At 45.7% G+C, this 72,089-nt stretch overlaps 1 pseudogene; it reads left to right on the forward strand.

The window, feature by feature from the left end:
* The first annotated feature begins 16,313 nt into the window (after positions 1-16,313).
* On the forward strand, positions 16,314-54,273 carry LOC147596558 (Krueppel-like factor 9; annotated as a pseudogene).
* The last annotated feature ends 17,816 nt before the right edge of the window (positions 54,274-72,089 follow it).

Consider the following 72,089-nt stretch of genomic DNA (forward strand, 5'->3'; position numbering starts at 1 on the left):
TAGCAAGCGCTCTATAAGCCAAATCTTGGCCCAGTTGTAACACTTCAGTAGCAAATTGCGCTTGCCAATCAGATCGTGTGTAGGGTCCCGCTCCCATCAGCATTTGAGTTTGCACCCCAAATAATGGATCACCCTGTTGTCGAGGAGTTGCAGTTGCCTTATCACAAGCAGTCTGCCAGTGCTGAAAGAACTGCAGCTGCTGTGACGGTAGCAAAAGCATCTGGACAATCATTCTAATATCATAAGGAGTTAACAGCTGTGACAAAAAAAATATGCTGCAACACAGATTGAGTATATGATGATTTTAGCCCATACTGAGTAACTGCATTTTTAGCTTCCTTCAATATTTTTCAGTCTAATGCCTGCCACACACCTCTCCCAGTATTATTGGTCACAACTGGAAATGCCATGGGAAAAGGCTCTCCTTCTGTCAAAGCACCTCGAATCACCTCTTTCCTCTGCACTATCGGATTCACATCCCCGGCCCCTCCCGCCGGCGTCCCTTGCAAAGGTGCAAAAAGACTGATCTCACCCGATGCTCCGTTCGGAACGAATAGGTTGGACGCTGGCAGGTCTCGATGTGGCACAGGCGAAGGAGTTGACAAGTTTCCCAGCGACGCTTCTAGGCGAACCTCTAGGGCTTCCAGCCTTTTTAGTGTCTCTTGCAGCTGTGCATCCTTCAAGCCAGATGAATATTCATCCCCCTCTTCCTCACGCCGTGGTGGCAGGGAAGAAGGTGGTAACGGGGGATAAACCGGAGCTGTTGGCGCCGGCGAAAAGGCTCGTGACTCTGAGCCTGCACTGGCGCAGCGTGGCGGGGTGCCTGGCGGTGGTACATCTGATGGTGGTGAAAAGCCTTTGGCAGTTTTTCCCTCTGGTGCCCGCATATCTATAGTTATAGGGGCTGTGGCTGCATTTCCTGGAGTCCTTGCTGGGGCTCGAACCCCCCCACCCTCAGCACCAGCCGGGGCGGCAGCAGGGCTCGTTAAACCCGAGAACAGCATGCTAGTAGCGGAGGTGGACCCGCCGGCTGGAGTTAAGGCCGCAAAAGCAGATGTGGCAACTGAACGCTTGGCTTTCATGCTTATCAATGTTTCGTTAATTAGCCTCCACACGGTGGAGAGTTTGCTCGCCTCCTTTGATCCCTTACTTATTTCATCCCACAGCTCTTTTCCTATCTTTTCCCATGTCGGGAGTTCAAAAGCATCATCAACTGTGGGGATTAATTCCCTTTTCTTTGCCCACTGCAGCAAAGCTTCTAGGACGGCCGAGTCATAACTCAGTCCTCTCACAGAGAGCATATGTTGGAGGAGCTTAACCACTGCTGACTCCTCTTTGGTCAGTGTGGACCCCATCTCCTCCCCGGCCGCTCGCCTGGCCAAGACGAGATTCCCTCTGTACCTTTTGTACCTTTTTGCGCTATAGCGACTTCCCGAGTGCCGGGGCAGCACTCGCCTTCGACCGGCTTCCGCCCCCTCTTCTTTTCCTATTTCGGTTCCGTCGGGATGTCCAACACCGGATCTGAGGGTCCCTGTTCGGGCGCCACCTGTTGACGCGGAAGTAACGGACACTGCTGACGACCAATATGATCAAGCAAATGCCGATTTATTGTTGATACATCCCGGTTAATATAGCCCTTCTAATTCCGTATCATGCGCAAGCTCTCTACTAATTGGTTAACTATATCATGCACATGCTCCTAGCTAAAATATGATTCGTTAAGTCTCTTTGTTCACGCGCACGGCTCTCTCCACCTGCACCCTGCTTCACGTTCAGCCCCCAGTCACGTATGCCAGCTGTTTTCCTTCTTCTCAAGGTTGCTTCGTTTACTTTCTCACAGGAAGCTTCATTACTTTCTCACAGGTGGCCTCATTATTTTCTCACAGGTGGCTTCAGTACTTTCTCACAAGAGGCTCCAGTGATGTCCTTGAGGCCTGCTGCTCACAAACATAACAATTCCATTCGGTCTGGATTGTTCACTAAGTGCCCCTGGTACTCCAGGTATCCAACACCTTGCCTCTTGTCCTGTCTCTGGGCACCAATGAAAAGAGCCTTGCTCCATCTTCTTTGCACCTTCCCTTTAGGTATTTATACACACTGATAAGATCCCCCCCAAGCCTTCTCTTCGCTAGGCTAAACAGTCCCAGCTCTCTCAGCCTTTCCTCATAGGAGAGATGCTCCAGTCTCTCCAGCCCTTTGTTGGACTCTCTTCCCAGGACTCTCATACTGGGAATTCCAGAACTGGACACAGGACTCCAGGTGTGGCCTCACCAGTGCTAAGCAGAGGTGAAAGGATCACCTTCTTCAACCTGCTAGCAACAGTGCTCCTAATGCAGCCCAGGATACCATTTTCCCTCTTTGCTGCAAAGGCACATTGCTGGCTCATGTTCAACCTGGTGTCCACCAAGACCCCCAGGTCCTTTTCTAAAAAGCTGCTTTCTGGATGGGTGGCCACCAGCATATATCAGTGCATGGGGTTGTTCCTCCCCAGGTGCAGGACTTTGCCCATCCCCTTGTTGAACTGCATGAGATTCCTATCAGCCTGCTTCTCCAGCCTGTTGAGGTCCCTCTGGATGGCAGCACAACCCTCTGGCCTATCAGCCACTCCTCCCAGTTTTGTGTCATCAGCAAACTTGCTGAGGGTACACTCTGCCCTATCATCCAGATCACTAATGAAGATGTTGATCAGGACTGGACCCAGTATTGACCCCTGGGGTACACCACTAGTTTCTGGACTCCAACTAGACTTTGTGCCGCTGATCACCACCCTCTGGGCCTGGCCATTCAGCCAATTTTCAATCCACCTCCACTATCTGCTCATCCAGCCCATACTTCATCAGCTTCTCTATGAGGATCTTATGGGAGACAGTATCAAAAGCCCTCTTGAAGTCTAGGTAGACAATATCCACTGCTGTCCCCTCATCCACCAGGCCAGTCATTTCATCATAGGAGGTTATCAAGTTGGTCAAGCATGGTTTCCCCTTGATGAATCCATGCTGACTACTCCTGATTACTTCCTTGTCCTCCATGTGCCTGGAAATTGTTCCCAGGAATAGCTACTCCATCACTTTCCCAGGTGAGGCTGACCCACCTGCAGTTCCTGGGGTCCTCCTTCTTGTCCTTCTTGAAGACAGGAGTGACATTTGTCTTCCTCCAGTCTTTGGGCACTTCTCCCAATCGCCATGATCGATCAAAGATTATTAAATGTAGCCTTGCAATGGCATCTGCCAGCTCCCTCAGCACTCGTGGGTGCATCCCATCAGGGCCCATGGACCTGTATGTCCAGTTTGACACATCTTCCTTGCTCCAGACTTCCTCCCCGGGCTCCGGGACCTGGTATTCCTAAAGGCTGGTCTTGCTAGTAAAGACTGAGGCAAAGAAGGCATTCAGTACCTCAGCCTTTTCCATGTCCTGTGTCACCAGGTCCCCTATCTCATTCAGCAGCAGGCCCACATTCTCCCTAGTCTTCCTTTTGTCACTTATGTACTTATAGAAGCCCTTCTATTTGTCTTTGACATCCCTGTCCAGATCCAATTCCAAGTAGGCTTTGGCTTTCCTAACCTGATCCCTGGCTGCCTGGGCAATTTCTCTGTATTCCACCCAGTTTACCTGTCTCTGCTTTCACCTTCTGTATGCTTCCTTTTTCTGTTTGACTTTGTCCAGGAGCTCCTTGTTCATCCATGCATGCCTCCTGGCATTTTTGCCTGACTTCCTATTCATTGGAATGGATCACTCTTGAGCTTGGAGGAGGTGATCCTTGAATATTAGCCAGCTTTCTTGGACTCCTTTTCCCTCCAGGCCCTTATCCCACAAGACTCTTCCAAGTAGGTCCCTGAAGAGGCCAAAGCCTCCTCTCCTGAAGTCCAGGGTTGTGAGCCTGCTTTTTGCCCTCCTCCTTGCATTCAGGATCCTGAACTGCAACATCTCATGGTCACTGCCGCCAAGGCTGCCTTTTACCTTCACAGTCCCAATGAGCCCCTCCTTGTTGGTGATTATGTGGTCCAGCAGAGAACCTCTCCTTATTGGCTTCTCTATCTCTTGGCTCAGGAAGTTGTCATCAATGCACTCCAGGAACCTGCTGAATTGCTTGTGCCCTTCCAACAGATATCAAGGTGGTTGAAGTCTCCTGTGAAGAACAGGGCTTGTGACCGTGAAGCTGCTCCTATCTGTTTGTAGAGGGTCTCATCTGCTCGGTCTTCCTGGTTGGGTGGCCTGTAGCAGACACCCACTGTAATGTCATCTTTACCTGTCCTCTCTTTAATCCTTACCCAGGAGCTCTCATTTGGCTCCTCATCCATCCCCAGGCAGAGCTCCGTGCATTCCAGTTGCTCTCTCACATAAAGGGCAACTCCTCCTCATCTTCCCAGCCTGTCCTTCCTGAAGAGCCTATACCCATCCATTGCAACACTCCAGCCATCCCACTATGCCTTCATGATTCTAACAAGATCATAGCCCTGCAGCTGCACACAGATCTTTAATTCTCATGGTCCTGGATTTTAAGGCCAGATGCATCTTCCATCAGTAGCCTTCTACTGTGTGCTTTTAAAATGGAAGGTTAGTTTGCTAATGTAAAAACTGGTTTCAGCATACTTACTTTATCTTGCAAGAATTTATTTAGCAATCAGCTGTGCTGACTCTCATTTTCTGCTTCTGATCTAGAAAAATCAAATTTGAAGGCTTCTGTTACTTCAGATGATTTTCTAAAGCGACTTTTTGTCTGTCTTACATTTTCAGTGACAAAGAGGCATTTATTCAAAAGGTTAAAATGCTTCCTTCTTATTGCACTAGGCTTTGCAATGGGTAGTTGCTGTTATTGCATGGAAGAGGTAGCCATATTTCACTGGAGATGTATGCAGAGAACCTATGCAATACATTGGTATGAAAGATACTATGTACATGTAAAATATTTTATGATGTGTTCATATTTATATGTCTGTTGAATGCTATTTTGTAATGCTGCCATAATATCAATAACATGTAACAAATTTTCAGCATTGTCACAAATATTAAGAATACAGATCAGCAAATAGGCCAGCATAGTATTTTAGCAATTTCCAGCCTTCTTGCCATTGGTCATTTCTCACTGACTTGTCAAATCATATTGAGCTTATATTAAACATAGATTCAAGGGCTCTGGAGAATGAAAAAAGTCAAAGCAGAAAATGAAATAATAGTTGAAACTTCTGGTGTTCAAAGCATTAGCAAATATTAATACAGGAGCAAAAGAGATTTCTATATTTTATCTTTAGTGGGAAGGCACCAGCACAGAAGAAACTTCTGCACTCTGTAAAAGAGCCCAGGGGAGCAACTGAACAGAGTTTGAAGTAAAATAACTGACTTCTGTATGCCTTTATACGCTCATTTGTTGATTGAAGAAAAGGCTTCTCAGTCACAGCAGCACTAAGGTCATTTACATGAAGAGGCCTTTGGAGCACAAAAACTTCAGTGCTCATTTAGACTGCATGTCTCTTCAAGCATTGCTGCCAGGTACTTGTATACTGTGCTTTTTCTCCAAGCAAAGAAGTTGCAACTTTTTAGGGTAATATTAAGTTCAGGATCAGAATATAGGAGGATGGGGGAGGGGGGGGGGGTGCAGTGGAGAGAAGGAGGGCTGCTTTGTTTTTTACTCTGAAGAAAAACTTCTGGTTTTGCAAATAGAAAACATTTTTTAAATTCTCAAACATAATAAAGAAAAGAACTCTGCTCCCATCATGACCTCTCCTCTTTCACAGAACCTGTACACGTCTTTCTTATAGGAAAAACATAGGTACCACATATAGGATTATCTTTTCCTTCACATATGTGAACAAACTTGTTCTTCTTCTCCTTCTTACATGTGCTTGAATCTCACTTTTCATTTTCCTCTTTGCTACTTCCCTTCTGCTGCACCCCTGTGATGTCTCCTTGTTAGCCATTGAAGCTTGACTCTCTTGCTGTGATTTGAGTCCTAATCCACTCTTTTCTCATTCATCTTGGGAGTCACCATCTTTCTCTTTTATGCCCTCTGTAACAGATAGTTCCTATTAATGTGCATTTCCTCTGGGTCAGAGAACAAGCAGCCTCCTCAAAAACTTCTGCTAATGACCTCAAAGCTGATATGAACAAAGTAGCTACTCCTGAGGAGGAGCTGCCAGTTATGCTATATTCCTATATGTGCGGCCAGTATAGAAAGCAAACATCTGCTAATGTGGTTTGAGGAATTTTGAAGAAGCTAGTTTGAGGCCATAAACAGCAAGTTGAATTTGGACTCTAGACTTTGACAAATGAGTGCCACTTGGTCCTGAAAGCACCCCATCTTTCTTTTTTTATCAAAGTGCTTGATAAAGCACTTTGGGTTTAAACTATTATCTCTACAAGCTATGATAATCATCCTTGATAATTGAAATATAGTCTAAATATTGCAAAAATATTAGACCAAGGTCAGAGAAGGAGGAGGAGGAGGAGGTACTCCATGGCACTGGAGCAGGTATTCCCCTGCAGCTTGTAGAAGAGACCACAGTAAAGCAGTTGGATACTTCCTGAAGGAATTGTGGCCTGTGGAGAATCCACGCTGGAGCAGATTTTTCCTGGCTGGACTGCAGCCCATGGAGAGGACCCACACTGGAGAAGGGGGAAAGTGTGAGGAGGAAGGAGTGGCAGAGAGGAACTGTTATGCACTGACCATAATCCCCCACCCCTCATCCCCCCTGCACCGCAGGGTGGGTAGAGGAGTTGGGAATGAAGTTGAGACTGGGAAAGGGAGGGTGAGGGGAAGGTGGTGTTTTATTTTTTTTTCTTTGTTTTTCACTATCCAAATATATTTTAGTTGGCAATCAATTTAATTAATTTTCCCCAAGTCAAGTCTGTTTTGCCTGTGATGGTATTTGGTAAGCAATTTCCTGGTCTTTGTCTCGACCCAGAAGCTTTTTCATCCTATTTTCTCCCCCTGTGCTGTTGAGGAGGAGGAGGGAGAGAGCAGCTGGGTGTGAGCTTGGCTGCTCACCACACAGCAGCAAAGACAGGTGATAACTTTAATGATATGCAGAGTCTCACAAACAGACAGAAAAGACTAGTTTAATGTCTGAATCCTGAAAATCCCAGTAAACAACTCCTGATTTGTTTTGTTATCTGTCGAGTTGTTCAGATCCCCTCAAGACACTCAAGCATTTTGACAACTATAAAAAACAAGATGAAGATGAATGCATGACTAGACAAATTGAGACAGGACAATGACTGCTGAGTTCTCAGTGTCAAGGCGTGCTCTTGGCTCATATTTCAATGGATGATGCTCTGACCTTCAAAACAGGTATTACAAATAAACATCTACCTAAAGGCATACAATTTTGCCACTGGCTTTCTTACACTTCTCTGAAATAAGCCATGGTACCAAGTGTTTGAATTTCTTTAAGAGGCTTTGAAAGGAAACTGGATTCCTGTTTCTTGCACTGAATCTATATTAAAGTCCTACACTCTTTTTTTTAACTTTTCTTTTTTTTTTTTTTTTCCTGATTGTTTGCAGGGCCCAGGAAGCACCTTTTTTTCTGCATTGTTGCAAAACTTGACTTCTTGGGCTTGAAGGTTTTGAAAGGGAGATATGTGAAATGACATTGGCAGAAGGGAAGTTTCTTTTATTACTGTGAAGCATAGGACTAGAAGAGGGATGCAAGATAGGATGCAAAAGTGCATTAAAATATTCTGCAGATACCCAATTTGTAGTTTTTCCCATGCACTTTGGCTTGAACCAGTGTCCTGGTTTCGGCAGGGATGGAGTTAATTTTCCTCTCAGCAGCCGGTGTGTTTTGGATTTTGTGTGTGAAGAATGTTGATAAAAACACTCTGATGATACCAGTTGTTGTGAATGAGACCAAGGACACTGTCTGGCTTTCCAAGTCTCCTCAATGTGCAGATGCAGGAAGCTGGGAGAAAGACAGACAGAATAATTGATCCAAACTGGCCAAAGAGAGTATTCCATGCCATAAACGTCATGCTCAGTATATAAGTGGGGGTTGCCCATGGGAGGGGGCATTGCATTCCATTGCATTCCATTCTGGCACCCATTCAGGTACCCTTGGCATCTTTTCTTCTCTCTTGCTTGCTGGCATCGTTCCCTCTACCTTGCTAGCTTGCTCTCCCCCCTTTTCTTGCTGCTCAGTGTTGTTTCTGTGATTGCTGCTCAGGACGGGCTGCGTCGGTCATTGAGACATCGGGTGGTAAGAAATCGTGCATTGTTCATTTTGTATATTTTGTAGATATTAATATCCTTATATCCTGTTATTTTTGTAGTTTTTAGTATTTTTAGTAAACTGTTTTTATCTCAACCCACGAGTTTTCCTTTCTTCCCAATTTCTCTCCCCTGTCCCGCTGGGTAGGGGGAGGGTGAGTGAGAAACTGTGTGGTGATCTGGGCTAAACCATCACAGTCTCTTTGATGCCAACGTCGGGCACCAAGGGGCCTCACTAGATCAGTCGTGAGATCATCAGACCTTAGTCTGAGGATCCAAGGTTCAAGCCCCTGGTCAGTCCCAAAGGGTTGAGATAAGGACAGGTTTGAACACAGTGTGTTGAAAACAGATTTGTTACAAGCACTCATTCTGTTGGTTTGGTCATCGCTGGTCACAATGTTGTTTTATTTGTTCTCGCTGTTGTTTTGAGAGCTGTATTGGGCAGCACCCTACTTGCTGCTGTTTGTTGGTGTTTATGTGCGGCTTCTCTTTTCTGGGATCAAAAGCATCGTTGTGCTGTGCTATGTGGCACTGATTTGCTTTATGAGATCACTGGTAACAGGACCGTTTTCATATCTGTACTCAATGGCAGCAGGCAGTGTGCAGAGTGAGGAGGCAGAGGCAGCTCCACCCGGGTATTTCGGGAGCCATCTTGTGGGTGTTGTTTGGAACTATACCTGTTGTTTTGTTCCAGGAAGCCAGGCCGAGGGGAGAACATCTGTTTACAGCTTTCCCCACTTCACCAAGCTAATTTCAACAGCTTTTGAGAATTTTGAATACCCTTTTGATACCCCTACCACCGTGTTCATGTTGACAAGTCTCTTGCAGCTGTCTCAGATCTTGATATTGATTAAGTTTAAACAATTTTTAAAAAATATTATGGCTCCTCCAACCCCAGCAACACACTGTGGCTACTCAAACTCCTGCTACAAATGCTGCAGCTACCTCAGCCCCTACGGCAGGCGCTGCAGCTACCCCAGCCCCTGCTACGGGCACTGCAATTGCTTCAGCCCAAACGCCAGGCACTGTGACTACTCAAACCCCAGCAAGCAGTACCAAAGAGAAACCAAAAAACCAATCTACACCAGTATCAGTTGCCCCTGTACAGAAGAAATACACCAAAAAATCAGTTCGCATAGTGAAAGATGATGATGAACCAGGGCCATCACAAGAACAGGGAGAGGCAGAAGGAGAGGCAGTCACCCGATCCCTATCCCTGAGTGAGCTGCGAGACATGCGAAAAGATTTCAGCCGTCATCAAGGTGAGCAACTTGTCACCTGGTTGCTCCGATGCTGGGACAGTGGGGCCAGTAGCCTGGAATTAGAAGGCAGGGAAGCCAGGCAGCTGGGATCCCTGTCTGGGGAAGCAGACATGGACAGGGTGATTGGAAGAGAGTCAGCAGCCTGCAGCCTCTGGAGGCGACTCCTGTCAGGCGTGAGGGACAGGTATTTCTTTAAGGAAGATATTGTATGCCACCCAAGCAAGTGGACCACCATGGAGAGAGGTATCCAGTTTCTGAGGGAATTAGCTGTTCGGGAGCTGATTTATCATAACCTGGATGACCCACGGACATCCGTAGATCCAGATGAAATTGAATGTACCCGACCCATGTGGCGGAAATTTGTACAGAGTGCACCATCATCGTATGCCAACTCATTGGCAGCAATGAGTTGGAAAGATGATGAGATGCCACCAGTACGTGCAGTGGCTAACCAGCTCCGACAATATGAAGACAATCTCTCTTCCCCAATGCGGGCCTGTGTCTCAGCTATAGAAAGACTGACTGAGAAATCTGAAAGCCAGTTTGAAAAACTGTTAGAAAAGCTATCTGAGGTGTGTCAGAAACTCGAAGATTCTTGCTCCCCACCTGCACGGACTAATATCTCAGCTATTAGAAGAAGACCTCATCCTCCTCCTGCTCAAGGGAGATGGTACACCCGACAAGGTGAACTATGGTTTACCTTGCATGACCAAGGAGAGGATATGAGGAAGTGGGATGGAAAGCCTACCTCGGCCCTAGAGGCACGTGTACGTGAGTTGCGAGGTAAAACAATCACAAAGGGAGGTTCTTCCAGGCAATTTGCTGCTCCAGTCTCCAGTGGGCAGTTCCCCAGACAGCGTAGAAGGGCTGATCTCACCTCTGATGCTCTGGAAGGGACTTCTGATTCATATTCACAGAAAGTGAATAGAAACTATTACAAACAGGACTAGAGGGGCCCTGCCTCCAGCCAGGCGGAGGAGAGGGACAACAGAGTTTATTGGACTGTATGGATTAAATGGCCTGGCACATCAGACCCACAAAAGTATAAGGCTCTAGTGGACACTGGTGCACAGTGTACCCTAATGCCATCAAGCTATAAAGGGGCAGAACCCATTTGTATTTCTGGAGTGACAGGAGGATCCCAACAGCTGACTGTGCTGGAGGCTGAAGTGAGTCTGACTGGGAATGAGTGGCAAAAGCACCCCATAGTGACTGGCCCAGATGCTCCATGCATTCCTGGTATAGATTACCTCAGGAGTGGGTATTTCAAAGACCCAAAAGGGCACCGGTGGGCTTTTGGTATAGCCACCGTGAAGACAGAGAAAAATAAACAGCTGTCCATCTTGCCCAGACTTTCAAAGGCCCCTTCCCTTGTGGGGTTGCTGAAGGTTGAAGAACAAAAGGTACCAATTGCTATCACCATGGTGCACCAGCGGCAATATCGCACCAACCGAGACTCCATAATCCCCATCCTCAAGCTGATTCATCGACTGGAGAGCCAGGGAGTGATCAGCAAGTCCCGCTCACCCTTTACCAGTCCCATATGGCCAGTGAGAAAATCTAATGGAGAGTGGAGACTAACAGTGGACTATCGTGGCCTGAATGAGGTTACATCACCACTGAGTGCTGCCGTGCCGGACATACTAGAACTTCAGTATGAACTGGAGTCAAAGGCAGGCAAGTGGTACACCACCATTGATATTGCCAATGCGTTCTTCTCCATCCCTTTGGCACCAGAATGCAGGCCACAGTTTACTTTCACTTGGAGGGGTGTCCAGTATACCTGGAATCAACTGCCCCAGGGGTGGAAACACAGCCCCACCATTTGCCATGGACTGATCCAGACTGCACTGGAAATGGGTGGAGCTCCAGAACACCTGCAATACATTGATGACATCATTGTATGGGGCAACACAGCAGAAGAAGTTTTTGAGAAAGGAGAGAAAATAATCCAAATCCTTCTGAAAGCTGGTTTTGCTATAAAACAAAGCAAAGTCAAAGGGCCTGCACAAGAGATCCAGTTTTTAGGAATAAAATGGCAAGATGGATGTTGTCACATTCCGATGGATGTGGTCAACAAAATAACAGCTATGGCTCCACCAACTAACAAAAAGGAAACACAAGCCTTCTTGGGCATTGTGGGTTTCTGTAGAATGCACATTCCAAATTACAGTATGATTGTAAGCCCTCTCTATGAAGTGACTTGAAAGAGGAACGATTTTAAATGGGGCCCTGAACAACGACAAGCCTTTGAACAAATTAAACAGGAGATTGTTCATGCAGTAGCCCTTGGGCCAGTCCTGACAGGACAAGATGTGAAAAACATCCTCTACACCGCAGCCGAGGAGAATGGCCCTACCTGGAGTTTTTGGCAGAGAACATCAGGAGAGACTCGAGGTCGACCCCTAGGCTTTTGGAGCCGGGGATATAGAGGATCCGAGGCCTGCTATAGTCCAACTGAAAAAGAGATACTGGCAGCATATGAAGGAGTTTGAGCTGCTTCAGAAGTGATTGGTGCTGAAGCACAGCTCCTCCTGGCACCCCGACTGCCAGTGCTGGGCTGGATGTTCAAAGGAAGGGTCCCCTCTACACATCATGCAACTGATGCCACGTGGAGTAAATGGGTCGCACTGATCACACAGCGAGCCCGAATAGGAAACCCCAATCGCCCAGGAATCTTGGAAGTAATCACAGACTGGCCAGAAGGGAAAGAATTTGGAAAGCCACCAGAGGAAGAGGTGACACGTGCTGAAGAAGCCCCACCATACAACAACCTCCCAGAAAATGAGAGGCGATATGCTCTGTTCACTGATGGATCTTGTCGTATTGTAGGAAAACATCGGAAGTGGAAAGCTACTGTGTGGAGTCCTACACGACGAGTGGCAGAAGCCACTGAAGGCCAAGGTGAATCAAGTCAGTTTGCAGAGGTGAAAGCATCCAGCTGGCTTTAGACATCGCTGAACGGGAAAAATGGCCAAAGCTCTATCTCTACACTGACTCATGGATGGTGGCAAATGCCCTGTGGGGGTGGTTAAAGCAATGGAAGCAGAGCAACTGGCAGCGCAGAGGCAAACCCATCTGGGCTGCTGCACTGTGGCAAGATATTGCTGTCCGATTAGAAAATCTTGTTGTAAAAGTACGTCACGTAGATGCCCACGTACCCAAGAGTCGAGCCACTGAAGAACATCAAAGCAACCAGCAAGTGGATCAGGCTGCTAAGATTTAAGTTTCCCAAGTGGACTTAGACTGGCAACACAGGGGTGAACTATCTTTAGCTTGGTGGGCCCATGATACCTCAGGCCATCAGGGAAGAGATGCAACATACAAATGGGCTCGTGATCGAGGGGTGGATTTAACCATGGACACTATTGCACAGGTTATCCACGACTGTGAAACATGCAATTAAGCAAGCCAAGCGGCTAAAGCCTCTGTGGTATGGAGGATGATGGCTGAAATATAAATATTTTTAGAGGCCTGGCAGATTGATTGCATCACACTCCCACAAACCCACCAAGGCAAGCACCATGTGCTTACAGTGATGGAAGCAACCACTGGGTGGCTGGAGACATATCCTGTGCCCCGTGCCACTGCCCGAAACACCATCCTGGGCCTTGAGAAGCAAGTTCTCTGGCGACATGGCACTCCAGACAGAATAGAGTCAGACAATGGGACTCATTTCCGAAACAACCTCATAGACACCTGGGCCAAAGAGCACAGCATCGAGTGGGTATATCATGTCCCCTATCATGCACCAGCCTGTGGAAAAATTGAACGGGACAATGGACTGCTGAAAACTACACTGAAAGCAATGGGTGGTGGAACCTTCAAAACTGGGACAAACATTTAGCAAAAGCCACTTGGTTAGTCAGCACTCGAAGATTCACCAACAGAGCTGGCCCTGCCCAATCTGAACTGTTACATACTGTAGAAGGGGATAAAGTTCCTGTGGTGCATGTAAGGAATATGTTGGGGAAGACAGTCTGGGTTATTCCTCCTCTGGGCAAAGGCAAATCCACCCATGGGATTGCTTTTGCTCAAGGACCTGGGTGTACTTCATGGGTGATGCGGGAGGATGGGGAAGTCCGATGTGTACCTCAAGGAGATGTGATTCTAGGTGAAAATAGCCAAGAATTTGAACTGTATATAATCATGTCTGTAGTTCTTTTATGTCATATCAAAGGTATTGCAGCAAGAATCACCCTCATCGGTGAAGAACAAGCTTTGATGAAACTGAGCGACATGCAGCAGTGATGGAGTCAGAACTGGTGCCCAACAACTTCCTCAAGATCAACATCTTCAACTCGCAGACCATGGATGTGATACACCAGCCGTGCCAGAGGTACCAGCTATGAGTTCCAGATCAGATGCAGTATGTAACAACTTCACACTACATACCATCTCTCCTGCCCTGAGAGACTGCTATCACAGATGGGGCCCAAAGTCATGGACTAAATGAACTCAACAGACTTTGGAGGGATAGCTCATAGACTGAGATAATGAGATCTGTGTGTATATCTATAAGCATGACGTAAATAGTATGGAATAAGGGGTGGATACTGTCCTGGTTTCGGCAGGGATGGAGTTCATTTTCTTCTCAGCAGCCGGTGTGTTTTGGATTTCGTGTGTGAAGAATGTTGATAAAAACACTCTGATGATACCAGTTGTTGTTAATGAGACCAAGGACACTGTCTGGCTTTCCAAGTCTCGCTAATGTGCAGATGCAGGAAGCTGGGCGAAAGACAGAATAATTGATCCAAACTGGCCAAAGAGAGTATTCCATGCCATAAACATCATGCTCAGTATATAAGTGGGGGTTGCCCATGGGAGGGGGCATTGCATTCCATTGCATTCCATTCTGGCACCCTTGGCATCTTTTCTTCTCTCTTGCTTGCTGGCATCGTTCCCTCTACCTTGCTAGCTTGCTCTCCCCCTTTGCTTGCTGCTCAGTGTCGTTCCTGTGATTGCTGCTCAGGACGGGCTGCATCGGTCATTGGGACATTGGGTGGTGAGAAATCGTACATTGTTCATTTTGTATATTTTGTATATATTAATATCCTTATATCCTGTTATTTTTGTAATTTTTAGTATTTCAGTAAACTGTTTTTATCTCAACCCACGAGTTTTCCTTTCTTCCCAATTTCTCTCCCCCGTCCTGCTGGGTAGGGGGAGGGTGAGCAAGAAACTGTGTGGTGGTCCAGGCTAAACCACCACAACCAGTTACCAGCAATTTGTTCAGGAAGAAACTTTCCCCACAACAGACTTTGTGGAGACTATTTAGGTTGTTCAGGTTTTTTACCTCCTCTGTAAGAGAGAAAGTAGTCCACTGTGCCCAACCCTACTATATTGGCAGTAGACTGGAGCCCTCCTCCTCTCTCCCAGTGATGATATTATAAGTGTGACTTTTGATCCTTTACATAAGATTTAGGTATGTCAAAGGGTGCCGGGGAACGGTCTATGCACCATGGACCTGTTTTTACTTCATATCCACCGTACAGTGATCTGAGCAGTCTCTTGCAGCTCTCTGTGAAGGAATGTGTGTGCAGCAGCAGGTTCATTCAAAAAACTTGTGCCGACCCTGTTTCCTCGAGAAGATACAGACTTGCCTGTGGCATGGCTGCTTTTTTCCTGGCAGGGAGAAATGAGACTAGAGATTCCTCCAGATGGAAAGTCAGGAAGTCAACTAAAAACACACATATGAATGCATACAGAAGCTACTCATTAAGTAATTTTACATCACCCTAAACTTGTGCTTTCTTGTATTGGATGGAGAGAAGGCCTGCTGGTTTTAAAGAAGAGCCGGCTGGAGGTTCTGGAGCACCTGAATGAGCCACTTGGCCCCCAGGGCCGTGGCTGGCCCGCCGGATTTAAGTATTGCACACCCTTCGGAACCTTGCTGTGATTAGCTGAGCTCTTGCCAGTGACATCAGCTGGCTCACTTTTAATTAGCCGGCTGGTTGCTAGAACTGTAGGACTTCTAGCGAGATACTTAACCCTCTTGATGCCACGCTGCACTGGCCGCCCTGGTGGCTCCTCGCAGCCTGTCGGCAGGATCGCGCACCCCTCATGTAGGAGGGCGCAGGGTCGGTGTTGCGAATTGAGCCTCGAGGAGGCTGCGACGAGGGAACTGCAAGAGAGACGTGAATCCTCCTCCTCTCGCTCCCCTTGCATCATCGCCCTTTTAAACGGGCGCGCCAAGGCACTCAGAGTAGCATGCGGTCTGGGAAGAGAGCACAGGGATTGGTGGGTCTGCTGCCTGGTGGAAACACCCTCCCATACAAAAAGGCTCATCTGAGTGAGAGGCAAGAAGGTAGAGTTGGTTTGTGTTGTTTGTTGGCCGATGGGGGGAGGCTCCGAATCTAATGGGGTGAGGTTCAGTGCTGGCGTTCCTGAGTAGGAGTGTGCGGGGAAGCCAGCAGTTTCCTCTCTACTAGCGGCCGCGCCTTGGCATCTGCAGCTGTCACCAAACCCAGGCCGACGAAGTGCTGTTCCTCAGCACTGCTCTCCATCTGCTGAATATTGCCTTGGAGGGAGGGAGGGAGGTGAAAGACCAGCCCTGGGGGCAATTTGAATTTTTTTTTTCCCCTCACATTATTTTATTAAATATCCCCTGGGGAACTACTCGAGGTTGACTCCAGCAGCTGTGTCTCTGAGCCTCATCCCGGTGGCACACTGCCCAGTACTGGACTGACCCTCCAGCGCTTGGCGGACCATGGCTTGCAGCACCTGTCTCGACAGCGCAGCAGGTCCCAAGGGAGTGTATTGAGGTGCCTCGCGCTGCCCCGGAGCTTGCGAAGCGCAGTCAGCAGCAGGAGTGGGACTGTACACGGCGGCGGGGGGGCTGCTCCCGTACCATGTCGGCTGTTGCCTACATGGACTTCATGGCTGCCCAGTGCCTGGTGTCCATCTCCAACCGCTCTGCCGTGCCCGAGGCGGCACGGCTGAAAGTGCCGGGTGAGGAGCAGGTGGGAAAGGAGCTATGTGACTCCCGTGACGCTTGGAAGGACTACTGCACCTTGGTGACCATCGCCAAGAGCCTCCTGGAGCTGAACAAGTACTGGCCCCTGCCCGTCCCCTCCGTCTGCAGCGGCAATGTGGAGAGCCTGGACGAGGATGAGGACGCGGGCTCTGACAGTGACGTGACCACAGAGCTGAAGTCGAGCCCGGCACACAACTCGGTGCCGGGGCAGCCCCCCAACCTGTGTGACGCTGTGCCCCCCAAAGGGAAGTTGACGGCTGAGAAGCGGCACAAGTGACCCTACAGCGGCTGCAGCAAGGTCTACGGGGAGTCCTCCCACTTAAAAGCCCACTACCGAGTACACACAGGCAAGCCGCGGGGGGCGGGAGGGAGGGGCAGGGCAGGGCAGGGCAGGGCAGGGCTGGGCTGGGCTGGGCTCGGCTCGGCTCGAGGGAGTTGTTTGTCCTCGGGTGAACGCTGTGGGGTTCGTTTGCCGCAATATCACTTATTTTCCCTTTCACACTTCGGGTGTGGAGCCTGTGGAGAAGGGGTCCTGTGTGAGCCCTACGCTGGTGGCACCGTAAATCTGGCCGAGAGCCCTCGGGGTTGTCAAAAATAGTGCGGTCTAGTCGGGTGCGGTGTCTGCCAGGCCAGCGGCCGGTGAGCAGACCGCCTGCCACCGCGGGAGGTAAAAGTGGGGCCGGCTACCCTGGGCAGGGCTGCAGCAGCGGGGCGTGGCTCGTCCTCCCGCATCCCTGTAGGCTTCCTGAATCCTCAAGGAAGAGCCCAATTCAGCTCCTCCAATAGCCCTGGTATGAAAGAGATGGCAATTAATGGAGGAAAGACCAAGGAAGAAAAAGACAGGGAGTAGAAGAGCAAGTCTTGTGGAAAATCTTGGTTTTTAGAAAGGTAGCAACCTTTGGAAAGTGGAATACACTTCTGGTAAACAGATCAGCTTGAAGAGAAGCTGTCGCTGACTGACATTCCAAGATTGCTGTATTGCTTTTATTTATGAGTTTCTTGAATCAGACTTTCTGATCCAGTGCTACAGCACATAAGTTTCTTAGTTATGGGACAGTCACCTTCATTATAGATGCTGTGGTAGGTTAATCTTGGCTAGTTGCCAGATCCCCACCTAGCTGCTCTCCCACTCACCTCAATAGGACAGGGGAAAAAATAAGGTGGAAAAGCTAATGGATCAAGATAAGAACAAGGAGATTGCTTACCAGTTACAGTCATGGCCAATACAAACTCTACTTGGGGAAGATTAATTAAATTTATTGCCAATTAAAAATAGAGTAGGACAGTGAGGAAACAAAACCCCAAACTTTTACAAATAAATAAATAAACCCAACCTCAAACACTACTACTCACTTCTTCCCAGGTTCACCTTAACTCCTTCGTTCCTGACTTCTCTACCTCCTCCCTACCCTAAGCGGCACAGGGAGGATGGGGAATAGGGGCTGTGGTCAGTTTGTAACATTTCATCTCTGCTGCTCCTTCCTCCTTATGTTCTTCCCCTGCTCTAGTGTGGGGTCCCTCCCACAGGATACAGTGAGATGCTGTTCCATGGGTCTTCTCTGCAGGGTAGAGTCCATCAGGAACAGACTCCTCCAGCATGGGCTCCTCACCACAGGCCACAGTTCCTTCCAGGAGCCTGCTCCAGTGTGGACTCTCCACAGGCTGCAGCTTCCTTCAGGTCATATCCACTTGTTCCAGCATGGCTCTCTCCATGGGCTGAAGGGGGACAACCTGCTTCATTAGGGTCTTCTCCACAGGCTGCAGGGGAATCTGCTCTGGCACCTGTAGCACCTCCTTCCCCTCCTTCTTCACTGACTTTGGTGTCTGCAGGGTTGTTTCTCTCACATATGTTCTCACTCCTCTCTCTCACAGCTGCTGCACAGCATTTTTTTTACCCTTTCTTAAATATGTTACCAACATCACTGATTAGCTCAGATTTGGCCAGTGGTGGGTCCATTTTGGAGCTGGTTGAAACCGCCTCTGTCTGGCACAAGGGCAGCCCCTGATCTGTTCTTATATAGGCCACCCCTGCAGCCCCCCTCCCCGCTACCAAAACCTTACCGTGTAAACCCAATGCAGATGTTTACTACAATATTGGCTGTGGCAGAGCAGCTTTATATGAAGATGTAAGGAAATACTACTCTTCAGAGTACTAAGCTCTGAAAGAACATAGGCAAACTTTCTGCTCATATAAATGAGCAAGTTTCAGAGACTTGTGATGGCTTAGCCTGAGTTACTGCACAGTTTCTCGCTCACCCTCCCCAGCACGAATGGGGGCAAGAATTGGGAAGGAAGGAAAACTCGTGGGTTGAGATGAAGACAGTTTACTAGAATAGCAAAGGAAAACTACAATAATAACAGAATATAAGGATATGGAAATATATAGAATGAACAATGTATGTTTTCTCACCACCCAATGTCCCAATGACCGATACGGCCTGTTCCGAGCAGCGATCACAGAAATGAAACCGAGCAGCCAGCAAAGGAGCAAAAGGGAGCCAGCAAGGTAGAGGGAACGATGCCAGCGAATGAGAGAGCGAGATGGATGCCAGGAAGGCAGATACCCACCCTGGCCAACCCCCACGTATATACTGAGCATGACATTTATGGCATGGAATACTCTCTTTGGCCAGTTTGGGTCAATTATTCTGTCTGTCTTTCTCCCAGCTTCCTGCATCTACATGTTAGCGAGACTTGGAAAGCAGGATGGTGTCCTTGGTCTCATTAACAACAGCTCATAGCATCAGGGTGTTTTATCAACATTCTTCACATCCGAAATCCAAAACACACCAGCTACTGAGAGGAAAATTAACTCCATCCCTGCCAAAACCAGAACAGACTCTAATGGCATTTTGCTTACTTGTAGTAATAAATATTTTTGGCCCATTTTCTAAAAGTAAATTAGTGGCCTTGGGTTAAAAAAAAAAATCTCCTGCTATTCTTTGAAAGTATGTGTATTTGGTAATGCTCAACTACTATTTTTACCTTTTTGAAGCCAGATTTAATTAATCAGTTTTGCAGTCTATGTTTTGATAGCCCTTAATATCTTTAAGCTTTACTTCATGCCAGGAAAACTGGATGTTTCAGGATCCTAATGATGGCTTGAGTACTGAAGTCTAGGATGTTTGTATTGTTTGTTTGCACCATATTCTGTCTCACATCTGGGCTATGTGAAGTGAACTGTTAAATCTTGGCACAGTTCCTTGCAAAGAGGAGGCCACATCTTCCTTGCACAGTGATGAATTACACCTTTTGGCTTTTGCTGGCAGACCTCCTCAAGCAGGTGAAGGACCAAATGAACTTAAGGGGAAAATTCCAAAAGTATGTGACCTAAACCTGTGTCAGCCCCACAGACTCACCATGGAAGAGACTTTCTTCAGGGACTTAGGTTACTTTGCAAGTGATACCAGTAGGTTAACTTGTACTCCCTAGATGTGGCTCATTCAACTTAGAGGATTTAGTCAAAATGGAAACTCAGTGGTTAAAAAAAATCTACTGCAGCAACTATTATTTCCTTTGATTCTGTCTAACAATTAAGAGCATAGTAATTGTAGACATTTTTAAATTTCTCTAGATTAAAGGGCTGTGTATGAGTAAGGAAAGGCATGGATTAAAGGAAACACACAGCCATGTGCTTCATATCTGTTTTGTAAATGACTTCTGGATTTTGTATATTGGCAATAATAGTAAGTGGTAAAGTAAAAAAATAATTTATCACTGAGGGAATGTGTTGCAAGTTATTGCTTTAGTATTTAGTACAGTGTGAGTAGGGTGTGGTCAAATCTGAACACTGGCTAAACTTCTGTTGCTTTGACTTGCATGTTCATCTAGCTATATTTGTATTGCAAAAGACCTGGAGTTGGTTATCTACCTATGCCCTACTAGGAGATCTGTTATGTGCTTGGCTCAAGAGGTCAGGAGAAGGAGGATTACTGGATGTGTTTCAGTGGTGGACTCTGCGTTTAGGTGGAGTTAAGACTGTCTCCATGAACAAGGATAGAAGATGGTCAGTGATGACCCTTAAATAACCTCAATACCTACCCTAGGGATTATTATGTTATCAACTTAAAGATTTCAGCTCAAATTCTCTTTTGGAGGCTGAAGGTAACTGATGCCTTGCAAAACTTTGGTTCACAAGTGACAAAGGAAATACATTAGTATCACTTCAACTTAGTGCTCAGATACTCACCCTGATATGGGGACCAAAATAGACATCAATTGGGATAGCATTTTGTTAACATGAAAATTAATATGCTGTACAACCCACACTGCTTGCTGTATGCAATATAGTTCTAAGTATCTTCTGAAGTGGCGTGAGGCTTACAAAGGCCACTCACTTGTGAGTGGCACGTAACTCCAAATATTAAATGCTTAACTTGGACACACTAATGTACCTTCACTGTAGTTCTGTGTGATTAAAAACATTACAAAAATGCAGCAGTAAGTAAACTGAGAGCTTTCTAATGTAAACAGTTAATAGTAACCAACTGAAATACTAAATGATGCTGCTAATGCTAATTACTTTTTATAAATGGCAGAACAATTCCATAGCAACAGTGAGATTTGATTGAACCTCCAGAATTATTCATAACTACATATTGTGGAGTGTTAACGCTCCCTCCTCAGTACCTTTTTTTTTTTTAATTATTTATCTCATCTCAGATTTTTGAATCCCTTCCATCTACCTTCCACTTCTTAATCAGACCATCAATTTGCTTTATTGCTGCTTTGTAGCCTTTAGTTGAAGTAGGTACACAGCTATCAATTAAAAATTTCCTGGTCTTAAAATTTTAATATTTAACCTCAGTCTCTCAGTCTTGGACAATGACTTTAGGACTTTGGTTCACACCTATGATCTTGCTTGTACCAACATGACTTTTTACTCATGGATGCTAACTAAGCAAGGTGGAAAGCTCTGAATACTGATTTGTGCTATGTAATGTTGAGAATCTAAAAATTCACTTGGCCATATTTGGTCAGCTAACAGAAAATTAGACATGAAAGAGCAAATAAAGTCAGAAGACCAAAGACTTGATGTTCAGAGGTTAAAGGTCTATATCTTACTAGTAATTCTCTAAACTTGTTGGTTCAAAGGCATTATGTATTTCAGAGACCAAAACTATCTGTATAATAACTGTTTGCTTGAGCCTTTGAGTCTAGTTAAATTTCCAGAAGACTGTGGTGGGTTGACCTCAGCCAAACAGCTACTCTGCCCCTCTCATTCCCCTCTCCTGTGGGATGGGGAGAAAATGTAAGACAAGACAACCTGTAGATTGAGATAATGTCAGTTTAATAGAGAAAGCAAAAGCTATGTGCTCAAGCAAAGCAAAATGAAGAATTCATTCACTATTTCCCATCAGCAGGCAGACGTTTAGCCATTTCCTGGAAAGCAGGGCATCAAGCACGTGTAACGGTTGCTTGGGAAAACAAATGCCATAGCCACGAATGCCCCTGCTCCTCCTCCTTTCTCTTAGCTTTTATTGCTGAGCATGACATCATATGGTATGGAATATCCCTTTGGTCAGTTTAGGTCAGCTGTCCTGGCTATGTCCCCTCTTAGCCTCTTGCCCACTCCCAGCCTACTGGCCTTTGAGCCAGGTGGGGGATTTGGAGAGACAGCTTCCATGCTGTGGGAGCACTGCTCAGCAGTAGCCAAAACACTGGTGTGTTATCAACACTGTTCTAGCCACAAATGCAAAGCACAGCACTATATGGGCTGCTACAAGGAAAGTTAACTCCATCCCAGCCAGACCTAGCACATCCATCTAAAACTGTCTTCTGTAGTGATCTTAACAAAAAAGTCAGTGGATGGTACTTCACTTCCTACTTAAGCAAGCAGCCCTTGGTTGTGCCACCATTCCCACTGAACTCAGTATGACTTGGAATAGAATTTCCGGGATGAAGCTAAGGAAATCTGAACACTCTTCTTTTCTAGAGGGTAGGCCTTTCATTTCTTGACAGACCCTCAGTGTTTCTGTGATATAATCAGGTACTTCTTCATTCCGTCTTGGATGTTGTCCTGGTTTTGGCTAGGATAGAGTTAATTTTCTTCCTAGTAGCTGATATAGTGCTGTGTTTTGGATTTAGGATGAGAATAATGTTGATAACACACTGATGTTTTAGTTGTTGCTAAGTAGTGCTTACATTAAGTCAAGGTCTTCTCAGCTTCTCATGCCCTGCCAGTGAGAAGGCTGGAGGTGCACAAGAAGCTGAGAGGGGGCACAGCCAGGACAGCGAACCAAAACTGGCCATAGGGATATTCCATACCATATGACGTCATGCTCAGCATATAAACTGGGGGGAGAATCACTGCTTGGGGTCAGGCTGGACATTGGTCAGTGGGTGGTGAGCAATTGCACTGTACATCACTCATTTTATATATTCTTTTATGATCATTATTATTTTATTTTCCTTTGCTGTCCTTTTAAACTGACTTTATCTCAGTGTGTGAGTTTTACTGTTTTTGATTCTCCTCCCTATCCCACTGAAGGGGAAGGAGTGAGCAAGGAGCTGTGCGGTGCTTAGTTGCTGGCTGGGGTTAAACCACAATAGATGTATACCTAAATTCAAAATTTATTAACTTGCAAAAGCCTATGATACAAAGACAAGCCTATCACTGAAACTAAACTACTACCTTTCCTGTCTTATCACTGCTATCCAAAAGTAGCTTGGAATTTATTATTTAAATTCTGATTTCTTGAACAGGAACACTATTATGGGTAAGATTGTGTGAATTCGTTCCCATAGCATCTCTGAGGTACGTGGCACTTTGAGTGGAAGATAAAAGATGGTGTTATCCCAAAGCTCACAAGCCAAAAGCTGTTTGTCTGGCAGGCAGGTGGAGGATATGAAATATGAAGTGACCTTACCTTAGTCTCATAATACTTAAGTAGTATTATGAGAATAGGACAGGTAAACTCTGATCAAGTTTGGTAGTAGCAGGATGGATTACAAGAGTGGTCTTTCTGCACAACAGTCTTTGAGGTGGCATGGACAAGTCTTGCAGACTTCCCCTGAGGGCTTTCTGAGTACAGAAAAAGGCCCAGACATAGGCAAGATGTGCACAAGACCAGAGCCCTGGAAGAAAGAACAGATATGCAGAGTATTAGCTTGAAAATGCAAAGACTTCTTTAGGTAGTTTTAGAGGTTTGATATGGCCAGTAACATGTAGATTTACTATTAGCCTCAAAAATGAGGAGGGGGGAACTTAACAGAGGAGGATGTGCAGACCAGAGGATCTCCAGGGAAAATAAAGATAGACAGATGAGAGTAAATAAGCAATCTCAGCCAGAAGGCCTGAGCAGGGAGCATTGAGCAAAGGACAAGATACCAAAAGAAAGGAAAAAAAAATGGCAGGAGAAACTAAATTAAAGAATGCACTCTCGCTATGATGGTGTGAATGCAAGCCAGCTAAAGGGCATATGGCAGCTCATAGCAGATCTTCCTGGTTAGAAAAGAGGGATAGAGAAGGTACTACAATGTTAGTTTGTGAGATGCCTCTTACAGGACCTTTAGAAATTAACTCACCTGGGGGGAGGGGGTGTATGTAAATTCCAGACACTTCCCAAAATTTAGTGCTACAATTTGGTGGGAAGTTCATATCTACATCAGGTACTCTTAATTAAGGTTAGATGCACAAAAAAATCCTGTTGTATGAAAACTTTTCCCTCTAACTAGGTTTTATAGCCAACTGCCATCTTGTAAATCAGGTCCAAACAATACAAAGTTTGTAACATTAGGCAGTTACACTCTTAAACTCTTCTGACATTTTGTTCCAATTGATAATAGTAGGTTGTGGGCAGAAGCATGGATCCATAGATGCTCATTCTACAAGGTGAATCTGAGGAGTATTTCTGGTAGAAGGAAAAGACACATACAGCAGCTGATTAGTGCTGCAATATAGATATCATAGCATTGATCCAGGCGCCATATCAGTTTAGTTTGGTTGTTTAGTCTGGAGAAAAGGAAGCTGAGGTGAGACCTTATTGCTCTCTACAACTACCTGAAAGGAGATTGTAGCAAGGTGGGTGTTGGTCTCTTTTCCCAAGCAACTAGTGATAGAATGAGAGGAAATGGCCTCAAGTTGCAGCAGGGAAGGTTTAGATTGGATATTAGGAAAAATGTTTTCACCGAAAAAGTTATCAAGCATTGGAACAGGCTGCCCAGGGAAATAGTTGAGTCACCATCCCTGGAGGTATTTAAAAGACATGTAGATGTGGTGCTTAGGGATACGGTTTAGTGGTGGCCTTGGCAGTGTTAGGTTAAGGGTTGGACTTGATGATCTTAAGGGTCTTTTCCAATCTAAATGATTCTATGACTGTATTGCTTTGTTATTTGTATTCTAGATTATCACTAGATTGACAGACTGTACGCATACAGATATGTTGGCAGTCTTCTACTTGAGCTTTTTTGAGTATTTTATGTGAGCATAATCTGAAATTTATGCAATGCAATGACACATTGCCAGTTCCTTTACAATTAGACTAAAGAGCAGAAAGTGGAGCCAACAGGACATTTTTTCTAAACCCAGACCTTTGTCTGCAACCCTTGTTATCAAGGATTTATAAAAAACATGCAAATTCTTAGAGTTCTAATAGACATGTTTCCAGGTATTGGAGAAATATGATCATATTAACTGGAAGCTTTGCTAGCTGAGCAAAGTAGGCAAACATAAATTAAGTGAATGTATGTTTCACAGTGGGGAAAACACCCCAGAAAAGCTTGCATGGGTTATATTAATTCAATCTATGTAAGGAAGTACACATGTAGGAGAGAAGCAATGAGGAGGCATTGCCCATAAGGATGTGACTCCTGTTGCCAGATAGTTGTATTGAAAATGCAGCTCTACTGAGCTCCTGCATGCTATTGTGTTATGATCTCAAAGACCATGTGGTAGGCATCACCTGTGCTTTTTTTTAAGTTTGTGTCTCTGTTATGGTTTAGCTACAGTCAGCAATTGAATACCACACAGCTGCTCAATCACCCTCCCTCTCCCCAGGGAACAGAGGAGAGAATCAGGAAGAAAACTCCTGGGTTGAGATAAAGGCAGTTTACTAGGATAACAAAAGAAAAATAACTTATATAGATATATAAAAATAATAATAATAGGAAAAAATAATAAGAAGAATAATAATTTAAAACAAACAAACAAGAACAACGAATGATGCACAATTTCTCACCACCCGACTGGATGACTGATACAGCCTGTCCCGAGCAGCAATCACAGAACAAAAGAAAACCTGTAAACAATCCCAGAATGATTCCAAACAGCTGAGAGGGAAAAAAAGGAGACAGCTCACCGGCTTACCCTCCCACTCAAGTACTGAGCATGACGTTTATGGCCAGTTTGGGTCAACTGTTCTGGCTATATCCCTCCCAGCTTCCTGCACCTGCACATTATTGAAACCTGGGAAGCCAGACAGTGACCTTGGTCTCTCTTGCAACAACATTTTTCACCTAGGAAACCCAAAACACATAGGCTACTGAGAGGAAAATTAACTCCATCTTAGCTGAAACCAGGACAGTCTCTTGCACTCCTAGGTGTTAGGATCCATGTGGGAATGATCATTCCCCATCATTAATTGCAGCGCTGTTTTGTACCATGCTGTCATTCATTGTCTCACAGAGCTCCCGAACCTGCAGCCAGAAGAGCAGGCAGAAGCCAAGTTAAGATTAAAAGGCCAAACTCTGAGGTAGTGATGGTAAAGCATACTTCAAATGTTTATTTGTGGTAATGTTGTTTATCATCTAGATGTAAGCTATGGTGACTGTGAATAGCCTGAGAACACTCTATAAATACCTTAAACTTGAAGGAAGAGTCTGTTGAAATACTGACTAATGAATTAATATTAAAATAATAAAAATTATATTCCTTTCTGAATACACATAAAATTGTGACCAGTAATGTACCTCAGTTCCATCAAAGATGGACAGAAGGCATTAAGTACAGCAACCATGTGTGTTTCTGTGTTGGGGGCAATGAATATCAGAAGCCCTGGGATTGAAAAATAAGGGACTTTCCAAGAGAAGAAAAGCAAAATCGAGGACATCTGGTGGTGGGAAGACGATAAGGGACACCTGGTGGTGGTTAGAGGAACTATGGGTATAAAAGCATAGAAACAGTAAGAATAGGGGGCTCTCTGCCTAGCTTGCAGTAGGGTCTGAGATCATGACTGAGACTTTGTTCTACACGACTGGGCTCTGCTGTAAGCAATTACACACTGACATTTCTGGCCACAAGTGTTAAGCTTGTCTGTACATGAGCAACTTGATAAGATAACCACCACTTAACCTCCTTCACGCATATCTTCAGAGAACAGAAGAGTACACTGCAGTGAGGACAATGTGTGCTCTAAGCAAACTGAGCTTAGGCATTGTCCACCTGGTTGTGGTAGGCCCTACAGGCATGTTGACTGTGGTTACTTTCAGCTAGCTCTACAGATGCTTGCAAAATTGATCTCTGCAGAGCCAGGTCACCAAGTGGAATCTGAAGAAAGGTCTTCCTTTGCAACCCAAATGCATAAAGAGAGCCAAGCACCTCAAAGAGGGAGCTCCAGCTGTGCATAGGGCTGTCTGTGTTAGCATGTCAGTAGTTCAGTGCCTGACTCCAGGCTGGAGAGAAAGATGGTCCTATCTTTGCTCAGGATACCTAACCATGAACCTTCTTCTGAAGCAAAGTTTCATCTTTGTGCTAGAGAGGAGAGAGGGAACAAGTTCCATAACACTAGCTCAGTAATTAGAAAATGCCATCAGTAGCTGAAAGACCAGTTTTCAAATCCCAGCTCTGTGGAGTTTAGAAAGAGGCCCCTCTGACTGGAGTTTCTGCTCCTTACCCTGTTGAAGCTGTTCCTCTTTAACAAGAATTTAATTATTTAGATGGAACAGAAACCTAAACCGAGTGCTTTTCAATACCGGGTAAGTGCCCTAAGCACCATGCTATGAGTTGGTCTCTCTCCATCGCTCAGTTAATATTTAAATATTACTGCAAAATAGAGGAAGTTCAAACTGAGAAAAGATGGAAAAGGAAAGAGGTAGAGACTTGCCCCAGAGTACCCGAGAGTCTATTGCTGAGGATATTCCTCTCAGCTATGAAAAGTGTGAATTTAACTCTCAGGTGAGGTCTTTCATCTCCCAGGTAGCTTCCCTGACTGATAGACGTAAGGGAGCACAATCCCTCAAATAAAGCCTTTTCTAAGGCATACTGGGAGGGATATAACCCAGTAGAGAAGCTACAAGGATGTTCCTTACATCTGACACTGTATCAGATGGGGGTAACAGTAATGTTGAGTCTCACTGGGATTCAGACATGAGCTAGGACTCCCAACAGCTCAGTAGAGTTGGGTTTTAGTGTGTGGTTTTACATCTAGGTTTGGGTTTTGTTTTGTGTTGTTTTTTTTTTTTTTAAAGAAACTCAAACACCTGCACATGTAAGCAGCTGTTGAGTGGTGGTTTTGAGGATGTCAGAGCAGTCTACTTGCTGAAGATGGCATTTTTAACACCTTAATCAACCTGTGGTGTTAAGCCCTGAGTGCTGGTGGAATAAACTTATTGATGCAAATTATCCATCTGTTGCCTCTCCTGTAATCACCTGACATTGATTAGGGGTCTGTTAAATCCATTGCAAGACTAGCTGGTTGAGATTTAAGTGTTCTAGAAGTTCTTGTTTTATACAAATAGTACATACCATCCTTACTGCTGATCTTGCTCTGTGCTGTTTCTCACCAACATCTGTAGTTTTGGTTACCATGTTTTAATGATCCAGTTTTGGACTCTCTCAGAAGAGGAAAAAGGCTGCTTGAAATGCTTCCAGTCCGCTGCTCAGAAGTGGGTGTACAGATGCCTGTGAGATTCATCTTCATCAGAATATCTTGGATTTTGAATGAGTGTCCACGTGTCCCACAGGAAACTGTTCATTCAGAGTGTATGGGGGAAACAAGGACACTGGAAGACAAAAGTAAGAGAGACCTGAGATAACAGCTATTCTGGGGCAAGGAAGAAAGCCTGTCCATCTTTCTTCCTGCAATAAGCTGGACCATGTTCTTTGCACTCATCCATCTACAGAACCTGTGATACTTTGTGAGACACTGAGAAAAGTGTCTCAAGGCCAGGTTGGATGAGGCTCTGAGCAACCTGATCTAGTCGGGGATGTCCCTGCTCCTTGCAGAGGAGTTGGACTAGATGACCTTTGAAGGTCCCTTCCAACCCTAACCATTCTATGATTCTATGAAACACAGGAGTGATGGCTGAGTGGGTTCACAGGAAGAAGAAAAAAATGCTTATTGTGGTCATGTCTAAGTCAAGGATTGTAGTTCAGGACCAGATCTTTTCAGGATACCAAGATTTCTTTGGAAAGTTCAAGTTCCAGCAGCCACAGAGCTTCAGAAGGATCTTGTAAGACAAAGACAAGAAGGTATGCTAGATTCTCCTATTTGAACCACACAGAGTTGAATCTGTGTGTTGAAGCTGTGGGAATACTCTCTCTTTTTTTTCTTTTTTTTTTTTCTTTTCCCCTCCCCTTCCCCCTTCTGTCTTCATGCAAACAGTCCTGTTTTCCTAAGTGGTTTTGCTCTTGCCTGATGGCAAAAGAGTTCCTTATTTCAGCTTTCTATAGTTGTGTGCTTTCCCATCTCCCTCTTTCCCATCAGCTCCCTCAAATCCCTGATAGGAAGGGGTCAGCCCTGCTGTAGTTCTGTACCTCTGGATTTTTGTGCAGGTGCTGCAGGCAGAGGTGGAAGTCCCTGCAGCAGTAGATAATGGCTACAGCTATGTCATGTCACATGGGTAGACATAGAATGAGATAAGTCAAACTCAGAACCATGCTTCAGTTTTGATACTTAATATAGTTGCTATTATGCATCCTAGGCAGCAAATTCCTACCATGTACCTGATGGTATCTTGTTTTGTACATACATCAGTCAAGAGTGTCTAATTAGGGTATTCGTTCATGCAACTGCAACTACAGTCCATTTGACTTCCTAGTTAATGTGTGAAGCAGTATCATTAGCATTATTTGATAACAAACTGTTCTACATTAGCTAACATAGATCCTAGACTCTGGACCCATGTCTATGTCCAACTTCACTACTGTCAGCCAGAAAACCAAAGCAAGTCTAACAAACAGCTCATCTTGGCCGGACTTCCATCCACACCACCAGCAATTTCTGAAAGTCTTCTGTAAAGTCAGTACTCAAACAATTCCAGTAATTCACTTAATTTTAAGTTAATATGCTGTGGAGTGAACTTTAAATTGAGTTTGCACCACAGAAGTTAAGTTTGGTCCAGTCCTAGTGCACATCCTTTTATAAGCCTTTAATAGCCTAAGTGTGTGACTATCAATTTTGTCTTCAGCTTTTTCAAACACTTTTTCATTTTCCTTCTGGAAAAATAAGACAGACCAGAACTGCTTTATCACTTGCTTATCTAAATTAAGTCATCTTTGTTAAAGCCACTGAACTGCAGCTCCTAACCTCAGTCATCCACATCTAAAACAGCTTCCTGTAGTGAGAAGACAAATCATGAATCAGGATATTTGGTATAATACCTGTACTATTAATGAATCTACTAATGCAGACTTTATATTCTTTTTTCTTTTCTATTCCCCCCCCCCCCCCCGAAACTGCACGAGACCACAATGTGGAAAATCTGGAATGTTTCAGGGCAGGACCAAAAAAAGCTAAATAATTGACCTCCTTAGTCAGAAAAAATTAGAAAGTTACCTGCCTCAGCTCATAAAAACCAGCTTAGATACAGAGTTTAAACTTGCAGAGAAATTAAAAACTCTCCATTTGAGGGAGAGCATGTGAGAAGGAACAGGGAGAAAAGATCAACTGGAACAAGAGAACAAAGATCAAAAGGATCCACAATGGCTTTATATGCAGAAGTGCAAGTTTTTTAGACTTCAAAAAAGATCTATGGAGAACTGATGTTAGCTTGTGCTGTTATGTCCACCACTATGTCCTTAGTGTCAAACAGGACAAAGAATGGGAATTCTGCAGACATCTATTCCAGTAAACTTCAAATGAATTTATTTCATTATAAGATTATAAGAAATGTTGCTTCTGGGGAAGGGGCAGGATGCCTGAACTTTCTCCATTGCTCTGGAGTGTAGGTACCTGATACAGAGCCATATACTAGATGCTTCCACACATGCAAGATTTATAGCACTTCTCTCACACTCCCTGGGGGATTCAGAAAGCTTTTCTGCACCACTCACTGATGCCTGCTTCAAGAACCTGTGACAGAAACTGTGAGATAGTAAAAGAGCAGTACAAGTAAAATGCTTGACTCAAATGTCATGTGCAGACATCAAGCAGAGCAAAGCCAGAAGAGACCAGTTAGCATGGTGCCATAACACAAGTGCTCTATATAGTTGTGCGCGCCTCCCAGTGTTGCCCTGGGTTCATGGCCCTCATGTGTATATGAGCAAACATACAGTTTTAATTTCTTCTATAAAGGCAGTGCTTATTCCAAAAGGCCTCCAACCACATTTAAAAACATACATCAGGAAGCCAAGAAATCTGTAAAAAATAACCTACAGGTCAGAATGGCTTGCAGTGATGTTTCCACCCTGCTCTGGGTTAATGCACCAGGCTAAACTGGCATTTTGCTATTTCAGCTTCCTTCTTCCTTGGTCAAGAGCCAGTCATGCTGTGAGATGAGGAAAGAAATTGCACAGGAAGCAGACTGCTGTAGCTGGCCTTAACATGCAAACTCTTACTCATCTAGCTAAAACTACCACATGCTGGTCATTCTGGGACAGAGTAGTCTGACTGTCGAGGAATACCATATAATTAGAAGCCTAAACTATTAAAATTACTACATTATTTATGTGCATTTCACTGGGGCTTTAAGGGCCCATTGTGTGGCTAAATCTCAGCTTATTTAGTCCATCATCTTCCTCCTTGACATCACATCTTCTGGATGCCATTTTCCCCCCACTCCTCTGCCCCCATACTTCCCTCTAAAGTTATTCAATGCTTTCCATTGCTGGTTGTCATCCTGGCTTCTGAGCTATTAATTCCTCAAGACTTTAGCCTGGCCATTCATCTCAGCTGCTGTGTCTGAGGAGTTAATCCAAGGCACACTTGCCTGTAAATGACACCTTTTTTGTGATCTGTAAATGTAAAGTGAGCTTGTGTGTTGTGTTAAACTACACAGTGTCAAGAAATATTGGAGTTCTTGATTTTCTTTCCAACTCTTCCAAGCTGGAAACACTCCTGGGATAGTTTTAATATATCATTGTGTTGTGGTTTAGCCCTAGTAACCACATAGTTGCTCACACTCCCTCTCCCTCCCCACCAGGATGGGGAAGAGAAATTGGGAAGAAAGGAAAACTTGTGGGTTGAGATGAAGACAGTTGACTAGAATAGCAAAGGAAAATGACATTAATAACAAAATATATGGGGCCTCTTCAGCATGTGTCACCTCTTCCTCTGGTGGCATTCCAAAATCTTTGCCTTCTGGCCAGTCTGTGATTACTTCTAAGATCCCTGGATGACTGGGGCTTCCTATTCGAGCTTGCTGTGTGATCAGTGCAACCCACTTACTCCATGTAGCATCAGTTGCATGATGTGTAGAGGGGACCTGCTGATGCAGAAGTCACAGACACTGCTCACGACCAATATGATCAAGCAAATGCCAATTTATTGTTGATACATCCCGGTTAATATAGCCCTTCTAATTCCGTATCATGCGCAAGCTCTCTACTAATTGGCTAACTTTGTCATGCATGTGCTCCTAGCTAAAATATGATTCGTTAAGTCTCTTTGTTCACGCGCACAATCCTCTCCACCTGCACCCTGTTTTCACATTCTGTTTTCAGTCACGTATACCAGCTGTTTTCCTTCTTCTCAAGGTTGCTTCATTGCTTTCTCACAGGCGGTCTCCGCGATATCTTTGAAGCCTGCTGCTCACAAACATAACAATTCCATTCAGTCTGGATTGTTCACTGTGTCCCTGATTCTCTAGATATCCAACAAATCCCCCTTTTTGTTTTTGAACAATCCAGACTTCTGTCATCATACGTTATACATATTCATGATTGCTAAGCAAAACTAAGTTTCACTACCTTCTAGTAATTTTCTACTACGGCATTCTTCTATCATTATAGACATAACAACTCCAGTAACTTTGTTATCTACAAGAGCAATGACTAGTTTTTTGCAGGCCTCTGTTGAAACAAGCCATAAATTCTGCTAATAATGTTTTTTATCTTAAAGCTTCCCTTCTCATTCCATGGCTTGCTTTCTGCGAGCGTGATTGCATTCCTCTCCCAAGGTCAGTTTGCTTTCACTGATACCATACTGGCTCAGCGAAATACCACATCTCCCCCTTCTTTGTTTATGAGAAGAGGCTTGTTTCAACGCTTTATCTATTAAAGTCTGCACACATTTTAACACACGGAATATAGATCAAAATACATATATAAAAAGAATGAATAAGCATACTACAGCTATTTGTAATAAGCTTATATCAATCCACCAAAAAGATTTCTGAATATATCAAAATCATCCCTTTGTTGCAGTTTTTGTACTCCTTTTTGCAAGTTTTGAATGCTTTTGTGAATAGATTCTGAACAATCAGACAGATTCATGCAGCAAAGCCCATCAAAATCCTGACAATCATGATTTTGTGCTAATAATAAAAAATCTATTGCTGATCTATTTTGTTACCAACCCGATTACACCAAAGACACCGCTGAGCAAGAGGATGATTATCAGCCGGGTCAGAGCAGAGAAAGGAGGCAGGCGCAGCACCTTCAGGGCGTCCCCTGTTGTTCATACAGTGTGTCCTTCTTCTCTCCTCCGCTCCGAGCCACCTCTGTTTATACCCTCAGCAGATTCAGTGAAAGAGTACTGACTAGATGTTGCTGCATGCGTGGCCAACGCATGCAACAAGGCCTGTCAAATATGTGCTCTGCAGGCTAACAGCGGTTCTGTTTTGTAAAGTAGCATAGTATATAGAATCTACATCAGTTAACAGCGTTGATAGTGCCGATACAGTTGCATTTGTTTGCTTAGCAAGCCAACAGCCCAATTTATTTAGCGTAGTTAACGCCTAGGCACTTGCCACACCAGGTGTAAAGACTGAAGCAGCAATAATTTCACTTGGTTTCCAAAACTCTGTATTATCTTGGCAATCAGATTCAAAGCTATGTGTACTTCGTTTAGGTCCTTTATGCTGTCTGGATTTTGATGTTAGTGCTTGCATGATTACACCATTCTGTGTCATTGCGATATATAGGTCTTAAAGCATTTACAATCATTACCCCTCTAGAAACATTAGCTCTTGAATAGTTAAAAAAAAATAGGCAGAAGTCCATCTTTACTGATCCCAAAAGTTCCATCTCTTGTAGTTCAGCACTCAGCACTCGCGGCTGCTGTTGTTTTACACAGAGTTGCCGTCCTACCGCTATCTGATCTGGCAGATTGACCAAGCATGTTCTGAAAGGCTTATTTGAAGATGATTCAGACAGACAAATGGTGTCCTGCCCCACAGCACCAGCCATAGTTACTCACACGTTTGTTCCCTCTGTGACTGATGTCCACGGAGCTGCCACACAGCTTGTTTAACAATCCGACGAACGCAAGGCAGCTTGGAGCACTGGTCGTACCCATCGTGCAGGGATCCACTTGTTCACTGCTCCTGTAGAGACACAAGCATATCCTTTCCCCCACGTCATAAGAGGGAATGGTCCTTCCCAATTACCTGTTTCCAGATTCTTAACCATCACCGGAGCTTGCCCTTGGATGGCATCATGTACAGTAGATGATCCAAAATGTTTCTGTATTGGGGAAGAATTGTCACTCCAATGTTTTGTTTTTTTTTTTTTTTTTTACCAGCATATTTTTAAGTGTACCATGGGCACATTCAATGACTGCCCGTCCAGTGGGGTTATGTGGGATACCAGTAACATGCTCGATGCCCCAAAGAATGGGTGTCAATAGTTATATGTACCTATTTGTGTTGGCCCAATGACGGGACATGAGTTATATCAGATTGCCATAATTCTTGAGAGCACAAACCGCGCGGATTAACCCCATATAAAGGTGGCATAATTGTGTTTTGGCAACTGCTACAGGAATGCACAATTGCCCAAGTTTGTTCCCATGTCGGCTTAAACTGTTGTTGAAGGGCTGTAGGGTTTTGGTGATAAAATTCATGGGATAGCTTAGCTTGCATGAGTGTGTTTGCAATGAGGGCCACATTAGTGAGAGCATCTGCTCTTGTGTTACCTTCTGTGACAGGTCCTGGAAGCGAAGTGTGAGCTCTCAGATGTACAATAGAGTAAGGATGATCCTGCACTTGTAATACCGATAATAGCTGTTGAAACTGGTCATACAACAAAGGATTATTAATTTCCTTTAACATTGCCCATTCAGCACATTGTATTACATTGACCACATAGGCAGAATCAGAGACAATATTGAGGGATTAATATTTCCACTTATACAAAGCTCGTACCACCACCGCAAGTTCTACAATTTGGGTTGAACCTTCTACCAATTGTATGTCATGATGTGTTGGATACCTGGAGTACCAGGGGCACTTAGTGAACAATCCAGACCGAATGGAATTGTTATGTTTGTGAGCAGCAGGCCTCAAGGACATCACTGAAGCCGCTTGTGAGAAAGTACTGAAGCTGCCTGTAAGAAAGTACTGAAGCCACCTGTGAGAAAATAATGAGGCCGCCTGTGAGAAAGTAATGAAGCTTCCTGTGAGAAAGTAAACGAAGCAACCTTGAGAAGAAGGAAAACAGCTGGCATACGTGACTGGGGGCTGAACGTGAAGCAGGGTGCAGGTGGAGAGAGCCGTGCGCGTGAACATAGAGACTTAACGAATCATATTTTAGCTAGGAGCGCGTGCATGATATAGTTAACCAATTAGTAGAGAGCTTGCGCATGATACGGAATTAGAAGGGCTATATTAACCGGGATGTATCAACAATAAATCGGCATTTGCTTGATCATATTGGTCGTCAGCAGTGTCCGTTACTTCCGCGTCAACAATGATGCCACTTAGCATTTTTCTTCCACACAATCATGGTCTTGTGCGTTTTTCCTGATCCATCTGTAAATATTGTTAAGGCGTTGTTTTTTTTTTATGGGAGTGTAACTTAGATGAGTTGCTGGATGCAACATTAATTCTCCTAAAAATATCAGCATCGGTTGCTTAGGCCAATGAATGGAGATCTGTAGCAAAACTGTTTGTAATGCCATTTGTGCTTCTGGAGTCAGTCTCCTAGGAGAGGTTAAATCTGCGTCTCCCTTATGTATCTGGAATAGTGGAGAAAGCAATTCTGTAGAGAGGCCTAGAGCCAGGCATACCCAGTTGATAGCTCCCAGCAATTTCTGCAAATCGTTTAAGGTAAACACTGTTTGAGGGATTTTTAACCTTTGCGGCCTAGTTGTTTTTTCAGTAATTTGCCAGCCGAGATACTGCTAGGGACATACCTTTTGAATTTTCTCTTGAGCAATAACCAATTTAAATCGGGATAATGCACTGGTGATATCATTAAGAACTCTGTTCACCAGAGAATCATCGGGTGCTGCAATCAAGATATCATTCATATAATGATAAATGAGGCTGTTCCTATGCAAGCGCCTTACCGGTGCTATGGCCTTTGTGACGTACCATTGGCAGATGGTTGGACTGTTTTCCATACCCTGCAGAAGTACCGTCCAATGATATCGCTGATTGGGTTCTCCCGCATTGATTGAAGGCACAGAAAATGCGAATCGTGGAGCATCCTCAGGATGTAAAGGTATTGACGTGCGGAGAACAGACTCCACAATCTGTAAGATTGTAAAGTAGGTATGTTTATTCGGCGCCGGGCAGCACGGGGGGTAGTCCTGCCAAAACCGTGCGCACCTGACGTGGCAACTCACTTTGAATTTATACAACCAAGTGTTACATATACATGAAGTTTCAAAAAACATGCCTATACATATGCATGAGCTATCCCCACTTCGTATTAAAATTAGTTCCAAGGAGTCATTGGGTATTAAAATTAGTTCCAAGGAGTCATTTGGTTGGTTTTAGCTGGTTCTTGAAGGAGGCCCCTCAGTTCTTATCAGGAACTGTCCGTGTGAGGAGGTGCAGGACTTCTCGCTTCAGATAAAGAGTTCAAAGCACAAAGCAAGGCCCCTCGGTTCTTATCAGGAGCTGCCCTTGCGAGGAATGCAAGACTTCCCCCCCCCCCCGATAGTTTTTACAATAGCTAGTTAGTAAAGCATAAAGCATCATATGTATTAGCATGCACAGCAATAATCAATAAATGCCATATCTATTAGAGTTTCTTTAACCCCTTTCTTTCAGTATAGTGAAAAAACAATCTTTTAAATTAATAATGATAACATTCCAATCTCGAGGTATCATTGAAGGAGATGGTAACCCCTGTTGCAAAGGTGCCATATCCTCAATTACCACATTTACTGCCCTTAAATCCTGTAAGAGTTGTCATTTACCCGATTTTTTCTGTATTACAAACACAGGTGTATTCTAGGAACTGTCTGTTGCCTGTATGTGTTCAAGCTGTAATTGTTCGTCAGCTCACTCATTCAAATGGTGCAGCTTTTCTCTTGCTAAAGGCCACTGGCCGACTCAGACAGGAGTATCTGTTAACCATGTTGGGGTGGGGGGCAGGGGGGCGCGCCTGGCGGCGGCCATGTCCCCAGGCATATAAGAGGAGAAAACTAAAACCTGAGGTTTAAGACAAGAATAGGGAGGGATCCTTAAAGCCACTGCTACAGGCAAAACAGACCCGACCTGGGGAAAACCACTCACCCATCACTAAAACCAAAGCGGGATAATGAGAAAGGGAACAAGACAACCTCCTCCCCCCACCTCCCTCTTCCCGGGCTTAACACCATCTCCACCTCCTTCCCCCGCCCCCTGAGCAGGACAGGGTGGGGGGAGCGGGAAGAGGGAATGGGGGCCACGGTCAGCTAATCACACTTTGCCTTACGCTGCAGTTTACTAAGAGGAAAACTACAATAATAACAAAATATAAGGACATAAATATATACAAAATGAACAATGTACAATCTCTCACCACCTGATGTCCAAATGACCGATACTCTGTCTGTCTTTGGCCCAGCTTCCTGCACCTGCACGTTAGCGAGACTTGGAAAGCCAGACAGTGTCCTTGGTCTCATCAACAACAACTCCCATCATCAGAGTGTTTTTATCAACATTCTTCACATACAAAATCCAAAGCTACTGAGAGGAAAATTAACTCCATCCCTGCTAAAACCAAGACAGCATTCACCCCTTATTCCATACCATTTAGTTCATGATTATATGCACACACACACACAGACTGCTTATACCTGTCTAGGAAAATTTTTTACTTGCCTCCGGACTGTAATCTGTTAATTTCTCTGTTTGCACTGCCTGTCCGTTTCCACTTAAAGATCTTATAACTTAACGCTGTGCCTTATACGCAATAATATCAACCTGGATGTATCACTTGTTCTAACGGGATCGACCTGCGACACCACATACACCCAAACACTAAGCAATAGCACAAATACAGATCAGCTGGAATAAGCTTACGTCCACACCAACAACACTGAACAGTAACAATGGGACCTGGATCAAAGGGATTTTCCAGCTCGCTGTTAGTCTTTGTTTCCACGGACGGAGGAGCAGACTGGGTGACGGGTGCTGTCGGATCCCACTTCTGCGTGTGATTCTTTAAGGCTTCAAACATTACATGCCATGCCAGTAATAATTTTTGAACAGCAGGCTCACTCCGTGTTACACAGTCCCACAGTCTAATACCTATGGTGTCCCAGGTGCCCACTGTGCAGATATTAGAGATGTTAGCGTCTGCTACGTGAGCGGACACCCAAGTCAACAAGCTCTTCAGGTCAGTGTTATTGATAGCACAGTTCTGTTCCTCTAACATTTTTGTTAGAATCGTTAAAACTGACTTATGTTCCTTTGAAGCAGTGCTTCTCGTTTTTCTGGTCTCGGGGACCGAGGCTCTTTACCCGCTGCTTTTTCCTTGGCATTGTCGGGTCCCCAGCCCCTCCCACCGACATTCCTTGCCCAAATGCCGCCAAAGGTGCGAACCGATCTCCAAAGAGGACTGATCTCACCCGGTGCTCCGTTCGGAACGAACAGGTTGGGCGCTGGCAGTCCTAGGTATGGCACAGGCAAAGGGGCCGACAACTTTTCCGGCAGCGCTTCTAGGCGAGCCTCTAGAGCTTCCAGCCTTTTTAGTGTCTCCTGCAACTGTGCGTCTTTTAAGACGAATAAATGTTCATCCTCCTCACGCCGTGACGGCGGGGAAGAAGGTGGTAACGGGGAATAAAATGGAGCTGTCAGTGCCGGCGAAGAGGCTCATAATGCCGGGCCTGCACTGGCTTTTTTCTTTTCTTTTTTTTTTTCTTTTTTTCTGGTGCCAGCATATCCATGGTTATGGGGGCTGTGGCTGCAGTCCCTGCAGTCCCTGCTGGGGCTCGAACCCCCCCACCCTCAGCACGAGCCAGGGCGGCGGCAGGGCTCGTTAAACCCGAGAACAGCATGCTGGTGGCAGAGGTGGACCCGCCAGCTGGAGTTAAAGCCGCGAAAGCAGACGCGACGACTGAACGTTCGACTTTCATACTTTTCAATGTTTCATTAACCAACCTCCACACGGTGGAGAATTTGCTCGCCTCCTTTGATCCCTTACTTATTTCTTCCCACAGCTCTTTCCCTATTTTTTCCCATGTTGGGGCTTTAAAAGCAGCATCAACTGTGGGGATTAATTCCCTTTTCTTTGCCCACTGCAGCAAAGCTTCTAGGACGGCCGAGTCATAAATCAGTCCTCTCATAGAGAGCATATGTTGGAGGAGCTTAACCACTGCTGACTCCTCTTTGGTCAGTGTGGACCCCATCTCCTCCCCGGCCGCTCGCCTGGCCAAGACAAGATTCCCACTGTACCTTTTGTACCTTTTGCGCTAGCATCTTCGAGTGCCGGGGCAGCACTTGCCTTCGACCGGCTTCCGTCCCCTCTTTTCTTCTTTCCTTCTTCTTTTCTTCTTTCCTTCTTCGGCTTCGTCGGGATGTCCAACACCGGATCTGAGGGTCCCTGTTCAGGCACCACCTGCTGACGCGGAAGTCACGGACACTGCTCACGACCAATATGATTAAGCAAATGCCAATTTATTGTTGATACATCCCGGTTAATATAGCCCTTCTAGTTCCGTATCATGCGCAAGCTCTCTACTAATTGGCTAACTTTGTCATGCACGCGCTCCTAGCTAAAATATGATTCGTTAAGTCTCTTTGTTCACACGCACAATCCTTTCCACCTGCACCCTGTTTTCACATTCTGTTTTCAGTCACGTATGCCAGCTGTTTTCCTTCTTCTCAAGGTTGCTTCATTACTTTCTCACAGGTAGCTTTATTACTTTCTCACAGGCGGTCTCTGCGATATCCTTGAAGCCTGCTGCTCACAAACATAACAATTCCATTTGGTCTGGATTGTTCACTAAGTGTCCCTGATTCTCCAGATATCCAACAGGGACCCTCCCTTTGAACATCTGTGGGAACGTAGTCACGGACCCCTGCTGCATGCTAAACAAAAATCATTTATTGTTACAGCTTATGTGCTTATATACCCTCTGATCACCCAACCACCACCAGGTGTCCTTTATCTTGTTTTCCTTCTCTTGGAAAGTCCCTTGTTTCTCATTCCCATGGCTTCTGATACTCGTCGTCCCCAACAATTCCTCCTTCTTGTTTTAACAGCACAGCATATGTGCTTCTATCAAAAGCTCTTATGAGGGCTTCTTGTAGACATTGTAAAATACAAGGGAGAACACATGCCATGGTCAACAATGCTAAAATTATAATAATGGCTTCTTTCAAGAGTAACATAATCCATCCTTATTTCATTCTTGTCCAGTCAACAGTTATGCCACACACAAGCTTAGCCAATAAAATTACTGATCACATGTTATACATATTCATGATTGCTAAGCAAAACTAAGTTTCACTACTTTCTAGTAATTTTCTACTACAGCATTCTTCTACTATTACAGACATAACAACTCCAGCAACCTTCTTATCTACAAAGCCAGTGACTAGTTTTTTGCAAGCCTCTGTTGAAACAAGCCATAAATTCTGCTAACAATGTCTTGTATCTTAAAGCTTCCCTTCTCATTCCATGGCTTTCTTCCAGCGAGCATGATTGTATCCCTCTCCCAAGGTCGGTGTGCTTTCACTGACACCGTACCGGCTCAAGAAATACCCACATCTCCCTCTTCTTTGTTTATGAGAAGAGGCTTGTTTCAATGCTTTATCTATTAAAGTTTGCACACATATCAACACACACGGAATACAGATCAAAATACATATATAAAAAGAATGAATAAGCATACTACAGCTATTTGTAATAAGCTTATATCAATCCACCAAAAAGATTTCTGAATATATCAAAATCATCCCTTTGTTGCAGTTTCTGTACTCCTTTTTGCAAGTTTTGAATACTTTTGTGAATAGATTCTGAACAATCAGACAGATTCATGCAGCAAAGCCCATCAAAATCCTGACAACCATGATTTTGTGCTAATAATAAAAAAATCTATTGCTGCTCTATTCTGTTACCAACCCGACCACACTGGAGACACCGCTGAGAAGGAGGGTGATGATCAGCCGGGTCAGAGCAGAGAAACGGGGCAGGCGCAGCACCTTCAGGGCATCCCCTGTTGTTCATAGAGCGTGCTCTGGGTCCTTTCTCTCCGCTCCAAGTCACCTCTGTTTATCCCCTCAGCAGGTTCAGTGAAAGAGTACCGACTAGACGTTTCTGCACGCGTGGCCAGCGCATGCATCAAGGCCTGTCAAGTATGTGCTCTGCAGGCAAACAGCGGTTCTGTTTCGTAAAGTAGCGTAGTGTATAGAATCTACATCAGTTAACAGCGTTGATAGTACCAATGCAGTTGTATGCGTTTGCTTAGCAAGCCAACAGTCCAATTTATTTAGCGTAGCTACTGCCTGGGCACTTGCCACACCAGGTGCAAAGACTGAAGCAGTAATAATTTCACTTGGGTTCCAAAACTCTATATTGTCTTGTGTCGTAGTTCAGCCTCGATAGGGACCAGACTACGCAGTCCCTCTCTCACTCCCCTCACCCTCCGATAGAATAGGGGGAGATAATATAAGAAAAAATGGCTCGAGGTTTGAGATAAGGACGGGGAGAAATCTTTAAAGTTACCGTCACGGGCAAAACAGACTCGACTTGGGGAAAACTATTCATTTATTTCTAAAACCAGCAGGAGAATGAGACAGGGAACAAGATAACCTCCCCCCACCCCTCCCTTTTCCCAGGCTTAACATTATCTCTACTACCTTTCCCCCAGAGCAGGGGGGAAGAGGGAATGGGGATTACGGTCAGTTCATCATGCGTTGTTTCACACCGCTGCTTCATGGTCGGGGGAAGAACTCCTCGCATTCCTCCCCTGCTCCTTCATGGGGTCCCTCCCATGGGCTACAGTCCTTCATGAAACTGTTCCGTCGTGGGTCATCTCTTCCATGGGGTGCAGTCCCTCTAGAACAGCTGCCCCAGCACAGGCCCTCCATGGGCCACAGCCTCCTTCAGGCCTCCACCTGCCCAGACGTGGGGTCCTCCACAGGCTGCAGGTGGATCTCTGCTCCTCCATGGACCTCCATGGGCTGCAGGGGGACAACCTGCTCCACCACGGTCATCACCACAGGCTGCAGGGGAATCTTGGCCACGAGCCGCATTACTCCTCCCCCTCCTTCTTCACTGACCTTGGCACCTGCAGCCGTTCCTCTCACAAGAAAAATTCTTCACAACAGGCTGGCAGACACCTCTCAGGATCTTTTTACATCTCATTCACATCTTATCTCCTCTCCACTTCTTGCAGCTGGGCCGGGCCCAGTTGGGCCCAGTCGGCTGCCTGGCAAGAGGCCAGAGGGTGAGGCCTGCAGGGCCCACAAGGCTCGTGCCTACCCCTCTCTACCCCCGCTCAGCTTCTTCACATCTTCTCTCTTTTTTTTTTTTTCTGTTTTCCCCTTCTTAAATATGTTATCGCAGAGGCATTATCACAGAACATTCTGCTACCAGTTGGCTCGGCCTTGGGCAGCAGTGGATCCACCCTAGGCCCGACCGAGTCCACTGAACAAAGGGGAAACTTCTAGAAGTTTCCTACAGAAGCTACCACCTTAGGCCCTCCCCTCACTAAACAAAACCAGAACATCTTGGCAGTCAGATTCAAAGCTAGGTGTACTTCATTTAGGTCTTTTATGCTGTAAAGTCATTGTATTATTGGGTCTAAACACTCCTAAGGTTCCCATGGTGCAGGGGCCCCCTTTTATATGGGAGGGTATCCCTGCCCACGCACAGTCTCCACATATGAAAAACACACCATCAGGGAGGCCACTGGAGTAGTGCTGGATTTTGATATGTTAGTGCTCGCATGATTACACCACACTGTGTCATTGCACTGTGCAGGTTCTGAAGCATTTGCAATCACTACCCCTCTGGTAACATTAGCTTCTGAATAGTTAAAAAAAATAGACAGAAGTCCATCTTTACTGATCCCAAAAGTTCTATCTCTTGTGGTTCAGTACCCAGTGCTCATGGCTGCTGTTGTTTTACACAGAGTTACCGCCCTACCGTTATCTGGCAGGCTGACCAAGCATGTTCTGAAAGGGTTATCTGCAGATGATACAGACAGACAAATGGTGTCCTGTCCTGTGGCATTAGCCATAGTTACCCACACGTTTGTTCTTTCCATGACTGATGTCCATGGAGCTGCCACACAGCTTGTTAACAGTCTCCCTGGCTGCAATGTAGAGCACGTTTTTCACATCTTGTCCTGTCAGGACTGGCCCAAGGGCTACTGCATGAACAATCTCCTGTTTAATTTGGTCAAAGGCTTGTCCTTGCTCAGGGCCCCATTTGCAATCCTTCCTCTTTCAGGTCACTTCATAGAGAGGCCTTACAACCACACTGTAATTTGGAATATACATTCTCCAGAAACCCACAATGCCCAAGAAGGCCTGTGTTTCCTGTTTGTTTGTTGGTGGAGCCATAGCTGTTATTTTGTTGACCACATCCATTGGAATGTGATGATGCCCATCTAGCTATTTTACTTCTAAAAACTGGATCTCTTGTGCAGGCCCCTTGACTTTGCCTTGTTTTATGGAAAACCAGCTTTCAGAAGGATTTGGATTATTTTCTCTCCTTTTTGAAAAACTTCTGCTGCTGTTTTGCCCCATACAATGATGTCATCAATGTATTGCAGGTGTTCTGGAGCTTCACCCTTTTCCAGTGCAGTCTGGATCAGCCCATGGCAAATGGTGGGGCTGTGTTTCCACCCCTGGGGCAGTTGATTCCTGGTGTACTGGACCCCCCTCCAAGTGAAAGCAAACTGTGGCCTGCATTCTGCTGCCAAAAGGATTGAGAAGAATGCATTGGCGATATCACTGGTGGCATACCACTTGGCTGCCTTTGATTCCAGTTCATATTGAAGTTCTAGCATGTCTGGCACAGCAGCATTCAGTGGTGACATGACTTCATTCAGACCACGATAGTCCACTGTTTGTCTCCACTCTCCACTAGATTTTTGCGCTGGCCATATGGGACTGTGAAAGGGTAAGCGAGTCTTGCTGATCACTCCCTGGTTCTCCAGTTGACAAATCAGGTTATGGATGGGGATCAGGTCATCTCAGTGGGTGCCATATTGCCGCCGGTGCACTGTAGTGGTCGTGATTGGTACCCTTTTATTTTACCTCAGAGCAGGATCAGCACAAAAGGTTCAAATACCAAAATACTCCACAAACTTAATTTTTACCTGATTTATTCAAATAGAGAATTTTATAAAGGTTTAGTAGTGATTATCAACAGATTAACAGTAATAGCATTTAAAGGTAATGCATCCAATCATTACTACATGAAAATAAGTATAGTGATTGAGAAAGATACATTGCCAATTGCCCTATTAATACATTACCATCATCCAGAGACGCAGTTGCTGGCGAGCCCCGGTTACAGCGAGGATTTGAAGAGCCTGTCCCCACAATTGGGAGGTCCTACGCAGTGTGTCCACTCGTAGGTGAGGTCTCCAAAGTCGCTGCAAGAGGGTCCAGCCTTTTATAGTGCAAAATAAACAAATTTATTTCATTATTCTACAATGCAGAATCATCTGATTTCAGTTACCCCGTTGCCCCCCCCCCCCCAAGCTTGGCCAGAGCTCAAAAGAGGAAACAAGGGAGTTGCTGTGATGTAACGCTTCTCTCTTGCATATCTTCTGTTTTTTCATAAACAAGGCCAAAGAGTTGTTACCCATTCTTATGATGTACTTTCTCACACTCTGTGTATACTGAAGAAGTTACAATTAAAATAACACAATCCTGCTGAACATAGCAATGCGATACAGATCATCCATGGGTCAACTCTGGCTTAGGCTTGTTAATGAGGCCTGGTTGCTTCACTGTTGTTCTTTGACTCTCAGCATTCTCACAATGAAAGGGTCCTCCGAGAGACCAGGCAAGGTAGATAGCTGTTTAATTTCCTCTGTCTCCATGGTGCCTATACCAAAAGTCCACCGGTGCCCTTTTGGGTCTTTGAAATACCCACTCCTGAGGTAATCTATACCAGGAATGCATGGAGCATCTGGGCCAGTCACTATGGGGTGCTTTTGCCACTCATTCCCAGTCAAACTCACTTCGGCCTCCAGCACAGTCAGCTGTTGGGATCCCCCTTTCAATCCAGAAATACAAATGGGTTGTGCCCCTTTATCGCTTGATGGCATTGGGGTACACTGTGCACCGGTGTCTACTAGAGCCTTATACTCTTGTGAGTGTGTTGTGCCAGGCCATCAAATCTGTACAGTCCAGTAAACTCAGTTGTCCCTCTCCTCTGCCTGACTGGAGGCAGGGCCCCTCTAGTCCTGTTTATAATATTTTCTAGTCACTTTTTTGTGAATATGAATCAGAAGTCCCTTCCATAGGATCAGAGGTGAGATCAGCCCTTATATGCTGTCTGGGGAACTGCCCACTGGAGAGTGGAGCAGCAATTTTCCAGGGAAAACCTCTGTTTTCCGAACAGACGGATCTTTCGGTCAGTCTTTCCACAGTCGAGACACAAGCCCATAGTGAGGAAGAGAGATTGTGTTCGTATTAGTCACTGCACGTACCAGTGGTGCCTTGTCATCTTTCCAACTCATTGCTGCCAACGAGTTGGCATGCGATGACGGTGCACTCTGTACAAACTTCCGCCACATGGGTTGGGAACATTCAGTTTCATCTGGATCTATGGATGTCCATGGGTCATCTCCCTGTTCTTGTGACGTCCCTGGTTCCTCATCGTCTTTCACTATGTGAACTGATTTTTTTTGTGTATTTCTTCTGTACAGGAGCAACTGATACCGGCACGGGTTGTTTTTTTGGTTTATCTGTGGTACTGCTTGCTGGGGTTTGAGTATCCACAGTGCCTGTCATGGGGGCTGAGGTAACCGCAGTGCCCGTAGCGGGGATTGGGGTAGCTGCGGTGCCTGTCGTGTGGGCTGAAGTGACTGCAGAATCTGTAGTGGGGACTGGAGTAGCCACAGTGTCTGTTGCTGGGGTTGGGGTATCTGCAGTGCCTGCTGCCAGGGTTATGGCAGCCACAGTATTCTTAAATAGTTGTTTAAACTTAATCAAGATCAAGATCTGAGGTAGCTGCCAGAGACCTGCCAACATGAACGCAGTGGTTGGGGTATCCCAAGGGTATTCCAAATTCTCAAAAGCTGTTGAAATTAGCTGGACGAATTGGGAGAAGTTGTAAACAACCAGCCCACGGCCTGGCTTCCCTAACCAAGAAGTATAATTCCAAACAACACTGACAAGATGGCTTCCGAAATACCCAGATTGAGCTGCTGCTGCCGCATTGCTCTGCATGCTGCCTGCTGCCATTGAATACAAGTACAAAACCAGTCATGCTACCAGTGATCTCACGAAACCAGCCAGTGCCACATATCAAAGCAGAGCGATACCTTTAATCTCAGAATTAATAAGCTGTGCATAAGCCCCAACAAACAGCATATACAGCAAGTAGGGTGCTGCCCAATAAAGCTCTAAAAATATCTCCGAGAGCAAATAAAACAACATTGTGGCCAGCAATGACCAAATTGGCATACTGAATGCTTGTAACAAATCTGTTTTCAATACGCTATATTCAAACCTGTCCTTATCTCTACCCTTCAGGTCTGACTTGGGGCTCGAACCTTGTATCCTCAGATTGAAGTCTGATGATCTCCTGACTGATCTAGCCAGGCCTCTTCATGCCCCATTTTGGGCACCAAAATGACTATTATGGTTTAGCCCTAGTCACCACACAGTTTCTCTCTCTCCCTCCCCTTCCCCAGCAGGATGGGGTAGAGAAATTGGGAAGAAAGGAAAACTCATGGGTTGAGATGAAGACAGTTTACTAGAATAGCAAAGAAAGATTACAATAATAACATAATATAAGGATATTAAGATATGCAAAATGAACAATGCACAATTTCTTGCCACCCTATGTCCCAATGACCGATGCAGCCCGTCCTGAGCTGTGATCACAGAAATGAAATCGAGCAGCAAGCAAAGGAGCAAGAGGAAGAGAGAGTGATGAGAGAAATGTCCCCTCCCGAGCAACCCTCACTTACACAGTGAGCATGATGTTTACGGCATGGAATACTCTCTCTGACCAGTTTGGGTCAATTATTCTGTCTGTATCCCTCCCAGCTTCCTGCACCTGGACATCATCGAGACTTGGAAAGCTGGACAGTGACCTTGGTCTCATTAGCAACAAGTCATATCATCAGGGTTTTTGTCGACATTCTTCACATACAAAATCCAAAACATACAAGCTACTGAGAGAAAAATTAACTCCATCCCTGTCAAAACCAGGATAAGTGCGTACTTTGTCTTCCTTTCACAGGTTTCTAAATGAGAGGGCACCTGTTCCATTAAACACTCCAGTACATACCTTTCAGCTAGGAGACAGGTCTACATCTGGACCTGGAAAGATGAACCTCTGAAAGAATGCTGGAAAGGACTGCATTTAGTATTACTGATTACTCCCACAGCTATTAATGTGAAAGGGATAGACTCTTGGATCCATTACACATGAGTGAAAGATACCGCCCCAGAAAAGTTGATGTCAAGAGAAACTGCGCCACTGAAATGATGATCAAGATGACTTGGAACTAAATCAACTGGCCTTGGACTCAGGTGGAATTGATAGTCCACATATATTGTACTCAAGGGGAACTAATCCTATATTTTCTCACATTTCTAGGGACATTAGGATTGATAGTATATCTTTGTACATATATTAATTTCTTTGGGATAAAATATTAAGAGAATAGAGAAGTCGATATCCTTCTTTTACTTAATAATGATTATCTTTATATATTTGTATAGATTATTACAATGTACCTATAAGTGTTGTTCAGCACTAATCAAGCGATCCAAGGAAAGAATGAGACTTATCTAAGAAATACTCCTAGGTAGTCTCAAAGGGGATAATTGTAGTTGGCTGAATTCAATATTATACAAGTATGTGTATAATAGAAGACCAGTTTTTTCTTTTGACCTATGCAATTAGCTGAAATGTGAGAGTTAGTCCTCTCAGAAGGTCAAGATGTTCGTTGACAGGAGTGATGAACTTGGGACACCTAATCAGGGACTGCTATCCTTGAGAGCAACATATATCATGAAAAGTATGTAAGCCAATTAAAATGTTTTTAAACAAATTGCAGTAGTCAGCAAAAGAGCGATAATGGAAGTCCTTAAGTGAACTATCCTCATTATAATACTGAAGATCATACCCCTCGAGCTGAAGACCCCAGCCCAAGTAAAGACCCCTACCTTTGAGCATGCATAGTAGGTGTTGTAGTTTAGCCCTGCTCAGGACCAAGCTACACAGTCTCTCACTCACTCCCCTAACCCTCCAAGGGAATAGGGGTAGATAATATAACAAAAAAGCTCAAGGCTTGAGATAAGGACAGGGAGAGATCCTTAAATTTATCGTTACGAGCAAAACAGACTCGACTTGGAGAAAATTATTTATTTATTATTTAAACCTCTCACCCCTCCTTCTTCCTGGGCTTAACAATTTCAATTATCTCTACCTCCTTCCCCCCTCCCCTGAGTGGCACAGAGGGGAATAGGGAATAGGGGTTATGGTTAGTTCATCACACATCGCTTTCCGGCACTCCTTCCTCCTCGGGGGAAGAACTCCTCACATTCCTCCCCTGCTTCAGCGTGGGGTCCCTTCCCATGGGCTACAGTCCTTCATGAACTGCTCTGGTGTGGGTCCTTTTCCACGGGGTGCAGTCCCTCCAGAACAGCTGCCCCAGCATGGGCCCTTCACGGGCCACAGCCTCCTTCAGGCATCCACCTGCCCCGACGTGGGGTCCTCCACAGGCTGCAGGTGGATTTCTACTCCTCTGTGGACCTCCATGGGCTGCAGGGGGACAGCCTGCTCCACCATGATCTTCACCACAGGCTGCAGGGGAATCTCTGGCAGGAACAACATTACTCCTCCCCCTCCGTCTTCACTGACCTTGGTGTCTGCAGCCTTTCCACTCACAAGAAATTCTTCACAATCAGCTCAGGGAGATGCCTCTCAGGTTCTCTTCACATCTCTCCACTTTTTGCAGCTGGGCTGGGCCGAATCAGGCCAGTGGGAGGCCAGAGGGTGAGGGCTGCAAGGCCCACAAGGCTCACGCCTCCCCCTCTCTGCCCCTGCTTCAGTTTTTTCACATCTTCTACTACCTTTTTTTTTAAATTTTTCACCTTCTTAAATACGTTATCACAGAGGCGTTATCAGGGAACATTCTGCTACCAATTGGCTCAGCCCTGGCCAGCAGCGGGTCCGCCCTAGGCCCGGCCGAGTCCACTGGACAAAGGGGACACTTCTAGCAGCTTCTTACAGAAGCTACCACCATAGGTCCTCCCTCACAAAACAAAACCAACATAGATTTTGGAAATCCACCTAGCACCCGACTTTGCGCAACTTCGAAATAAACTGATATCTCTGCTCTGTGTGTGAGATTGGCGTATTGCACACTGGGAAACAAACTCTCCTTGTGAGACAACAGGATGAAATTAACTGCCTTCATAGCGGCCCATATAGTGCTATGCTTTGCATTTGTGACTAGAAATATGTTGATAACATGCCAGTGTTTTGGCTACTGCTGAGCAGTGCTTGCACAGCTGTTCTGGTTTTGTTAGTGAGGGGGGGGGCCTAAGGTGGTAGCTTCTGTAGGAAACTGCTAGAAGTCGCTCCCCTTTGTTCAGTGGACTCGGCCGGGCCTAGGGCGGACCCGCTGCTGGCCAAGGCCGAGCCAATTGGTAGCAGAATGTCCCGTGATAACACCTCTGCGATAACGTATTTAAGTAGGGGAAAACAGGAAAAAGAGGAGGAGAAGATGTGAAGCAGCTGAGCGGGGGGCAGAGAGGGGGAGGCGCGAGCCTCATGGGCCTTGCAGGCCTCACCCTCTGGCCTCCCGCCGGGCAGCCGACTGGGCCCAACTCGGCCCGGCCTGGCTGCAAGAAGTGGAGAGGAGATGAGAAGTGAATAAGATGTAAAAAGGATCCTGAGAGACGTCTGCCAGCCTGTTGTGAGGAACGGCTGCAGACGCCAAGGTCAGTTCAGAAGGAGGGGGAGGAGTAATGCGGCTCCTGGCCAAGATTCCTCTGCAACTCGTGGTGACGACCATGGTGGAGCGGGTTGTCCCCCTGCAGCCCATGGAGGTCCACGGAGGGGCAGAGATCCACCTGCAGCCCGTGGAGGACCCCACGCCAGAGCAGGTGGAGGCCTGAAGGAGGCTGTGGCCCGTGGAGGGCCCGCTGGGACAGCTGTTCTAGAGGGACTGCACCCCATGGAAGAGATGACCCACGCCGGAGCAGTTTCACGAAGGACTGTGGCCCGTGGGAGGGACCCCACGCTGGAGCAGAGGAGGAATGCGAGGAGTTCTTCCCCTGACGATGATACAGCGGCGTAAAACAACGCGTGATGAACTGACCGCGACCCCCATTCCCTCTTCCCCCCCCGTGCCGCTCGGGAGGGGAAGGTAGTAGAGATAATGTTAAGCCTGGGAAGAGGGAGGGGTGGGGGGAAGGATATCTTGTTCCCTGTCTCATTCTCCTGCTAGTTTTAGAAATAAATGAATAGTTTTCCCCAAGTCAAGTCTGTTTTGCCCGTGACGGTAACTTTAAGGATTTCTCCCCGTCCTTATCTCAAACCTTGAGCTGTTTTTTTTTCTTATATCATCTCCTCCTATTCTCTCGGAGGGTGGGGGGAGCGAGAGACAGACTGCGTAGTCTGGTCCTGATCAGGGCTGAACTACGACAACAGCATCAAGGCTTTCTCTGCAAATCACCTTCCAAAGGCTACTACGCTGGGGGTGGGCAAGAGGTTAGGAAGGGACATAGCCAGGACAGCTGACCTAAACTGACCAAAGGGTATTCCATACCATGTGATGTCATGCTCAGCAATAAAACCTGAGGGAAAGGAAGACAGCTCTTCCTCGAGATCAACATCTTCAACTTGCAGATCGTGGATATGATACACCAGTCACGCCAGATGTACCAACTGTGAGCTCCAGATGCAGCATGCAACAATCCCATACTACATATGATCCCTCCTGCCCTGAAAGACTATTATGACAGATGGAGCCCAAAGTCATGGACTAAATGAACTCAACAGACATTTTGGAGGCCCATAGATTGAGGGAATTATATCTGTGTGTATATATATTAAAGCATGACGTAGATGGTATGGAAAAAGGGGTGGATACTGTCCTGGTTTTGGCAGGGATGGAGTTAGTTTTCCTCTCAGTAGCTGATGTGGTTTGGATTTCCTATGTGAAGAATGTTGATAAACAAACTGATGATGTTAGTTGTTGCTAGAGAGACCAAGGTCACTGTCTGGCTTCCCAAGTTTTGCTAATGTGCAGGTACAGGAAGCTGGGAGGGATATAGCCAGAACAGTTGACCCAAACTGGCCAAAGAGAGTATTCCATGCCATAAATGTCACGCTCAGTACTTAAGTGGGGAGGTGAGCTGATGAGCTCTCTTGTTTTTTTCTCTCTCACTGTTCAGAATTGTTCTGGGATTGTTTACAGGTTTTTTTTTGTTCTGTGATTGCTGCTTGGGACAGGCTGTATCGGTCATCGTGTTGTCAGGTGGTGAGAAATTGTGCATCATTCGTTGTTCTTGTTAATTTTTTTGTTTGTTTTGTGTTTATCATTATTTTAATTCTTTTTTCTATAAGTATTATTATAATTATTATATATGTATATATTATTATCTTTTCTTTTGCTATCCTAGTAAACTGCCTTTATCTCAACCCATGAATTTTCTTTTCTTCCTGATTCTCTCCCCTGTCCCCTGGGGAGAGGGAGGGTGACTGATCAGCTGTGTGGTACTCGATTGCTGACTGTAGCTAAACCACGACACTCTCCATTATGTCCTGCCTATGTATTGCCCTTGCTTTGACTTAATTGCGCTGTTCTCAGTATGCATCAGGCCTTAGCAGGAGCTGTGTGTTCGTCAAACTCTGAGCAGGGGTTGAGTGAACAGTCACAACTACTGTGGCAGATGTTGAAATTCAGCAGGGAAAATGTGGAAAAATAAAGGCAAGTAGCAACAGCAGAAGCAAAAGATAAGAGAGGTGATAACCAGTCCACCTTCTCACTATAGCAGCATGCCAATCATCTTCCTCTCCTATGGCCCTTTCCCAACACCTCAATCCCCTGCCAGCAATTCCTGTCTCTGTGCTTTCCTCCAAATTCCATCAGGTTTTCTCCAAATTCTTCTGCTCCCCAGTTGCTCTCGGAGTAACTCCTTAGTTGTCCAGTGTTCCTTCTGTTACTCTATTCCCCCAACTAATATTTTGTTGACAGTGCATATTTGTCTCAAAATGAAGAATGTGGACTTATACATGTCATTAGTGTTGTGGTTTAGCCCGAGTCACCACATAGTTACTCGATCTCCCTCCCCAGCAGAGTAGGGGAGAGAATTGGGAAGAAAGGAAACCTCATGGGTTGAGATGGAGACAGTTTACTAGAATAGCAAAGGAAAACTACAATAATAACAGAATATAAGGTTATTAAAGTATGCAAAATGAACAATGCACTATTTCTCACCACCTGATGTCCCAATGACCGATACAGCCCGTCCTGAGCAGCGATCATGGAAACGAAACCAAGCAGCAAGCAAAGGAGCAAGAGGGAGAGAGCAAGGGATGCCAGAGATCAAGATGCTCCCTGCCTTGGCAACCCCCCACTTATATACTGAGCATGACGTCTATGGCATGGAATACTCTCTTTGGCCAGTTTGGGTCAATTATTCTGTCTGTCTTTTGCCCAGCTTCCTGCACCAGCCCATAGTGAGACTTGGAAAGCCAGACAGTGTCTTTGGTCTCATTGGCAGCAACTCATATCAGCAGTGTGTTTATCAACATTCTTCACATAGGAAATCCAAAACACACCAGCTACTGACAGGAAAATTAACTCCATCTTCCGAATCAACTGCTACATGTACTGAGGTCCTACTTCCCAGGAAGTGGCTGGACATCTGCCTGCTGATGGGAGGCATCTGCCTCTTTTTGCCTTTTCTTTTGTCATTACCTACCTTTATCTCAACCCATGAGCTTGTCTATCTTATTTTCTCCCCCTGTCCTGTTGAGGAGGGAGAGTGAGAGAGTGACTGGGTGGGAGTCTGGCAGCCAACCAAGGTCAACTCACCACAGTCAGCTTTGCAGATCAGGAAGAATTGAGTCTGTGACTGTATGCAAGGGCCATGCAATCTGCAGAGGTGAACTGCAGGGACTTGGGATGTTAGGGAAATTATAGTGAGTATTGCTCACTCCTCACATCCTTGTTTTTAAAACAAAGGTGTAGTGTATTTTAGGTTAAGGTGTTTGGTTTTGTTCTTTACCATCATAGCAAACATTTGTATTGATAGAGCTGTGAATCAGGAGATATTTTTCTTGCCCTCAAATCAGCCATCTAAGAGATTGAGGGGAATCCTTTACTTTGTGGAGCAGCTTGGATTTCTGGGAGAAAGGGAAAGGAAAAGAGGGGTAGCATAAGCCTTCTCTCTACAGCCACAGCATTTTTACTGTGCATATTTGTAGCCCTGGGGCTGCACAGCTCTCCCAATCCCCTCCCCACTCAATTCTTCCCAGACTGGCATTACTTGTCCTAGGTGATTTTTTTTTTTTTTACTTATTTTCTAATGGTTACAGATTATTTTATTAATCAGAATTGAAGTGTTAGAGAAATAATAGTGGTGTTCCTTTCTCAAATCTCTGTAGTGAGCACATTAAAAATGAACAGGAATAGGCAGAGCTCATCTGTTATTATGATATCATTGAGAGTCATGTAAGGTTCTGCACTAGACTGAGAGTTTCATGTGGTTGGAGGGGATTTTGGCTTCTGCTAGAGGTGAGACTGAAACCTGATGAAGTAAGCGATCAACAGCTCTGCAGACACTGACATCATGGCAAGAAATAAAGGCAGCTTTTCAGCAGCATATTCCCCAACTTCTCAGCTGTCCTGTTGCAGCAAAGTTTGTATGTGCTGGTATTTATATCCCTCCCCTAAATTTCTTGTCATCCTTTCCTCCCTGCACGTGGCCTGGCTGCCTTAAAAAGTTCTCTTGCTCTGATGAGCTCGCCCGGCACTACCGAACCTACACAGGTGAAAAACAGTTTCTGTGCCCCCTCTGCCCCCCTCTGCGAGAAGCGGTTCATGCGGAGTGACCATCTGACAAAGCATGCCTGGCGCCACACCAACTTTCACCCCAGTATGATCAAGCGATCCAAAAAGTCCAGCTCCTTGTGAAGGCAGAGCTGGCCTAGGGAGGAGAGTAGAAGTGAGTCGCAGCAAGGACATGGTGAACAGTGCAAGAGCAGTCCGCTGCAGTGCTGTTCACAGTCTCTACTCACGGTTTGAAAGCACGTGTAGCTGAAGTTTAAGAAACAAGTACACTATGCCTCCCTTCCCACCCTTTGCTAGGAACAACAGTCTTAAGCAAGTGAATTGCAGAGTAAGTGAGGGAAGGGATGGTGACTGGACTAGGCAATGACTTTCTTTTGTAATTTAAAGCATTGACACTGGTGTATATACCCTGTGACACCACAGTAACGTGATTCCAAGGTCTTCGTGATTTCTGTGTCATGGACATGTTTTGTTGAACAACGTAATGCTGTTTGTATTTAAAAATTATTGAGTAAAACCATGTTCTGAGTCACTTAAAAATTCTCAAATAAAAACTCAATTTTAAAAGTGAGTTTACATCATTTAAAAAGGTGGTTAAGAGAAACATTGCATTTGTTACTAATAACATCTGATTGATACACAAAAATAAGGTGAATTTATACTCAAGACGACCCATTAAAGTAATGTATCTTTTAAATTTTTCTTTGTATTAACTATACTTTTGAATATAAGCTGCACTATTTCCAGTAAAAATGTGTATAATGCAAGCAGATACTTAAAGCAAAAAAAGCCATAACAGCTCAGTCATTTTCTGACAGTATGTATATTTAACTCTATTATTTACTTAGAAAAAAATAGAAATCAGTCTGTGTAATGTGGCTGGGGTATGAGGGCAGAAAAATACATCTCTTAGTTAACCCTATACTTTCATTTGACAATAAATACAGTACTGTACTACAGAAATGTCACTAACAGTGCTTTATTTTGCTGTGTTTTGTTTGAAAGGATGCATAACAGTGTCACCGAAATCGGGAATCAAACTCCTTAACACCAATGGAGCATTAAGAAGCAGGCATTCTTTATTGTGGCGCCGGATGCACGGGGGATCCTGCCACCTAGCATGCATGCCGGTCTGGAAATCCAGACGGAATAAGTTCAGTAACTTCACACATAATCATCAACAATTCCCGGAATATTGATGCATAGTCATTAGTTTTCCTAGAAATCATTATAATATTCCCCACCCACTTGCACATGCTCAGTCTTTTGAGTCGAGGGTCGTCTGGTGGTCCCGGGGGTCGTCAGCGCACCCCCTCCTAGAATTCACTGGTTGAACCTTCCTTAAAAATCTCCATCTATGGTCTTGAGAAAAGGTCACGGTGTTTCTCGAATTTTTTCTATCGCCAAGGTACTGGCTCAAAGCCTGTTTCACGTTTCATCCTTGAGGCCTACCTTTGTTTTACCATCACTCTTAATTACCCCAGATATGCTAGGCTAGCTTTTAACAAATGAAATGACGACTTTGTTCTACCATCTTAAAACTACCTATTATCTCTAACAATTAATAGATCACATATGAAATCTAGCCTATGTGACTACAGTTTCATCAATAGCAAAACCCACCTAATACTAATACAATTTTCAAAAATCATATTCTAAATTATATTGTTTAATTTATGTTATGTCATATAACAACAGCAGCTGTCATTTTTATAAGCTGCTCCTTTTTAAATTGTTTTTTTTCTCTTCATACACTTGCCTTAAAGATTTTTTCTCTTCATACGCTTATCTAACTCCTGCAAAAGCCAATGGCAGTTGTGTGTGCTTATTGAGAGAGTAGACATTTCCTTAAGAGCACTCTATTAATGGAAACAGCTAAAATTACTGTAAAGAGCATTTTGAAAGAGCTCCTATATCTCTTTATAGCTGTTGCTGTAGAGTATGGGGGAAAAACATGAGCTAATTGGAAATACAACACAAAAAGTGTGTCATAATAGTCCTAGTGTCATAAGCTTCTCTAGGTACCTGTGTCATGCATGATACATCAAATACCGAGAAAGGCAGTATTTATTTTAAAACTATGTTTTGCTCTTTAAGAGGAGCAAAAACATCACTGACGGAAAAGTTTAAATCATTATAATTATCTGAGTATTCCATCTTTGCTGTGAACTGTAAGAGGTTATCAGTGACTTTTTCCCTCCCTAACTACTTATAGGGGAAGTTTACACATTTTTCTTTCCAGAAACATTTTTCTGTTCTGTTTTCAACCTCAAGAAGAGGAAGGGGAGGTGCAGCCCTTTAGAGTCTTTAGGCCAAATTAATCTCAGGATAATCACACTGAAATCCGAAGTGTTTCCCCCACAAATGAATTTAGGTCATCTTGTAAAATTTTTTCATAAAAATCTTGTTAGTACATCTGCAATTAGAGTATATTATTGTATTACCTGATAAAAAGCTTGCTTCCTAGAAACAAATATAATTATAATATAATTATGGCATTAATTTTGCAATTGTAGTGCTTTCTGTGCCATTCTGTCCTCAACTGAAAACTTCCTTGTCCCTTAAAATACCTCCTCAAACACTCCCACAGATATTATGGAACTCTTCAGCTTTCAAAATGGGAATTTCTTGATTGACACCATTTTAAAATCCTTTTTAACACTTATTTCTGTATTATTATACAGTGTTCATATGGAGCTCACCTATTCCTTTTGAGGAAAGAGAGCTCAGAGTCCCTGTTGCTTTTAGCTTCTGTTTTTAAAGTGGCTACAACAATTTCTGGGTTTTATTGACTTACAGTCTGCAGTTCATAACTGATAGATATTCTATTGCTTTCCATATCAAAAACTCTATTTCAGCATTGCCTGTTGCCTCTTAGGCCATGTAGTTGTCGTAGTTCAGCCCTGATCAGGACCAGACTACGCAGTCTGTCTCTCGCTCCCCCACCCTCCGAGAGAATAGGAGGAGATGATATAAGAAAAAACAGCTCAAGGTTTGAGATAAGGACGGGGAGAAATCCTTAAAGTTACCGTCACGGGCAAAACAGACTCGACTTGGGGAAAACTATTCATTTATTTCTAAAATTAGCAGGAGAATGAGACAGGGAACAAGATAACCTCCCCCCACCCCTCCCTCTTCCCAGGCTTAACATTATCTCTACTACCTTCCCCTCCTGAGCGGCACGGGGGGGGAAAGGGAATAGGGGTCGCGGTCAGTTCATCACGCGTTGTTTTACGCCGCTGTATCATCGTCAGGGGAAGAACTCCTCGCATTCCTCCTCTGCTCCAGCGTGGGGTCCCTCCCACGGGCCACAGTCCTTCGTGAAACTGCTCCGGCGTGGGTCATCTCTTCCATGGGGTGCAGTCCCTCTAGAACAGCTGTCCCAGCGGGCCCTCCACGGGCCACAGCCTCCTTCAGGCCTCCACCTGCTCCGGCGTGGGGTCCTCCACGGGCTGCAGGTGGACAACCCGCTCCACCATGGTCTTCACCACGAGTTGCAGAGGAATCTTGGCCAGGAGCCATATTACTCCTCCCCCTCCTTCTTCACTGACCTTGGCGTCTGCAGCCGTTCCTCACAACAGGCTGGTAGATGTCTCTCAGGATCCTTTTTACATCTTATTCACTTCTCATCTCCTCTCCACTTCTTGCAGCCGGGCCGGGCCGAGTTGGGCCCAGTCGGCTGCCCGGCGGGAGGCCAGAGGGTGAGGCCTGCAAGGCCCATGAGGCTCGCGCCTCCCCCTCTCTGCCCCCCGCTCAGCTGCTTCACATCTTCTCCTCCTCTTTTTCCTGTTTTCCCCTACTTAAATATGTTATCGCAGAGGTGTTATCACGGGACATTCTGCTACCAATTGGCTCGGCCTTGGCCAGCAGCGGGTCCGCCCTAGGCCCAGCCGAGTCCACTGAACAAAGGGGAGCGACTTCCAGCAGTTTCCTACAGAAGCTACCACCTTAGGCCCCCCCTCACTAACAAAACCAGAACAGTAGTGCTGATCAAAACAACACCTAAAAATCTACATTGCTGAACAGAAGGAAATGAAGTGTGTAAAGTATAGGATTAGGAAAACACTTAGTAGATAAGGACAACTTATCGTTCTTACATACCAACCCAGAGATCCAAAAAGGCCTCATGAGAATTCAGAACGCACAGATAAAGACACCAAAGAGCACTGACAATATCAGACACCTCCTAATCTTGTGCTAGCAATGTGCAAAGAAAAGTCTTAAGCTTTCCAAATGTTTTTTTCCTCCTCTTGTGGCTAATGGGCAGACCCCAGCAGCAGAAGTTTCAGGAGAGATGATAAGGAGGAAGGTGTAAATAACATGAGAGCTCCCTGTAGAGAGCATATATGGGCTCTTCTGTTGTTAACCACTGTTTCAGTGGCCTTGAATAGTGTTCCTAAGTTGAAAACATTTCTGAGATCCTATGAAAAGCCATGTATAACTGCTCTGTCTAAACCACAAAGACAGGGAAAACCAAAACTGTGTTATTAATATATGCAAAGTTGGTAGTAAATCACTGTGCCGGTTTTACTGGATCACAGACAGATGAATTGGGCCTTACCTACTACAGCCCCAGCAACAGGCACTGCAGCTGCTCCAACTCCATCCCTGCCAAAAAAGACTGAGATAGTTTAGCCCGGATCACCACACATTTTCTCGCTCACCCTCCCCCTCCCCAGCTGGATGGGGGAGAGAATTGGGAAGAAAGGAAACCTCATGGGTTGAGATGGAGACAGTTTACTAGAATAGCAAAGGAAAACTACAATAATAACAGAATATAAGGATATTAAAACATACAAAATGAACAATGTACGTTTTCTCACCACCCAATGTCCCAATGACCGATACAGCCCATCCCAAGCAGCGATCACAGAAATGAAACCGAGCAGCAAGCAAAGGAGCAAAAGGGAGCCAGAAAGGTAGAGGGAACGATGCCAGCAAAACGAGAGAAAAAGATGGATGCCAGGAAGGCAGATACCCGCCCTGGCCAACCCCCACCTATATACTGCGCATGACGTTGATGGCATGGAATACTCTCTTTGGCCAGTTTGGGTCAATTATTCTGTCTGTCTTTTGCCCAGCTTCCTGCATCTACATGTTAGCGAGACTTGGAAAGCCAGACAGTGTCCTTGGTCTCATTCACAACAACGGGTATCATCAGGGTATTTTATCAACATTCTTCACACACAGAATCCAAAACATACCGGCTGCTGAGAGGAAAATTAACTCCATCCCTGCCAAAACCAGGACAGCACCTTACTTGTCATATATGCTGTTTGTTGGTGTTTACGCACAACTTATCAGTTCTGGGATTAAAGTTATCGCTCTGCCGTGCTATGTGGCACTGGCTGGTTTGGTAAGATCACTGGTAACAGGATTGATTACCTACTTTCATACTTTCGACCTCTCTCTGCTCAAGAGAGGCAATACACGCAGCGAGATACCCTGTGGTTTACCTTGCATGACCAATGAGAGGACATGAGGAAGTGGGATGGGAAACCTACCTCGGCCCTAGAGACACGAGTACATGAGTTGCGGGGAAAAACAATCGCAAATAGAGGTTCTCCCTGGAAAATTGCTGCTCCAGTCTCTAGTGGGAAGTTCCCCAGACAGAATAGAAGGGCTGATCTTACCTCTGATCCTATGGAAGGGACTTCTGATTCATATTGACAAGAAGTGAGTAGTGAATACTATGAACAGGACTAGAGGGGCCCTGCCTCCAGCCAGGTGGAGGAGAGGGACAACCAAGTTTACTGGACTGTGTGGATTAAATGGCCTGGCACATCAGACCCGCAGGAGTATAAAGCTCTAGTAGAGATCAGTGCACAATCAATAGCTAATACCATTAAGCTAGAAAGGGGCAGAATACATTCATATTTCTGGAGTGACAGGGGGACTCAACAGCTAACTGTGCTGGAGTCCGAAGTGAGTCTGACTGAGAATGAATGGCAAAAGCACCCCACTGTGACTGGCCCAGATGCTACATATATTCTTGGTACAGATTACCTCAGGAGCGGGTATTTCAAGAACCCAAAAGGGCACCGGTGGGCTTTTGGTGTAGCCGCTGTGGAAACGGAGGGAATTATACAGCTGTCCACCTTGCCCAATCTCTCGGAGGACCCTTCCATTGTGGATGCTGAAGGTCAAAGAACAACAGGTACCAACCGCTACCACCACGGTGCACTGGCAGCAATATTCCACCAACTGAGATGCCCTGATCCCAATCCATAAGCTGATTCGTCAACTGCAGAGCCAGGGAGTGACCAGCAAGACTCACTCACCCTTTAAAAGTCCCATACGGCCAGTGCGAAAATCTAGTGGAAAGTGGAGACTAACAGTGGACTATCATGGCCTGAATGAAGTTAAACCAAATCCTTCTGAAAGCCAGCTTTGCCATAAAACAAAGCAAAGCCAAGGGTCATGCACAGGAGATCCAGGTTTTAGGAATAAAATGGCTAGACAGACGTTGTCAGATTCCAATGGATGTAGTCAACAAAATAACAGCCATGTCTCCACCAACTAACAAAAAGGAAACACAAGCTTTTTTGGGCATTGTGGGTTTCTGGAGAATGTATATTCCAAATTACAGTGTGATTGTAAGCCCTCTCTATGAAGTGACCCGAAAGAAGAACAATTCCAAATGGGGTCCTGAGCAACGACAAGCCTTTGAACAAATTAAACAGGAGATTGTTCATGCAGTAGCCCTTGGGCCAGTCCAGACAGGCGAAAATGTGAAAAACATCCTCTACACCGCAGCTGGGGAGAATGGCCCTACCTGGAGTCTCTGGCAGAAAGCACCAGGGGAGACTCAAGGTCGATCTCTAGGCTTTTGTAGCCAGGGATACAGAGGATTTGAGGCCCACTATACCCCAACTGAAAAAGAAATACTGGCAGCATATGAAGGAGTTTGAGCTGCTTCAGAGGTGGTTGGTACTGAAGCACAGCTCCTCCTGGCACCCCGACTGCCAGTTCTGGGTTGGATGTTCAAAGGGAGGGTCTCCTCTACACATCATGCAACTGATGCTACATGGAGTAAGTGGGTCACGCTGATCACACAGCAAACTCAAAAAGAAAACCCCATGTCTTAGTTTAGCCCCTCTCAGGACCAAGCTATGCAGTCTCTCACTTACTCCCCCCACCCTCCACTGGGACAGGGAGGAGAACTGGTAACTAATACAAGGAAAAACTCATGAGTTGAGATAAAAAAACAAGTTTAAGAGAACAGCAGAAGAAAACAAAATAGAGATGAAAAGCAAACTAATAACAGAAAATACTGAAACACATAATTAACAGTACAACAGGTCACAGCATATCCTGACACCAAGCTTCCTCCCAAGTAACATGAGGCTCCTCTCACCACCCTCCTCACTTTTATACTGACCATGGTGTCACCTTGGCATCTGCAGCTGTTCCTTTCACAAGAAAAATTCTTCTTCACAACAGGCTGACAGACGCCTCTCAGGTTCTCTTCACATCTCATCTCCTCTCCAATTCTTGCAGCCGGGCCGGGCTGAGTCAGGCCCAGTTGGCCCCCCGGCAGGAGGCCAGAGGGTGAGGCCTGCAAGGCCAACGAGGCCTGCGCCTCCCCCTCTCTACCCCCGCTCAGCTTTTTCACATCTTCTCTTCCCTCTCTTTTTTTTCTGTTTTCCCCTTCTTAAATACGTTATCGCAGAGGCATTATCATGGAACATTCTGCTACCAATTGGCTCGGCCTTGGCCAGCAGTGGGTCCGCCCTAGGCCTGGTTGAGTCCACTGGACAAAGGGGAACAACTTCTAGCAGTTTTCTACAGAAGCTATCACCTTAGGCCCCCCCCTTACTAAACAAAACCACAACACGAAGCAAGTTCACTGGTGACATGGCAGTCCAGAAAAGACTGAGTCGTACAACGGGACTCGTTTCTGAAACAACCTGGGCCAAAGAGCATGGCATCGAGTGAGTATATCACATACCCTATCATGCACCAGCCTCTGGGAAAATGGAACGGTACAATGGACTGCTGAAAACTACACTGAGAGCAATGGGTGGTGGAACCTTCAAACATTAGGATACACATTTAGCAAAAGCCACCTGCTTAGTCAATGCTCGGGGATCCACCAACCTGTGCAGCATGTAAGGAATATGTTGGGGAAGACAGTCTGGAATTTTCCTCCCCTGGGCAAAGGCAAACCTATGTGTGGGATTGCTTTTGCTCAAGGACCTGGGTGTACTTGGTGGGTGATGTGGGAGGATGGGCAAGTCCAATGGAGTTGTCAACTTCCCTAGAAGGGTCAACACAGGTAGTGGAATTACAGGCAGTATTGTATACCTTAGAGTACTTCAACGATGAACCTCTTAATATTGTCAGTGACTCTGAATATGTAGCAGAGATAACAAAACATAGAATCACGGAATCATAGAATGGTTAGATTTGGAAGGGACCTTCAAAGGTCTTCTAGTGTAACCCCCCTGCAAGGAGCAGGGACATCCCTGACTAATGCTCAGAGCCTCATCCAACCTGGCCTTGAACGTTTCCAGGGATGGGACATCAACAACCTCTCTGGGAAACCTGGGACAGTGTTCCACCACCCTCACTGTAAATTTTTTTTTTCCTAATATCTAATCTAAATCTACCTCCCTCTATTTTAAAACCATTACCCCTTGTCCTGTCACAACAGGCCCTACTAAACAGCCTTTCCCCATCTTTCCTGTAGGCCCCCTTTAGGTACTGGAAGACTGCTATCAGGTCTCCCTGGAGCCTCCTCTTCTGCAGGCTGAACAGCCCCAACTCTCTCAGCCTGTCCTCATAGGAGAGGTGCTCCAGCCCTCTGGTCATCTTTGTGGCCCTCCTCTGGACCTTCTCCAACTGGTCCATGTCCTTCTTGTGTTGGGGGCTCCAGAGCTGGACACAGTACTCCAGGTGGGGTCTCACCAGGGCAGAATAGAGGGGGAGAATCACCTCCCTCGACCTGCTGGCCACGCTCCTCTTGATGCAGCCCAGGATGCGGTTGGCCTTCTGGGCTGCAAGGGCGCATTGCCGGCTCATGTTGAGCTTCTCATCCACCAGCACTCCCAAGTCCTTCTCCTCAGGACTGCTCTCCATCCATTTTCCTCCCAGCCTGAATTTGTGCCTGGGATTGCCACGACCCAGGTGCAGGACCTGGCACTTGGCCTGGTTGAACTTCATGAGGTTGGCACGGGCCCACCTCTCCAGCCTGTCAAGGTCCCTCTGGACGGCATCCCTCCCCTCCAGCATGTTGACTGCACCACACAGCTTGGTGTCATCGGCGAACTTGCTGAGGGTGCACTCTATCCCACTGTCCATGTCGCCGACAAAGATGTTGAACAGGGTCAGGCCCAATATTGACCCCTGAGGAACACCATTCGTCACCAGTCTCCACTCGGATATTGAGCAGTCGACCACCACTCTCTGAGTGCGGCCATCCAGCCAATTCCTTATCCACTGAGTGGTCCGTCCATCAAACCCATGTCTCTCTAGTTTAGAGAGAAGGATGTCATGCGGGACAGTGTCAAAAGCTTTGCACAAGTCCAGGTAGATGATGTCAGTTGCTCGTCCCTTGTCCAACGATGCTGTAACCCCATCATAGAAGGCCACCAAATTGGTCAGGCACTATCTGCCCTTGGTGAAGCCATGTTGGCTGCCACCAACCACCTCCTTGCTTTCCATGTGTTCCATGGTTTCCAGGAGAATCTGCTCCATGACCTTGCCAGGCACAGAGGTGAGGCTGACTGGCCTGTAGTTCCCTGGGTCTTCCTTATTTCCCTTTTTAAAAATGGGGGTTATGTTCCCCCTCTTTCAGTCATCGGGAACCTCACCAGACTGCCATGACTTCTCAAATACAATGGCCAGTGGCTTGGCAACTTCATCCGCCAGTTCCCTCAGGACCCGTGGATGCATCTCATCAGGTCCCATGGACTTGTACACCTTCAGGTTCCTTAGATGTTCCTAAACCTGCTCTTCTGCTACAGTGGGGGGGTTCTTCATTCTCCCAGTCGCTGCTTTTGCCTTCCACAGCTTGGGTGGTGGGACAAGAGCCCTTATCGGTGAAGACTGAGGCAAAAAAGTTGTTGAGTACCTCAGCCTTCTCCATGTCCCGGGTAACCAGGTCACCCATTTCCTTCCGGAGAGGGCCCACGTTCTCCCTGGACCTCCTTTTGTCCCCAACATACCTATAGAAGCCTTTTTTGTTGTTTTTTACATCCCTGGCCAGATTCAATTCCGTCAGGGCTTTAGCCTTCCTAACCTGATCCCTGGCCGCTTGGAGAACCCCTCTGTAATGCTCCCAGGCTACCTGTTCTTGCTTCCACCCTCTGTAGGCTTCCTTCTTGATTTTCAGTTGGTGCAGGTGCTCCTTGCTCATCCATGCGGGCCTCCTGTCCTTTTTGCCTGACTTGCTCTTCATTGGGATGCATTGCTCCTGAGCTTGGAGGAGGTGCTCCTTGAATATCGACCAACTTTCCTGGGCCCCTCTTCCCTCCAGGGCTGTATCCCGTGGCACTTTGCCCATCAGATCCCTGAAGAGGCCAAAGTCTGCCCTCCTCAGGTCTAGGGCAGAGAACTTGCTGCACTCCCTCCTCGCTGCCCTAAGGATCTTGAACTCCACCATCTCATGGTCACTGCAGCCAAGGCTGCCCTTGAGTTCCACGTCCCCCACCAGCCCCTCCCTGTTGGTGAGAACAAGGTCAAGCATGGAACCCCTCCTCATTGGCTCCTCTATCACTTGTAGGAGGAAGTTGTCATCCACACATTCCAGGAACCTCCTGGATTGCCTGTGCCCTGCTGTGTTGTCTCTCCAACGGATGTCAATGTGGTTCATGAGTACCAGGGCTTGTGACTGCGAGGCTGCTCCTATCTGCCTGTAGAGCGCCTCATCTGCTCTGTCCTCCTGGCCAGGTGGCCTGTAGCACACCCCCACCATAATGTCCCCTGTTCCTGCCCTTCCTCTAATCCTGACCTATACGCTCTCTGTCAGCTCCTCCTCCATCCCCACGCACTCCAGCCAGTTGCTGACATAGAGAGCGACACCCCCTCCTCGTCTCCCCTGCCTGCCCTTCCTAAAGAGTCTATATCCCTCCATCCCAACGCACCAGTCGTAGGAATTGTCCCACCACATCTCCGTGATGCCAACAAGATCATAGCCCTGCATGTGTGCACACATCTCTAGCTCTTCCCCATGCTACATGCATTGGCATAGAGACACTTCAGCTGGGCCCCTGACAAAGCCGACTTGCTGGCTGGAGCAATAGGAGTTCTTTTGGGCTGCAGTTTAGGTGCTCTCGTACTTATCTGTGATGCTTCCCCGGCTTCCGGGTACTTGGTGCTGGCACTGGCACCATGCTGACAGTGGTGGGCTGGACTGTGCTCCCTCTCCCCAGCAACACTAGTTTAAAGCTCTCTTGACGAGCCTGTCAAGCCTTTGGCCAAAGATGCTCCTCCTCTTCTCTGTTAGGTGGACCCCATCTGCCCCTAGTAGACTAGGCTTCTCAAAGCAAGTCCTGTGGTCTAAGTAGCCAAACCCCTGGCTGTGGCACCACTCCTTAAGCCATGTGTTGACTTGCCAGATTCAATTGGCCCTTTCAGGCCCCTTCCCTTTGACTGGGAGGATAGATGAAAAGACCACCTGCACCCCAGAGTCCTTAACTGTTGCTCCCGGTGCCCTGAAGTCCCTCTTGATGCTCCTCAGGCTGCTCCTGGCTGTGTCGCTGGAACCCACATGAAACACCAGCAATGGATAGTAGTCCATGGGCCGTATTCCTTTTGCTTTTCTAAAGGAAATAAAGCAAAAATCTCTGTTTCAGATGTTCTTGCAGCTTAAAAAAGCAATTGAAGTCCAAAAACATCAACTATATATAGTACATATGAGATCACATAGTAATCTTCCTGGTCTTCTTGCTGAAGGCAATGCCGTAGCAGATTCTCTTATGGTGGCCTCTCTACAATTCAACTATGCCCGAGCATCACATTCATTTTTTCATCAAAATGAAGCTGCTTTGAGTAAAGAATTTAACCTTACTATGTCACAAGCCAAGGACATTGTCTGCACCTGCCCTGAATGCCTACAACTTGTCTCTTTACCCTAAAACATTGGGGTAAAACCTTGCAATTTGCATTCAAATGAAATTTGGCAGTCTGATGTAACACATTACTCTCCTTTTGGTCATCTTAAGTATGTACATGTTTCAATTGAGACCTTTTCTGGTATGCTATGCATCTCAGCTCATATCGGAGAAAAAAGTAAAGATGTACGTAGACATTGGACATGCTAGTTTGCAACAATGGGAATCCCGAAAACTATAAAGACTGACAATGGCCCTGGGTATGTATCTCATTCTATAGAACACTTTTCGCAGCAATGGGGAGTTACTCATATAACTGATATCCCTCATAACCCCACAGGTCAAGCAATTATTGAATGTGCACATAGTTCCCTGAAAAACATGCTTCAGAAACAAAAAAGGGGGAATAATATGACACCCCAAGAACAATTAGATAACGCTATATATGCACTCAATTTTTTTAATCGATCAGATCTGCCCTTGTCTCATACAGCCGCTGAGAAACATTTTCGTATTCCTGATTTGTTACTTCAGCAACCTAAAGTACTGTATCGAGATCCAGTGACAGGAGGACAGTGGCAGGGTCCTGTAGAATTGATAACGTGGGGAAGGGGGTATGCGTGTGTTCTTCTTTCAACAGGTCCTCAATGGTTACCAGCAAAATATGTAAAGCCATATCATGAGCTGGAAAAACGTGACGCAGAACCCAGTGCCAGAGATGACTACGCTCCCACTCAAGGAGCAACCTCCAATGCGGAAGCAGAAGAGATCCACTCCGGATGATCCTATTACATGGGGAAAGCTGAAAAATTGCAGCAAAACGCAAGTACTATGATGGCTGCAGTGGGCGCACAACCCACTCTGATTAATACATTTTTGGCATATTTGGCAATTATCTCCAGCAACAGCACTGTAAGAGGATTTTGTTTTCTTTCATTCATGTGTGTTGCTGTGCAAGGTCAATATGTATATTGGGCACACATTTTAGACCCACCAACTTTTTGGCCAGTTACATGGTGGAATTCAGAAGTTCCAATTGCTAACAATGATACACAATGGGTTGGAGGTACTTGGTTGCCATCTGAAGGAGCTTTGAAAAAGGATAAAGATTGGATTCAAGCTAATGGTACACATTCTTTTTATATCAAATTTCCTCCCATCTGTGTGGCAAAAAAGCACATACCAAATTGCCTGTATTTAGAAGAAAAAATTCACCTCTTTTATCAACAACGAGAGAATAAACAAGGTGTAGTAGGTAATGTGACCTTTATCTCTATCCCTGGTGTGAGCCATGAGAATGTGAGCAAAAATGGCACCCTGCGATCCCCTGTTGGATATCCAGTGTGCAAAATTCCTCGAGGCACAACAAGAGATGTGCGAAATTTGTATTGGTCACCATGCAGGTTAGACCTCCCTGAATCACAACAGATGAATGATTTGCTATTTGGGGATTGGGGTCTGCAAGGACACTTACTCACAAATTCTTCAAACCCAATTCATTTTAATACTATAACAAATGAAACTTTAAAATGGTCTGAGGGTGGTCTTTCGGGACCTGTCTTGCAAGCACAAATAAATGATACTCTCAGCCCCTTTTTTACTAAGCTTTGGCAATTAGCACTGCCATTTCAAATATGGCATATAGCACATGGAGATTACAGAAGAACAAATGGAAGTGTATATAGTCTTAATTTAACGCAGTTTCACAATGATTCAGTAATGATATGCACATCACTTCCTTATATGTTTGCTGCGACTTCTTATGCAAACATAGAATCATAGAATCATAGAATAGTTAGAGTTGGAAGGGACCTTCAACGGTCATCTAGTCCAACCCCCCTGCAAGAAGCAGGGACATCCCTGACTAGATCAGGTTGCTCAGAGCCTCATCCAGCCTCATCCAGCCTGGCCTTGAACGATTCCAGGGATGGGGCATCCACCACCTATCTGGGCAACCTGTTCCAGTGCTCTACAACTCTCATTGTAAAAAATTTTTTTCTCATATCTAATCTAAACCTACCTCCTTCTAATTTAAACCCATTACCCCTTGTTCTATCACAACAGGCCCTACTGAAAAGCTTCTCCCCATCTTTCCTGTAGGCCCCCTTGAGGTATTGGAAGACCGCTATCAGGTCTCCCTGGAGCCTCCTCTTCTCCAGGCTGAACAGCCCCAACTGTCTCAGCCTGCCCTCATAGGAGAGGTGCTCCAGCCCTCTGATCATCTTTGTGGCCCTCCTCTGGACCCTTTCCAACTGGTCCATCTCTTTCTTGTGTTGGGGACTCCAGAACTGGATGCAGTACTCCAGGTGGGGTCTCACCAGGGCAGAGTAGAGGGGCAGAATCACCTCCCTCGACCTGCTGGCCACGCTCCTCTTGATGCAGCCCAGGATGCGGTTGGCCTTCTGGGCCGCAAGTAAGAAAGATCATACATTTGTAGTTAACCTAAATAATCCTCTATATCTTAGTTGTATAACAAATCAAAATGTAACAAAGTATAATCTTACAGTTATCTTACCAATGAGACGCAGAGCTGAACTTTGGCTCCCAGTGAACATGGCTAGACCATAGGAAGGGGATTTTGGTCTAAGTCAATTAGCTAATGCTCTAAAGTGACCTAGGCAATGACGACATCGTTTTATTGGATGGCCACGAAGATGATAAAAGATGATAAAAGGGCTGGAGCACCTCTCTTATGAGGACAGGCTGAGAGAGTTGGGGCTGTTCAGCCTGGAGAAGAGGAGGCTCCGGGGAGACCTGATAGCGGTCTTCCAGTACCTCAAGGGGGCCTACAAGAAAGATGGGGAAAGGCTGTTTAGTAGGGCCTGTTGCGATAGGACGAGAGGTAATGGTTTTAAAATAGAGGGGGGTAGATTTAGATTAGAAATTAGGAAAAAAATTTTTATGATGCGAGTTATAGAACACTGGAACAGGTTGCCCAGAGTGGTGGTGGATGCCCCATCCCTGGAAACGTTCAAGGCCAGGCTGGATGAGGCTCTGAGCAACCTGATCTAGTCAGGGATGTCCCTGCTCCTTGCAGGGGGGTTGGACTAGATGACCTTTGAAGGTCCCTTCCAACCCTAACCATTCTATGATTCTATGATTCTATGATTTTATCATATCAGCAATAATTATATTGGCTTCAGCAGCAGTTGCTACAACGGCTTTAGCAGAGTCTGTTCACACTGCACATGAGGTAGCTTCTGTACTAAGTAATGTAACTCAAGATTTAGCTTTACAAGTGGGAATTGATGAGCAAATTCTAGCTTGTTTAGATGCTCTTGAAGCTGCAATTTTATGGTTAGGAGACAGGCAAATGGCTTTAGCGAATTGACTTAAATTACAATGTGATTGGGCATATAAGGAGAAAACTTTATGTGTTTCACCATTGCAATAGAATGATAGTGTATATCAATGGGATCAAGTCAAACTTCATATTCAAGGAGCATTTTCAGCCAATGTAGATGGTATGGTTCAAGACCTCACATTAGCTCTGCAAGACCAATTATCAGCACTGCAGGAACTTACTCATAGAAGTGTCATGGATGATATCTCAGATAGTGTAAGATGACTAAATCCTAAAAATTGGTTCTGTCGTAGTTCAGCCCCGATCGGGACCAGACTACGCAGTCTCTCTCTCGCTCCCCCCACCCTCCGAGAGAATAGGGGGAGATGATATAAGAAAAACGGCTCAAGGTTTGAGATAAGGACGGGGAGAAATCCTTAAAGTTACCGTCACGGGCAAAACAGACTCGACTTGGGGAAAACTATTCATTTATTTCTAAAATTAGCAGGAGAATGAGACAGGGAACAAGATAACCTCCCCCCACCCCTCCCTCTTCCCGGGCTTAACATTATCTCTACTACCTTCCCCTCCCGAGCAGCACGGGGGGGGGAAAAGGGAATGGGGGTCGCGGTCAGTTCATCACGCGTTGTTTTACGCCGCTGTATCATCGTCGGGGGAAGAACTCCTCGCATTCCTCCTCTGCTCCAGCGTGGGGTCCCTCCCACGGGCCACAGTCCTTCGTGAAACTGCTCTGGTGTGGGTCATCTCTTCCACGGGGTGCAGTCCCTCTAGAACAGCTGTCCCAGCGGGCCCTCCACGGGCCACAGCCTCCTTCAGGCCTCCACCTGCTCCGGCGTGGGGTCCTCCACGGGCTGCAGGTGGATCTCTGCCCCTCCGTGGACCTCCATGGGCTGCAGGGGGACAACCCGCTCCACCATGGTCTTCACCACGAGTTGCAGAGGAATCTTGGCCAGGAGCCGTATTACTCCTCCCCCTCCTTCTTCACTGACCTTGGCGTCTGCAGCCGTTCCTCACAACAGGCTGGCAGACGCCTCTCAGGATCCTTTTTACATCTTATTCACTTCTCATCTCCTCTCCACTTCTTGCAGCCGGGCCGGGCCGAGTTAGGCCCAGTCGGCTGCCCGGCGGGAGGCCAGAGGGTGAGGCCTGCAAGGCCCATGAGGCCTGCGCCTCCCCCTCTCTGCCCCCCGCTCAGCTGCTTCACATCTTCTCTTCTCTCTCTTTTTTTTCTGTTTTCCCCTTCTTAAATACGTTATCTCAGAGGCGTTATCACGGGACATTCTGCTACCAATCGGCTTGGCCTTGGCCAGCAGCAGGTCCGCCCTAGGCTCGGCCGAGTCCACTGAACAAAGGGGAGCGACTTCTAGCAGTTTCCTACAGAAGCTACCACCTTAGGCCCCCCCTTACTAACAAAACCACGACAGTTCTCAGGACTTAACCTTAGAATTTGGACCTTTGTGGGCCTTGGATGTGCTTGTGCTATTTTTATTCTTTCAGTCCTCCGAATCCTCTGGGGAATGATTCAAGATCTAAAGAAGACAGAAGTCAAGGTGCTTGCTGCTCTGGTAGTGAACTCGTTGTTTCAAAACAAAAAAAGGGGGAGATGACAGAGCAGCACACAACATATGGAATTAAGAATAATCGCGTAAACACAGAGATCTGAGCAGGCCACATGGGATGGTATGACGTAGATGGTATGGAATAAGGGGTGGATACTGTCCTGGGTTTGGCAGGGATGGAGTTAATTTTCCCCTCAGTAGCTGATGTGCCTTGGATTTCAGATGTGAAGAATGTTGACAAACACACTGATGTTGTTAGTTGTTGCTAAAGAGACCAAGGTCACTGTCTGTCTTCCCAAGTTTCGCTGATGTGCAGGTGCAGGAAGCTAGGAGGGATATAGCCAGAACAGTTGACCCAAACTGGCCAAAGAGAGTTTTCCATGCCATAAATGTCATGCTCAGTATATAAGTGAGAGTTGCTATGGAGGGGGCATCTCTCTTCCTCTCGCTCCTTTGCTTGCTGCTTGGTTTTCACTTCTGTGATTGCTGCTCAGGATGGGATGTATCAGTCATTGGGACATCAGCTGGTGAGAAAACCTACATTGTTCATTTTGTATATTTTAATATCCATATATTCTGTTATTATTGTAGTTTTCCTTTGCTATTCTAGTGAACTGTCTTCATCTCAACCCACGAGTTTTCCTTTCTTCCCAATTTCTCTCCCCTGTCCCCTAGGGAGGGAGAGGGTGATTGAGCAGCTGTGTGGTACTCGGTTGCTGAACACGAGTATGGGTGAACGGGTACTGCACACATTAATCCAGACCTTCTGGTACCCATATTTGGGTCTGAAAAGTGGTGATCTGGACTCTCAATTTGAAAGATTACAGAGACTCTTCAGGACTGTGAACCCAGAACTTGGTGTTTTGGAGTGTCTAGGAAAAGCAAACTGAGCTGTAAAGATGAAGACTTGTTGAAAGCATGAAGCTATTTAGGCCATGGATATTAGAGCCCCAGATATGCTTGGAGAAGACTCTCATTTCACGCTTGGGATTTGTTGTGCTCCTTCATTTCATACTTGGA

The sequence above is a fragment of the Chlamydotis macqueenii genome, chromosome W (genome assembly GCF_036417535.1).
Source record: "Chlamydotis macqueenii isolate bChlMac1 chromosome W, bChlMac1.mat, whole genome shotgun sequence".
NCBI lineage: Eukaryota > Metazoa > Chordata > Aves > Otidiformes > Otididae > Chlamydotis > Chlamydotis macqueenii.